The 72,089-nt window shown below is 36.8% G+C and overlaps 2 protein-coding genes and 1 long non-coding RNA gene across 3 annotated transcripts in view; 2 read left to right on the top strand and 1 right to left on the bottom strand.

Moving 5' to 3' along the window:
• LOC141612965 (uncharacterized) overlaps window positions 1-5,698 on the top strand; it is a 7,990-nt gene extending 2,292 nt beyond the window's left edge. The window contains exon 2 of the long non-coding RNA XR_012529210.1: window positions 4,602-5,698. This is a non-coding gene — a long non-coding RNA (uncharacterized LOC141612965). The remainder of the gene's footprint in view (window positions 1-4,601) is intronic.
• A 17,174-nt stretch (window positions 5,699-22,872) lies between these two features.
• LOC141588432 (uncharacterized) lies at window positions 22,873-24,853 on the top strand. Its single transcript, XM_074409876.1, has 4 exons — window positions 22,873-23,539; window positions 23,588-23,787; window positions 23,893-23,964; window positions 24,299-24,853. The coding sequence occupies exons 1-4, from the start codon at window positions 22,873-22,875 to the stop codon at window positions 24,851-24,853; spliced, it is 1,494 nt and encodes a 497-aa protein (XP_074265977.1).
• Window positions 24,854-29,406: 4,553 nt separating this feature from the next.
• On the bottom strand, window positions 29,407-45,773 carry LOC141612958 (uncharacterized). Its single transcript, XM_074431709.1, has 6 exons — window positions 45,645-45,773; window positions 44,828-45,368; window positions 43,518-43,990; window positions 42,442-43,003; window positions 41,764-42,278; window positions 29,407-30,055 (listed from the first exon to the last, which is right to left on the bottom strand). The coding sequence occupies exons 2-6, from the start codon at window positions 45,333-45,335 to the stop codon at window positions 29,447-29,449; spliced, it is 2,667 nt and encodes an 888-aa protein (XP_074287810.1). The 5' UTR covers window positions 45,336-45,368; window positions 45,645-45,773; the 3' UTR covers window positions 29,407-29,446.
• Window positions 45,774-72,089: the final 26,316 nt, after the last annotated feature.

The following is a 72,089-nucleotide window of genomic DNA, read 5'->3' as shown; positions in this document are numbered from 1 at the left end:
AATAATTAGCGTAGGGAATTAATTGTGTGAAGTTACGAATTGTTGTGGGAGAACCGAGTTCTAGGCTTAATCTTTTCTTGCTCATTTTCACTTCTCTTGTTGAATTGCCATTTCTATTACTTGCTTTCTTACTTTAATTGTTTTAGTAGTTATTAATTTAGTTAATTAGTTTAATATCAACCAATTTCATGATTCGCGTAGCTAATCTATAATCTAAGACAAAACTAATACTCAAACTTGATCTCCTTGTGGTTCGACCTCGACTACCCTACTACATTAGTTGAGTTAATTGTTTGATTTGGGGAGTGCGACAAACCTCACTATCAAAATGGCGCCGTTGCCGGGGAGATCAACGGATTGATATTTGTTGAGTCTTAGATTTGTTAGACTACGTATTTGTTACTTGTTACTTGTGATAAGATGGCTAGTTTTCATTTCCCACAATTTGAGCATGAGCCATTTTATTGTTATTTTGATAGGCTTGGTGAATATGTTGGTCAATTTGGTAATTGTTTTAAAACATGGGAACTTTGTCTTGTTGTGTATTATGGCATGAATCAAGAGTCTTGGACCATAGTCAACTATATGTGTGGTGGACAATTCATTGACACAAATTATTTGGAGAATTGGGAACTTTTTAGAAGGTTGGCTAATGACACATACCAATGGGATTTGAATACCTCCCCTCCTAAATCAAACCTTGAGATCATGATTGAACAATTCATTGAAACAACAAACCAATACATCGACACTCTTACTCATAGTTCAAGTGATTTGAAAAATGTTGAGAACTTTAAGAGTGATGTCTTGAGTGATAATGATAATGGTTTTGTAGAGTCTTGTGAATTTGTTCCTAATGATAATGTGATTGTGTCTCTTGATTCTCCCACCTTTGAACATGAATTGAATGAATCTTCAATGTCTTTGTTGGAAAATGATAACATGTTTAATGGTGATAATTTTGTGGAGTCTTATGTGATTTGTTATGATGATAATATGTCACCTCTTGATGATTTTAATGTGGTTAATGACTCTCCTTCTTCGGTCCAAGATGATGTTGAGCAATTTGGTGTATGTGAGTTTGAGACCATGTTATTTCATGATGATTATGAGTTGGGTGAGCGGAGTGATACACTTGTTATGGATGAGGTTGAGCAATATGGCATATGTGAGTATGAGAGTATGTCATTTGAGGTAGATCATGAGATGGTGGAGGAGTCGAGTAAAGAGTGTTTTGAGGAGAGTGGTATTTTCAACGAGTCTTGGGAAAAAGAGAGTCTAAACATGTTTGATGATAGTCTTGAGGTGAAGTGGGATGATGATATTGTGGATATTGTTTCTTTCGGAGAACCCACCTTTGAGAGATTTTTCCAAGAACCCTGTCTCTATCCTTTTATTGAGGTTGATTCTCTTATTCCCATTGATTTTCTTCCTCTTGACTTTCTTACCCCATCTTACGAGCTTATGATTGAGGAGTGTGATAATATTTCCGAAAAGGTTGTTGTGGCTTCTTATTTAGCTCTTGAGGGTTGCTTGAATGAGAAATTTGAGGATAAGGAGAAGGATGAAGTGAAGGGCAAGGAGACTAGTGAAGTCTCCAATGTTGTTGATTGCCCAAGTGGTTTGGAGTTTGATCACCCTCCTCCCACAAGGGAGGACATGTTTTACACCATTGAATTTGAAAGTGAGGTGGAGAATGATCAAACTCTAGATGAAAAGAGGAAGCTTAAAGATGTGAGCTTAAATGATGATGGGAAGGCGATGAGTGGCATTGTCCATAGATTTTGGGATCCCGGATAGTTTTGGGACCAAGCTTAGGTTTGGCGGTTTCCTTAAAACCGCGCTTCTTGGGAGGCAACCCAAGCTTTTTATGCATTCTTTTTCTTTTTGATAAAATTTTCTAAAACCCAAAAACATGTTCTTTTCTTTGAAAAAAAAAAAAAAATTTTGAAAACCAAAAACATGCATTTAATTTCAATTTCCTCCACACATTTGTTTCTTTTTGAAACATGGTAAATAAATAAGTGTGGGGAGGAAATTTTATATTTCAAAAATCTTCAAAAACATGTATTTCATTTCCGAATCTCCTCCACACATTTATTTCCATAGGAAATCATGTAAATAAATAAGTGTGGGGAGGAAATTCTATTATTTAAAAATACAAAAACATGTCTTTTATTTTTCTTATTTCTTCCCTACATTGCGTTCCATCGAGGACGATGTAAATTTTAAGTGTGGGGAGGAAAATATCCATCTTGTGTATATTGTTTATATTCGTACATATATTTACTTGTAAATTAGAGGAAATTTCAAAAAATGCCTAAAAATTAAAAATTTTCAAAATTTTCAAAAATTTCAAAATTTTTGCATTGTTTGTATTATATATATTGCATTTGTCCTAACTATTTTGATAGGCAACACATGAATTATCGGAGAAGACGCTTGGTAAAATTCTTCCAATCCTTTCTCCTTTATCCTTCCTTTTCTTTTTTTTTGTATATATAAGCATGGAGGAGGACGGGATATATGATGTGGGTGTTCCTTTTAGGAACCGTTTTGGATATGCTTGTGTTGTTAGTGTGTTGTTAGGACTAGATATTGTATGCATTTAGTTTAGACATGTATATATGTGTTCACTCTTGCATTCACATAGCTTGTTCATATGTGTAGTTTGCATCCATACACTTTGCATCGTGTTTGTAAATAGTGTCATAGAGGGTCTAAATGTGGAGGGCATATGTTGCCAATGATGATAATTTGTTTTGCCCATGTCATTTCCCTCTTGATAGCTCGTACCTCTTGATGACACATGTTAGGGTTTTTGCTTGCACAAACCCGGAAGTCTAGCTTAACAATCAAGTTGCGACCACCTTGTGAGACCGTATTAGGCCCGAGACTTGACCTAGGCTTGACATAGCTACTAAAATGTGAGGATAGAGCCTCCTTATGGCCGGTTCATCAAACCGGTCCCGTTAGGTATATGTGAGTAGTTCTCCTTACGTGGTGTGTCATGTCAAAACGCATAAGTATGGTGCTCATTCCTTACCGTAGAAGTGTTGGTGTGCATATTGAGACATATTTGTTCAAATAAAGTAACCTCACAATAGCCAAATAAGCTTTTGTTATGCCCTTGAGTCAGTTGTTTCCTTTTGTTAACCCATTTTGAGCCTAAACCATATCGTTTCTTTTGCCAACAAAACAACTACATCCCATAAACAACTCACCTTGGTTGAGTAGTTCGTCATTGTGGTTCTTTTGTGGAGTATATTTGGGTTGAACTTTTGACTCATCTTGAGGTGTATGATCTTAATGCCACATGAGTGAAGTGCAACTTTGGCTACTTTTGTCTAATAAGAGGTGAACAAGTCGTGAAAAATGCAAGAAAGAAAATCAAATAGAAAAGAAAAAAAAAAAAATGAAGAAGAAAATCAAATAGAAAAGGAGAAAAATGAAATGAAAAAAAAAAAGCAAAAAGAAAAGAATGTATATTTTTGTCTCAAATAAAAGGTTGGTAATTTGCAAATTGAGTTTGTTTTGAAGAGTATTGAATAATTTTTGGAAATGACAATCTTGTCATATTTTGTGTAAGAATTCATTTGCATGGGTTGAGTTTAGTGGATTGGTTAGATGTGACGACTACTTAACCGATAGCCCCACATGTCATAAAACGGTGCTTGCACCGATCCCTTTTTACCGAACCCGAGCCCCATTACAACCCGATTGTCTCTTGTATGTGCATCATTTAACATTTCTCTTGCGGATATTGGATATAGTACCATATTAGATTGCGGGCATGCTTCGCAAGTCGAGTTAGGAGAGTGATTTTGGTTACTTTTTGTCACAAAAATCACCCCGTTCTTTCATTTGAGTGACTAGTGAAACCCGTGAGAGTCGGTCTTTGGTCTCCTTTTGGTCAAAGGTTTGATATGGAGTCGAATCTTGCGTGTGTCGTTTCATTCTTGGGAGTATAGCGAAGTACTTCCCCTTTCCCGCCTAGAATTTGTTTCTTAGGCACCCCGTGTTGTCAATATTGGTTACTTGAGCTAGAATTAGGGAATTGACACCTTGGTAAGACCCGGAGATGGCATCCTCCACTAATGACTCCCTGTGTTCGGTTTTTGAAAGCAAAACGGCCGCTTAGATGAGGAAAGCGGCTTGATTTTTTGTAGATGCATCTTATTCGTTGACTTGTGCTTAAATGATAGATGTATCAAAATTTTCTGCAAGCCCCCACTTGCCTTGCGTCGGAATACATACCTCATTGTATTTCAATGTGAGTTGAAGGGACGGAGAATGCCCGTTAATTGCCTTTCATCGGATATTATTAGTTTAGGTAGTCCTTTTATATTACGGGTCTTAGTTTAATTAATGAGCTTACTCGAGGACGAGTAAGGTTTAAGTGTGGGGAGATTTGATGAGTAGTATTTTGGTTGCGTTTTACCCTTCATTTATACCTTATTATATGTCGATTTTGTGTGCTTTAAAGGTCTAAATAGCTCATTTTATTATTTAATTTGAAGTAATTAGTTTTATTACATTTATTTCGAATAATTGTTGTATCTCGAGGATTTGGTACTACTCTCATATTTTTGTATTTGTAGGTATCGAGGGAATAAGATGGAGTCAAACAATAATAAAAGAAGATTGAGGTCAACAGCTGACCATTCCTAATCAATTCGCGTGGCAAATTTACTGGCATTTTGTTCATCTTCAAAAAGTAGTAGTTGTACTCAAAAATGCATCATGACAATTTCCCCTGCTCTTTTGTTTAATTCAACTCCAAATACCAAAATCAATTCATGAAACCAATTGCTAGATTTGGTACCGACTGCTACTCTTCGTATTTCATTTCACCATCATCATCATCATCCTTCATTCACCACGACATAAGCATCACCATTTCGCACCATCCGTCATCACCACCACCGCCACCGGAGCAGTAACACTCCGTTGCAATGCTCAGACCAGCCACCGTACCCATCTCAGGCGGCAGACAATCAACAGCAGCAGCAAGGGCTTCCATTTCGTCTCATCACAACAACAGCACCAACGGACCACCAATACTCGATTCGTCAACCTCCGTTCCGTCAGCCACCGTGACTCACCAAACCCGACACCACCACGAGCCCACATCAAGCAGCCGCCGTGGTTACTCCCTGCGACCACCATTGCTCTTCCCTGCTTCGTCCTCGAGTACCGCACCTGATCCGTTCATCGCCATCGGTCGTAAGGGCTTGATTTTGGTTGCATTTTAGTGACTCAATTAATTGGGTTTATCATGTGGATTAGTCGAAGAGGAGAAGAACATAAATTTGGGTTGAACTTGAATGATTCAGATTTGAAGAAAAGAAGGAGCGAAAAGACGTCCTTGCCCCTTTATGTTCATCTCTCTGACATTTTAAGTTGAGGGCATTTTAGTCTTTTCTGGTTCATTTGGTCCTCTATATAAAAACCCATCTTTTGTCTGTCAAAGGGGGAACCCTCATAAATTTTGGGCCGCAGCCTTCATTAGACAAACAGAAGGAATGTAGGAGTAGTTCTCATATAACATAGAAAAATTCCATCTTTCCTTCTTCTTAGTTTATATTGGTAACTTGTTCCTTCAATTTACAAGTTTTGTATGAAGATCTCATTTTCATTTAATTATAAGTTGGTATAAATTTCTTCTCTTCCTTTCTCTTATTGGTATTTAATTTAATTATATTTATGTTTTACTTAGTTTAGTCTCTTTAATTAGTTAAAGTTTTAGTCTTTATTACTTTAACATATTTAGTGTTAATTTATTCATGTTTAGTAATTAGATTAGTTAAAGTTTCAATCTTTATTACTTTATTTTGTTTAATTTCATGATTAGAGTAATTATAAATGTGTTTAGTGTTAGATTAGTAATGATTAGTGAGTAGTCTTCCACTAGGACTCGGTTTGACCCGACATGAGTAATTTCACTAATTGATTCTCATAAAGGCTAGTTATTTGGGGAAATTGGTGAGGATAGTTTAGAGGAATTACATGGTTTATGGATTAATTTTGGGTAGTGTCGACTTGTGACCCTTGTCCACCAACGAGAGTTGGTTAGGTTGTAAATTGGATACCCGGGATTCGACCCTATTGCTAACCTAGGTTGAGACCGAAAGGAAGAACCAAGGGAGGGTACCTCTAGACTAGCGTTTGAAATCGACCTCCGAGAGGAGGAGTGGGATGACCCGGATTACGATGAGTACTTAATGACCTTGACCAAATTCTTGACTTCCTTGGAAATGTGCACGTTTTTGGGGTTGTTAGGTGTTGAGTTAGGGATTCCGACCTTCGAACCCGAGAGGGGGGTTGGTGGGTAGTGCTAGTGTCCTATTTCGAACCCGAGAGGGGGGTCTTAGGCGAATTAGAGCCATCTCCTCCTTGCCCGTCTACCCGAATAATTAGCGTAGGGAATTAATTGTGTGAAGTTACGAATTGTTGTGGGAGAACCGAGTTCTAGGCTTAATCTTTTCTTGCTCATTTTCACTTCTCTTGTTGAATTGCCATTTCTATTACTTGCTTTCTTACTTTAATTGTTTTAGTAGTTATTAATTTAGTTAATTAGTTTAATATCAACCAATTTCATGATTCGCGTAGCTAATCTATAATCTAAGACAAAACTAATACTCAAACTTGATCTCCTTGTGGTTCGACCTCGACTACCCTACTACATTAGTTGAGTTAATTGTTTGATTTGGGGAGTGCGACAAACCTCACTATCAGGCGAAACTAGGGCGTGAAGCCACTCCCGCAAGTGACTCCACTCAGCCGAGAATCATCTCGAGAACCAGAGACAACCAATCACAATCACAATCACAACCGTCACAATGCAACTACGATATTAAACAATCAATCTCAACACATCAACAATCATCCCATTATGGGACTAATACTGAGTAGAAATCCTACCCGGAAAGCACAACTATCGAGACGGTCTCTACAAATTTGTCTCAAAAAGGCTCTTCTACGAAACCTCCTCCTATCATACAACATACAAATGCTACCAAATCACAAACTACTCAAAAACCCCCAAATCCCTAGATTAGGGTTTAACCAACTTAAAGGAAAGACAATAAAAAGGGTACATAGATCTTACCCTCGACGCAAGGAACTCAACGGTATAATCAACGCTCAGAACCGACCTTCCAAACTCCGGGTATTGCTAATAATGCGATTAGGATGAAGAACTTTCTTGCTTTCTCTCTTAAACAGTAATTTAGGTTTTGCAAAAGTGATTTAGAATAATGACGACAAAGCTTATATACCTTAATCGCATAATTAACAAAACCCGAGAAAACTCCTCGTAAAACCGGCTACTCGATCGAGTACCCAAGGCTACTCGATCGAGTACCCCCTTACTCTATCGAGTACCTAAGGCTACTCGATAGAGTACCCCCTTACTCTATCGAGTACCTAAGGCTACTTGATAGAGTACCCCCTTACTCTATCAAGTACCTAAGGCTACTTGATAGAGTACCCTACAGGTCAGAAACTTTTCTAAAACGCAGCTTACCCTTACTCGACAGAGTAAGGCCTACTCGATAGAGTACCCCAAGACTTATAAATACGGAGTATTACAATAACCCTTGTCTAACAACTCATGTAACTGTTTCTTCAACTCAACTAACTCTTTAGGTGCCATGCGGTAAGGTGCCTTGGATATCGGACCTGTTCCTGGTTTAAGATCCACACTAAAGTCAACATCCCTCTTTAGCGGCAAACTCGGTATATCCTCAGGAAAGACATCATCAAACTCTCCCACCACAGGTATCTCAGCAGCTGTCTGCGGCTTTACTCGGCTATCTCTCGCATGACAGAGAATCAAATGGCACTTCTTCCTCAGATATGACTTTAAAGTCATCACAGTTATGAACTTACACTTAGGTTTTACCACAAACCCTCTATAGGACACCCTAACACCCTTTGGACCCCTCAAAGACACTTTCTTAAGGTCAGTGGCAACCCCAGATGGCGGACGGCTCACGATCTTGGCAGATAGACCCCTCTCAAAACGGAGAGCCAAACCCCTTTGTCCCAACTGCATATCCTCAACATAGCGAGATAGCTCTAGAAATCGATGGTAGTACTCAGTGACTGTCATCTCCTCTGACATGGTGAAGGAATCAAACTCAGATCTCATCTTGTGTCGGATATGCTCCGGCACAAACTTCTCTCTCATAGCGCTCTTCAACCCTGACCACGGGATAACTCCCAGACCCTCGGCCTGGTAGTAAGCTCTAGCATCTTCCTTGACATTTTGCCACCACACGGCGGCTTCACCTCTCAGGTAGTACACTACCTGCTCAACAATCATATCATCGGGACACTTAACCACTTCCATGAGACTTTCCATCTCACGGTGCCATTTCTCGAGCAGCTTTGGTTCCCCAACCCCCTCATATGTGGGAGGGTTGAAGCGAGCGATGATGATGCTAAGCTGAGTAGCATCCACCGGCCTCTCATTCCCCTTTCCCACATTCTTAAGAGCCTCAAGAAGAGCATCTTGTTGCTCAATCATACGAGCAACCTTGTCAAGGGATATCTCAGAAGCTTGAATTTGTGCGGCAGTTCTTTTGGGCGGCATTTTGAGCTGATAAGAAACAAGGAAACGTAAGCACAAAAGCCTACGGCTCAAAATGTAACGATCTTTCGCCAAAGAAGCACTCGGCCGAGTACCAGACAGTACTCGTTCGAGTAAAGACTACTCGGTCGAGTATCTCCGATACTCGGTCGAGTAGTCGACTCCAGTAGCCGACCTCAAATTCACAAAATGCATACTCGGTCGAGTATAAACAATACTCGGCCGAGTATGCTCTACTCGGTCGAGTATGCCTACATACTCGGTCGAGTAAAAACATCCAGTAGCAACTTCTGCTTACTGCTAAACAAGACTCGGTCGAGTGCCTGGTTACTCGGTCGAGTACCTGCCCTGCTCGGCCGAGTCATGCTAAACGAGCTACAAACGATACACAGTATCCCTTATCATGCTTTCTACCCCAAAATACAAACATATATCAACAGGAATTCGATTGCCACATAATAAACATGTAACCATGTCGTCATTCACATGCTAAAACCGTTTCACTAAATTTCACATATTATTCCTTCTACTTCGTTTCAATTCTCGACATACTCTTTCGAATCCATATACACATTCCTTATCACCACTTGTTCCAACCATGAACCTTAACATACATGCACATATACGACACAACTCTCAACACACTTCCCCATGTGACCGGCTCGAGTTAGTGAAGGCCAAATTGCGACTCCGGGACGTCTCCCAAGTCTTTGCGGTAGCTCCAAACAACTCTCCCCGGGTTCATTTTATTTAGACTCCCTAAGTTCTTTAGGTTCATTTGTTTTAGGTGCCGAAATCTTCGGCTCTGATACCACTTTGTAACACCCCCTCATACCAAGGTGCCTTATCAGGACCACCCTACCATGAAGGTGTGTTACCATCTCGGTTGCCCGAGGTTAGTATATATCAAAAGCGTCTGAAATAAGCACATTTATTAAAGTATCTTAAAGCATAAAGGTTTACATCAAACCAAAATCTAAAAGTGGCTCAATAAAATAATCCAATGTCTGACAACTACAAAATCATAACTAAGACTCGAAACTGTGATGCTACGACTGGTGATGACAACTCCCCCATGACCTGCCCAAACTCACCAATAACAATACCTGTCAAGCCTGCTCACCATCTCCGAATGGATCACAGCAGATTCCACAAACAACAACGGGGTCAGTACTATTCAATCAATATAAGACAACAAACAATACAACCAGCTGATCATCCTCCATCCCCGGTCTCCCAATCTCACACAGTAACCGACTACACACCGAAGTGTGTAGCCCTGCCAGATTACCCATCGCAACAGGTAATCCTCGCCGCCAGTGGGTGATCGCAGCCCATCCCCACCTAGTCGAGCTCATCAACGAGCGACTAACAATCCCTGTCCCTTAATGTGCACATCCCCTCCCGTGACGGGTTCCACGGAGGGCGAACTAGGGTGTGAAGCCACTCCCGCAAGTGACTCCACCACAATCACACACACAACATCACAGCTGTCACAACACCACAACCGTCACAACACAACCACACCAACACCGTCACCACAACACCCAACCTCCAATGATCAACAGATAACAACAATTATAAAATATATGCAATCTCAATCAATTAACAGTACCGAGTAAGAGAAACCCTACCTTAGCAATAAGAGCAATACGGAAACCGAACAATCAGAAAGGCTTCTCTACGAAGTCTTCTCCTATACAATAACCACATAGCACAATTACACAATGCACAATCCCCCTTTTCCCCAATTTCATATATATACAGTAAACCCTAAAAGAACATAAATGACATGGAGAACAAGGACTTACCAACAGTAGAATGAAGGATTGAATGCAAGAACTACAACGATTGCACACACACAATGGAGGATTAGAGAGTGATTAAAGAGTGATTAGAGTAATCGTAAAATGATTAGGGTTGAAAAATGACGTTTAGAAACTGATTCTTAATATTAAATAACCCAAACACTCCCGCATCGAACCGCTGAAATATTAATCGCCAGACCGGATACTCGGCCGAGTAAGGAGTATACTCGGCCGAGTATCCTCTACTCGGTCGAGTATTCATCATACTAGGTCGAGTATTCCTCGGCAGAACCAAAACAGAATACACAATTAGCACTACTCGGCCGAGTAGGCTCTACTCGGTCGAGTACTTAGCTTATGAAAATCCGTAGTATTACAATAAGCATGAATGGTAAGTCCTGTATCCGTCTTAAATCTTAACACGGGTCAAATGCATAAAGAGTACAAAAGAGTATTTGTCGTAGAGTCAATTTATGCAAGTATAAGAGTTGGATGTGCAATTTGATATCCATTAAAACACAAACTAGAATTTTAATATTGAGTTGAATATTTTTATGGTTAAGTGTGACTTAATAATTTTTTATTAAGTTGAAATTATGCTAATGGACTTTATACGGGAGCACAATATGTGATAATTGATAACTCATACCAATTGATAAGAGAGAGGGTTGTGTTCCTCTTTCTTATCGTTGGGCATAGTTAATGAATAATCATTAACCCTGAAATGAATTATATATCTTAATCATGATTACCTATGTTAATAAAATTTTAAGCCAGTGAATTTCACGGGTTTAAACCTAGTATCTTAGAAGATAATCACAAGAATCAATTAAAGGATAAATCTATTCCTACAATCAAGCAAAGTCAACCATGATTATTATTTCATATTGTAATTATAGCTATAAATTATATCTTGCCTTGTTTACAGCACAAATCATGCTAATCACAATTGTATTGCCTTATTTATCTCTTTTGTAATCACTATATATTATATTGTAACATGTTTATACAATAATCAATTAAATATATTCAACTCTTATATGATATACAAGAGCTGACAAGTACCAGCCACCACTATCACAACTATTATCTCCCTCCCACCGAAAATCAACAACCATGGCCACCCACGACTCAACCATCCCCAACCCCGGCGAAACATCGAAACCACTCACATCCATTAACCTCAACAATTGTGTAAAACTCAACCCCCCAAACTATTCTTCTTGACAATTCCAACTATCCCATATTCTCTTTGGCTATAGTCTTTTAGGATACCTAGATGGAACCATCCCTCAACCACCACCCACCATTGTCCAATCCGAAAAAACCGAGCAACCAAATCCCGCTCACCAAACCTGGCTAAAGCAAGACGGTCTCATCCTTGGTGCTCTCATGGGCACGCTATCACCTGCGCTGCAATCCCTCATCGTGCGTGCCACCACATCGAAAGAGGCATGGGACATTCTTGCACGAACCTACGTTAACCGATTCCGAGGTCACATCTTGCAACTCAAAGATCGCCTCAATTCCATTGTCAAAACCACCGATCAAACCATCACTGATTACATGAATACCATCAAATCATGTATAGACCAACTTGCTCTTATGGGTAAAATTATTGATCCAGAAGATGTCGTAACCAATGTCTTTATAGGCCTTGATTACGAGACCTATAAACCTATCATGGATACATTCGAGCCCGTGACACACCCATCACATTTGAAGCACTACACAAGAAGTTAATTCAACATGAACTTCTCACAAAACAACAACCAACCAACACCGTTTTCCAACCCACTGCCAACGCTGCAACCCGTCAAAACAATAACAACTACCGCCCCTATTACCGGAACAATAACACCAACATCTCCACTAACCCTAATCCACGCCCCTACACGCATAACAGCACTGTCACTCCACGACCATTCAAAGGAAGATGTCAATGGGTCGTGCTACTGGTCATGTGATTGCTGACTGTCCTTATTTCCGCAAGCTCTACCCTCAGATTGTCTTCCCTGACCTACCATCCAACCACACCAACCAGAACCCACCCCAAGCACACACGGCTACTCATGGCCGGTTCGGTCCGGTCTCCGGGTCCATATAAAGATTGTGACCGGTCTCCGGTCCGGTCCAAGCAAAAAAATCATCTCAAATTACCTTTAAAAATAGAACCGGTCCAGTCCAAAACCGGAAAAAACTGGATCTAAAGGGTTCCGGTCCGGTCCGGTCTCCGGGTTTGGGATATGGAGTTGTCCGGTCCGCGGGTCATTGCGGTCTGGTCCGGTTCTGGACCGTTGAACACCCCTAAACCCAACCCAAACAACTCCTATCTCCTTGACAGCGGAGCCTCGCACCACATCACCCATGACTTGGACACTCTCTCCCTTCACACACCCTACATCGGTACTGATGACCTAGTCATAGGTGATGGTTCCACCCTCCCAGTTGCGAATATAGGTTCATTTTCTATTAATCATCCCTCCTTTTTTAAACTTAATAATGTTTTACCCGTTCCTCAAATATCTCGTAATATTTTATCAATATCTCAGTTTTGTCGTGATAACAACGCTATTGTCACTTTCTCATCTAATTCTTTTATTATTAAGGAACTTCCGACGAGGACAACGCTTCTCCAAGGACCCGCTAGGAATGGTTTCTATGAGTGGAGTCCGCCGCCACCACCACACGTCATCTTACAACCACAAGACCATCTCCACTTTCCTGGCACCATAGGCTTGGCTACCCATCTTATGCCACCATCAAATTAATTAATAGTAGTTTATCTTTCCGTATTTCTGATTTCAATGCTTGTACTGCATGCCACATGAATAAAAGCACAAAGCTACCATTTTCTAATTCCACGTTTACTTCCGCTGCTCCACTCGACCTTATTTTTTCAGACCTCTTGACTGCTCCAATTTTATACAGAGAAAACTATAAATACTATGTAATTTTCGTTGACCATTTTAGCAAATATATTTGGCTATTTCCCTTAAAACGAAAATCCAAAACCACTCTCATTTTTACTCGATTTAAAGCTCTCGTAGATTTTTTTTTTTTTCAAAAACCAATACGACGTTTCTTTTCCGACAATGGGGGTGAATACCAAAAATTAAATCACACACTCCTAGATCACGAAATTTCTCACTACACCACTCCGCCACATACACCCGAACATAATGGTTACGCCGAAAGTCGAAAGACGTCACCGTCATATAGTTAAAACAGGTCTTGCACTCCTCACCCATGCCAACCTTCCCACGTCCCTCTGGCCCTATGCCTTTAGCACTACTACTTATCTCATAAACCGGCTCCCAACACCAACCCTTGCTGGCCACTCACCCTACTCAATGCGCAGTATTGGTATGTAATATTCAACATGTTCCATATTATATGATGTTCTATTTCTGTGTGATAAATTTGTAACGTTCAAATAACTATCTCTAATCTCTATCACGGTCATCTACCTAGTATAAAAGTTAGGTTCTTTCCTGGATTCCTATTGGTTGCTTAAATTTAGCATTGGTGGGCCCCTACTAAATTTTGGGGAATTAATTACCCTCTCTCCACATTTACTGATATTTTGGTGTTTAATTTCCGTCTTGAACAATAGTTGTTATTTATTCCGTGTAAAAATTCTACCGACTAAAAAAAATCTACATACAAAATCGATTTAAAAAACAAAATTACAATAAATTTCTATGATAGGTTGACAAAAGATTAGAAATTATAAGTTATGTCGACCCCTACCAAAATTTCACGAATGAATCGATTTAAAAAAAACAAAATTACAATAAATTCACGAATGAATCGCTCTCTACATTAATTAATTAACATAAAAATAACAAAAACATGAGAAAGATCAACACTTTTATTGGGTTTTCACTGATGATCATCAAACAACAGCTTCCTCCATTTCTTTTTATCCCTCTTTTGCATTAAAGATTTAAAGGGTAAAAAATCCACCAGAAACTTAAGTTAAAGAAAATGAGAAAAAGGAGTGAAAAATGAAAGACAAAAAGATTAAAAAGGTGTTTTAACAACTTAGATTAAATTTGGGGGCTAATTGATTTGGGGAAAATGAGTTATATTGTTTAGAAGAACTCAGATTAGAGTTTTTGTTGTGGAAAATGTATCATTTTGTTTGTTGCTGGAGAGAAAAAAGAGGGACAATTGAAGAGAGAAATAATGTTGTAAATTCTTTAGGTTTACGGAGGGAGTAGATGAGTTAATTTATGGAATTATGGGTGTAGGTTTACTATGATTTTATATAAAGTTTGGGCTATTAAGTTATTGGATCATTTACTAAAATGGATTTATGAAGATGGATGGTTATTTTTCTAAACTCTTTTTAAATATTTGGGCCTTATATTTTTTAATGTTAGAAAATGTTATACGGAGTATATCTCTTTTCACTTCCGTTTATATTTATTGTAAAACATAAATAATATACTTCGTGTCTTGCATTATATCATATGAGTGCATCACTATTTGATGTGTTATTATTTATTTTTAATATTATATTTGAGTTATAGTTACGTGCAACTTTAATTTTATTTTTATGCATTTTGTTAAATATTGGATAATTCAATCCCGTGCAATTTTTGCACGGGAATAAAACTAGTTCGGTTAAATAACTATCTCTAATCTCTATCACGGTCATTCGGTTAATTTTTAAGAGCAGGCTAATGAAAGGCATGCTTAGCTTGGAAATAGAGAAGACTTTTTAAAGGTGCTCAAACTAATGGGTTGTTGACACAAAAAGTGAAGAATCTTGATAGAATCGAGACCTAACAAAAGTTTTCGAGCTAATCGCAATCTTCTAAATGTAATTAGGGTAACTCGTAAGGGAAGAGTTTAGGGGTTAAAAGTGAACTCGAGTTTAACCCTCTTTAAAAGCAATTTTGTAGCAAAGTCTATGCTTTTTAGATCTGACAAACGGGTCAATCGGGTCGGGTTCGGGTCGGGCGAACTCGGGTCAGGTAATTTAAGGTCTTTCACTAATTTTGGGTTAATTCGGGCTGGGTCGGGTCCTTTCGGGTTTCGGGTTTATTGGTCGGGTCTATTTCGGGTCAAGCGGGTCGGGTCATTTCAGGTTTGGCCATTTTCGGGTCAATGAATAAGAGAGAAAAAGTCATTTCAAGTCTTTTCGGTTCAATTAATGTTATGTTTTGCCGGGTCATTTTCGGGTTGGATAGTTTGAGATCGGGTCATTTTCGGGTCGGGTCAAATACGGGTCACGCAAGCTCGGGTCATGTTCGGGTCGGGTCGGGTCAATTCAGGTTTCGGGTCACATTCGGGTGATGTAGCTCGGGTCAATTTCGAGTCTCTGGTCAGCCTTTTCGGGCCGGGTCATTCGGGTCGGGTTATTTTTGCCAGGTCTAATATTTTCTAGACTTCAAGTCTGTCACTCTTGAGTGCCACCTATCCTGTTACTAAGCTTTTCCCTGGTTTTGTTCCTGATGTTCATGGTCCTACTCTACTCAATGACCGGAATGCTATTGAGTACTGGGTTTTTGGCTACCTGTTGTGATTGGCGGGTTGATCCAACGGTCGGCCACCCGTCACAAAGACTGGTGCCTGCCAGTAGAGACCTGCGGTGTATCCTCCTTTTTTGAAGTATGCTTGTTCCTTCTCAACCCGTATTTTCTTTTTGTTTTGGAAACACGTCTTCCTAGAAAACGATGGCACAACTCTCCCCTCCGGGTTCACCTTGGTAAACGTGGTTTACAGGCTATTACGTATACCCGAGGATTTACCCAGTGCGCACTAAAGGTAGCGGTTGCGGATTCTCTCATCACAAAAAAATATGTAACTGGTGTAGTCCAAAGGAATAAGGTCATGTTCTTTATTTCTAGCTTAATTTTAACTCATTTTAATCTAGTTCAATTTAGCTTCATTTAGTTTAGTTCAGCTCATTTCTTCACAAAAATGAAATCATACTTCAACTCTATTCAGTTTAACTCAGTTCTATTCCGTTCAGCTCATTTCAGCCGAAAAAACAAAACCGAAGTTGTTTATTTAAGCACAAATGATAGAATAAGATTTTTTTTAGTGTAAAAAGACTTTTTAATTGGTTAGAAACTCATTTATTAGCATCCATAAATCAGTTCTTTTACATGTAAACACGTCGTCTTATATTATAAAATGGTCTTATACAATAATTGTCGGTAAAACAGTCTTCTATAGTCCAATATATTTATGGATGTTATTACGAATTTAATGTGAATATTAATGTGTGACATTAGTCTCACCAAATATAGAAAATTGGTTTTTCTCTGCACATGTTAAGAAGCTAATTAAATCAAAAATTGATATAAGAACTAACATTTACCATAATTATTGAATTATTTATATAAATGTTAATTAGTTAATTTCTTAACATGTGTTCTTAAAACCATAGAAAAAAAAAATCCCCTCAAAAAAAAAAAAAAAAACCATAGAAAATTACATAAGTTCTTTGGCTCTTATTGTATCACACTATCACCTATATCTTCAGTAAGTCCTGTAAAGTATTATGTACTCGTATCATTTTGTTTTTAGTAGTGAAGTCAATTTCATGTAATCTACCTAGTATAAAAGCTAGGTTTTTTTAAGCTTTTTATTGGCCCTTTCATCTACCTAGTATAAAAGCTACGTTTTTTAAAGGCTTCTGATTGGCCGATAAAATTCAGAAAATTGGCTTTGTATGAGTCCCCCCATGTTTTACATCTCATTTAATTATCCTCTTTCCTCTCTAATAAATTCCTACTCCTATTCTGATTATTCAATTGTCAATTTTTAATTAGTCAAATTCAATAATTAGTGATAATAATTGTAATCCAGTTATCACTCTCCAACCCACTTTAAATAATCTTTTTGACTTTTAATTTCAACAAGTCAACTGTTACATAAAAAAAAAATTAAAAGAAAAATAGTTTCATGTTCAAAGAAAATGATGTTTAAAAAGGAAGTACGGAGTATAGTAAATAAATATAAATTCTTTAAAAAATAATATCTTAATAAAAAAAATACCAGCTATCTAAAAATATTATGTGTATAGTTGTTTTGCGGAAATAAATCTTAATCATTGCGAATACATCGACCTATTTAAAAAAATTAAATCACCATAATAATTATAATTATACTATTGAATCTTTTAAAAACTATAGATTTGAAGGTTTTCGAAAAAAAAAAATTGATAAATCTTTTAAAATGAAAAAAACACAAGTAAAAATTAATGTAGAAGTGGAGATTTTCGGGGAAAAAAAGCAAAAAAAAAATAAAAAAAATATTTACGAATAATCCTCTAAAAGAAACATAAAAAAACACCTTAATGAATATACTAAAATATAACAAATAAGAAATAGTCTAATAAGAAGTATATTAAATCTGAAAAAATCTTGAAAAAAACATATTGACAAAATTTTAAAAATCGAAAAAAAAATATGCACTTTGAAATGAACCAAGCGAATAAAAGAACTCAGATAGTATAATTTTTGGATCATACTTACATGAATTTCTTCTACTTATACGCTTCAATTAACTCTAATATTGACACTAAATTTATTAAATTCGAATCTAAAAGGCATTAAAGATTAAAAAATATGTATATTGAAGTAAATTGTCGATAGGCGAAAAATTAGAGGAAAATTTATCTTTGTTTTTTCTGTTAGGGTGGAGACCCGATAGAGATCGGAATAAGAGGTGAAAAGTGTGAGGGTGATACTTGAGAATGGGTAGGATCACAAAAAAAGAGAAAGATGATGATGAACAAAGATTGGTTTAAAGGAGCTTAAAAATATAAGAAGTGACTTATGAGGAGTGCGGCAGAACTTTAAGATAGGGTTAGAGAGCCACATGAAAGGGGACGAGGGGGTAAAAATGAGTGAGGAGATGGCTGGGTATGGTTAATTACTTAAAGCATATTTTTTATTATGTATAATTTGTTTAGCGTTTATGTTTTGTTGGGTTTATCCGTTTATATGTCAAAATCAGAATTTATAGGTAGGTAATACAGACTTACGGAGTACGTAGTAGTGAATAATATGGCGTACGATAGTAGTGAATAATATGGGATATGGTAGTTTTTGTGAAGCGGTTTTGTCCAATAAGACGGTTTTATTGTCTAAAAATACAAATTATTTATTAGCATTAAATAAAAAGTTTTCTAATAAAAATAGACCGTTTTACAGTATGATGTCATACTATTCTATAATTTGTGTAAGGGACATATTTGTCATTTTGTGAAAAGTTATTTACCTGATATGGAAATAGATAACGAATGAATAATATACTTAAAATAAAAACAGATAACAAATGATCTGGCCGGAAGGAATAATAGTTTTGAACTCATATTTTAGTCATATGTGCATTTAAAGAACTGAGAATGTCAGCCCAATTACAATTTAGGCACATTAGGATTGTTGGTCTAAATATTATAGGAGTATAATTTATAGATGTACATTTCTTTTAACATGTCGAGATAATATATAGTTATTTTCACTCCCGTCGGCCCTCCATATAAGATTTTTCTTTGTTCTTTATATCAGTTTAAATGTATTAAAATCATGTTATATTCACTATATACTTTTAATCAATTTAATTGAGCATGAATTTAAAATTCATTTTAAAAACATATACTTATATTTTGCTTTTATCTTTACCGCTGACAAAAAAAAACTTATATTTTGATTGAATATATTCTCATTGCTGTTTGTTTTGCGATGTCAATAAACAAAGTCAAGGATAATCATATTCATTTAAGTGCTCTTATATACAATGATAAATTGATAACGCATGTTGTTAATTACGACCCGTGCATTTTCTGCACGGGTTTAAAACTAGTTTTAGAAAAAAATGAAGACTTTTCTATCTCTAAAAGTAGTGCTCCTTAATTTTAGGATCTTTAATTGCAACATTTCTATTTCTAACTTCATATTTCTACAATTACACAATTCGTTTCATTAAACGTTAAAAATTTACAAATAATACACTATCATTTTTTTTTGGTACATAATACACTATCATTTATAATACTCTGTACACCCGTCACTTCTACTATTTCAATCTAACCATGATTACAAGACTCCTTCAAATAACATACTTTTGCATGGCTAACACTCTTAATCTGACATCATTTTTTATCTTCAATTTTTTTTGCCTTACTAATATTCTTTACTATCATCTTTGAACAACGATTATGAAGAATATTATTAACTACGAATTTTAAAAGAGAAATGTCATTGATATAACATTAACATAAAAATTATATCCTCTTCCTTTGCCATTTTTATAATTGTAAACTATTGTATAAAGAAAAATATTTAAGTTATATTTTATGACTCATGATAATTAATTTTTATATTTTATATTATTTATAAATGGTATTTTAATCAAACATCCCTACAAATAATGAGACGAAGATTCACCCAAAAATTAGCAAGTTCGTAAAATACGGATAAAAAACACTTAATGTACCAATGACCACCTTAAATTTTATTTTGTAAAGTTGTTCATAATATGTGAGAATTAAAATTTTTAAAAACAAATGAATTGGAGTCTGGAGAGAGTACATTATATGTATGTCGAATTTTTAAGAAAAAAAAAATATGAAAGTTTTAAGAATAAAAAAAATATTAACTCAACCCTGAGTATATTAGTATAATTTGTAACATAATTTTATCATTAGTATAACTTGCAATATAATTTTATCCTTATATATTAAATTATATTACCCGAGAGTAATATTACACAAACCCGTGTATTTTTTGCACGGGATTAAAATTAGCTTCACATATTCTCTTGTTTTTTCTTCAAAACTAGAGCAACATGAGTACCTGACAACAAATATTGTCACTGAAATCCATGTCTAATGATGGCTGCATTATCCTTCATAAGTTTGTGCCCTAATGAGATATGAAAGAAAATCCGTTTTGCATTCACTAGAATAACATAATTTAGGAAGCAAAATGTGCAACCTACTAGGTTTGTGTAAATCCGGATATCTATACGGATTTTAAACCAGATCAGATATACAGTTTTAGAATTATGAATTTTAAGGATCCAGATTCGATTCGAATAATTCGGATATCTGGTATCCGAAAATACGGATATCCGAAGTTCTAAATCCGGATCTGATCCGGTTTCAAGGCAGAATAGAGTCGGCTTCGGCCTTGTTTGGCGAGTCTAAAAAAGACAATTTAGTTCATTTCGCATTTTTTACACCACTAAAAAAAGGATCCGTCTACTTAATACTCCCTGCATCCCGGTCAATAGTTTTTATAAAAGAAATCCGTACTTTGATTTTAAAACCTAGGGCTTTTGTATTATGTTTCACTCCCTTTTAGTTTTCACTTCCTTTTCTATATTTTCGCATTTTGAGGTGTGCGTTCACTCATGAACGGTTATAAAGGATAATTCATGTCAGCCGACTCCAAATCATTTTTAGATTAAGGCCTTGTTGTTGTTGTTGTTGTTGTTGTTGTTGTTGTTGTTGTTGTTGTTGTTGTTGTTGTTGGCAGGGGCGAAGCTAGGATTTAATTTCTGGGGTAGCAAAAAGAAAAAATTAAAAAGGAGAGAAGTCAGGATTAAATTAAAAAGGAATATGCAAGTAATGAGATTTGAACCCAGGGCATTAGGTTGAAAACCAAAGCCTTTACCATTGAATCACAATGTATATTGTACATTTAATGAGATAACATTTACTTATTAGCTATTCAGCAATATTTGGGGTAGCAAAAATCCGTCTTCTAAACCAATTTTTTAAAGTTTGGGGTAGCGACCGCCACCCCTTGCTACTAGGTAGCTTCGCCCCTGGTTGTTGGTGGTGGTGGTAGTGGTGGTGTTTCAGTCAATAATTCACATTTTTCTTTTCTAACAAATAAATCAACTCATGTGAGTGAGGACCATTATATTTACTCCTTATTTCAAGTTGTTTTGATTATTTTGATAATTGTAAACTCATTCCTTTCGTTACCTTAATAATCGTGTATAAAACAGTTGTAAATTATTGACTGGGACGGGGGGATCTTTAAGGTGATGACGTGGCATGTCGCCTGAAATGATAACATGGCAATGCTGATGTAGAATACGGATCGACGTAATATGGTCATGAAAGTGACGGAGTAACACACACTTTGATGTGATGAAGTGACATATGGTTCGAGGTGATGACGTGGCATTCCGTATATATACATATCTTTCCTTAAAATTTTATAAGTCAATACCTATTTGACATTATCAATTTTAAGAAAGATATATTGCCTTGACCCAACAGTCAACTTGTTACGGGTCGGGTTTCGACCCGTTCTTTACGGGTCAAAACGGGTTCAGGTATTTTTCGGGTTCGAGTTGAAAAAACCGGGTTATTTACGGGCCGGGTTACGGTCGGTTTTGGGGTTGGGTCAGATTTTGACAGGTCTAGATAGGTGAGATGAGATTATAAGGGTTTAGGTTTGTCAGTTTGCGTCTAGACTCTACTGCCTTTATGTATATCATTGTGTGTCGTGATTTGCTTTTAAATTTTTCCATTTTTTTTTTACGTTTTTTAAAAATTCGGATCGGACTCGGATATCCAGTTTTAAAATTTCTCGATCCACATCCGAGTCCAGTTTAATCAAGAAAAACCGGATCAGATATCCAATTTAAAAGGTATCCAGATATTCGGATTTTGTAATTTGGATTTCGAATCAGCTTCGGATAAAACATTCGTATCAGAATTTTTTTCAGCCCTACAACCTACGACATTTTTTTTAACTCCATACATATAGGTTCTCTCCACATGACTTAGGCTCCGTTCTTTCGATTTAGTTTCAGCTTTTATTCAGCTCAGTTTACCTCAGCTCATCTCCCTTTAGTTCAGCTTAGCTTATTTCAACTTTATTCACCTAACTTCAATTCAGTGTAGCTATATACAGCACAGTTCATTTCAGTTTAACTCCATTCAACCTAAAATAACATGACCTTAATGACCTATAATTAAAATTTACATCGTTGAACTACTATTTAAAATAAGCACGGTTATTCTAAAGAGTCTGTCATCCCCCTTAAACTAAAAGAATAAGAAATCTCTAAACTTTTCCCGCCTAAATGAATTAGGCTATAAATGGGCTTCATAACATGGGCCATTTTGATTAATTTCGAATTGAGTTATAAATGGACTTCATAATATCATATCTACAACTGGACCATACTGATTAATTTCATACAATAAATAATTCTATATACAAACTCTTGAGCCTTAACTGCAGGGGGCTGGGCAACCCCGATGCAGTAGGCGGCCTTCGTAATCTTGTCCGTAGGGAGTTCCCGTCTCTGATATTCCTTTGTGAGACGAAGCTGAGTAGTGTAGAATTTAGGAGGATTAAAGCTGGTTTGGTCGACTATGATGGGATGGAGGTGGATAGTGTCGGGAGATCGGGTGGTTTAGTTTTTTTATGGCGTAAGGAGATTAGTTGTTCGTTTCGTTCTTCTTCGGTTCATTATATGGAGTTTGATTTTGAGGGAAATGAGGGCACGTGGAGGGTGACCGGTTTCTATGGTTGGCCGTCGGTTAATGATAGACATTTGTCATGGGAGCTGCTGAGAATGTTGGGGGCAGAAAACGGGGATGTTCCTTGGATATGTATAGGCAATTTTAATGAAGTTTTATTTGCAACTAAGATGAAAGGGGGTACTCGTCCTCAATGGCAAATGAATAATTTTCGTGAGGCGGTGGATGATTGTGGTCTAAGAGAAGTCGAGTTCGATGGCTACGAGTTTACATACGACAACGGGCAAGAGGAGGAGTACAATAGGCAGTCGCGTATCGATCGGGCTATCGGGAATGAGAAATGGTTTGAGTTGTTTCCGAGAGCTAAGCTGACGCATCTTGTGAGGGAGTGGTCGGACCACGCTCCGATTCAGCTCTCATTAAATCGTAGGACTGAGCACGAAGTGATGGGGGGTAAATTATTCCGCTTTGAGCATATTTGGGTGGGGGAAAACGGGTGTGAAGATGCAGTTCAGAGGGCGTGGAACGAAGGTACGGGAGATTTGATGGAGACTATTGTTGGTTGTGCTGAAGCGTTGCAGAAGTGGAAAGGAATTAGTATAGGAAAAATTGTTTGGGATTTACGTACTAAAAGAGACAGATTGAGCCGTCTTAATGAAGGTAGTAGGTCCGCAAAAGCCATTAAATAACGTAAACAACTGATTAAAGATATTGCGCGGTTGCTTCACCAAGAGGGGCTTTTCTGGCGACAGAGATCCCGAGCTTTATGGTTACAGGAAGGAGATCGGAATACTAAATTTTTTCACAAGAAAGCAGGTCAGCGAAAACAGAAAAACCACATTGCTAAACTTATTGATGACGATGGAAATGAGCACGTGGGGACTATGGCTGTCTCGGGTGTTGCTAAGGCCTACTTCGAGGGCTTGTTTTCGTCGGGTGGACCTTCTCTATAGGAGGATCTTTTTGCGGTGGTAGCTGATCGTGTGACGCGGAGTATGAATGCTATTTTACAGGCCGATTATAACGAAGAGGAGGTTCTCGCTGCCTTAGGCCAAATGAATCCTCTTAAGGCTCCCGCCCCGATGGTATGAACAGTCTTTTCTATCAAACTTACTAGCATATAGTCGGTCCTTTAGTTGTGAACTCGGTCTTGAATATTTTGCGTGGTGCACCTATACCCCCAGGGCTTAATAAAACTCAAATTGTTCTTATTCCAAAGAAAAAGGCGCCCGACAAAATTGTTGATTTTCGCCCCATTAGTTTGTGTAATGTTGTGTATAAGCTGGTGTCTAAGGTATTGGCTAATCGACTGAAGCAATTTCTAGGGACATAGTATCCGAGAATCAGTCCGCTTTTACCCCAGGTCGACTTATCACTGATAATATTCTTGTAGCCTTTGAAATGTTTCATCATATGAAGAACACTAGACAGGGTGACGATCACATGGCACTGAAACTTGATATGGCGAAAGCTTATGATAGAGTCGAATGGACTTTTCTAGAACGAGTTCTTAATCGTATGGGTTTTGCAGACGGTTGGACGAGGAATGTGATGAAATGCATTTCGTCTGTGTCTTTTACTAAAAAGGTGAATGGGACGGTGACAGAAGAGTTTAGACCTAGCCGGGGACTTCGCCAAGGGGATCCTCTATCGCCTTATCTATTTATTTTATGTGCCGAGGTCCTTTTGGGCCTGATTAGGAGGGCGGTTGAACGTGGAACCATACGGGGTATTCGGGTTGCGAGTGGAGCTCCAGAGGTCTCTCATCTTCTTTTTGCAGACGATAGTATTTTATTTGTTCGGGCTAGGGAGGGGGAGGCTCAAAAAGTGAAGGAAATTCTTACTGCTTATGAAGGTATCTTTGGGCAGCTTGTCAATTTGGCCAAGACGACCGTTTCTTTTAGCCGCAGCACTAGGCCGGATAGACAGCTGCATATTGCTAATCTTTTGGGTGTGCGGATCGTGGAGGGATAGGATAAATATTTAGGGCTCCCGACGGTTGTGCGACATTCGAAACAAGTAATTGCCCGGGTAATTCGTGACAAGTTATGTAGGAAATTACAAGGATGGAAGGGTATGCTTTTGTCGAAGGCGGGTAGGGAGGTACTGGTAAAGGCTGCGACCCAATCGATCCCTACATATGCAATGAGCGTATTCAAGCTACCTAGGAATTTTTGTGACGAACTTCGTTCCTTGGTCTCACGATTCTGGTGGGGTTCGGATAATGGTAAGAGGAAAATTCCTGGGATTGCGTGGAATAAACTATGTCAATCGAAACATCTAGGAGGGCTGGGGTTTCGCAATTTTCATGAGTTTAATCTCGCAATTCTAGGCAAACAGGCGTGGAGAATGTTAACGGCTCGGGATTGCTTGATGGTAAGGGTGCTCGGCGGTAAATATTTTCCCAATAGGTCGTTTATGCAGTCGGATATTGGTACGAATCCAAGTTATACATGGAGAGGGATTTTCGAGGCTAAGGAAGCGTTGTTGCGCGGATTAAGGAGACGTGTTGGTAATGGCTTAAGTACTAAGGTTTGGGGGGATCCATGGCTGGTAGGCTCTAACTCGCGTAAGGTCATTTCTCCACGCGGCATTGCAGATGCAAATATGGTGGTTGCTGAACTTCAGAATGCGGATGGTAGCTCTTGGAACACGCATAAGGTACGGTCCCTTTTTCTTCCCTTCGAGCAAGACTGCATTTTGAATTCTCGGGTAGGGAGGCTTAATGTAGAAGATGACTGGCTTTGGGACTTGGAGAAGAATGGTGAGTACACTGTTCGTTCGGCATATAGGGCTCTTACGGGTGGGAGTGATTTGTTGGTGGGACCGTCGGACCATACAAGGGAGAAGTGGCTATGGAAGCGGGTTTGGGGTATCAATGTGCTGCCATGCATTAAGATCTTTTTCTGGCAGTTTTGTAATAATGCGATTGCCACGAAACACAATATAGCATCCCAGATGAAGCATCTCGATGTGGTATGTCCGGTTTGTTGTTGCGAGATGGAGACTTGTCTTCATCTTGCTAGGGGTTGTGGGTGGGTGAATGGGTTATGGGACGGGTTGAAGTTGGAGGTTAGGCCAAGTAGGGGGTATGAGCGGGTGAGGGAGTGGGTGAAGGATAATTTAAGGGAGCTCGATGAGAGGGAGATTGTTACTTTTATGGTCGGTGTTTGGGCAATATGGGAGCTGCGGAACAAGTTGGTTTTCGAAAACCAAGAAGTGAGGGTGGATAAGGGGGTTAGGAGGGTGAGCGAACTGTTGAGGGAGTTGGACAGTGTGGCTGGCTGTAGGGGTGGGGGTGATTGCGTGGCTGGGGTTGAGGAAAGACGAGCTATGGAGGAAAATGAAGGTTGGAGTGCACCGGGAGGAGACATGTGGAAAATCAATGTCGATGCGGGGGTAAAAGAAGGTGGAGGAACTGGGCTTGGTGTGGTCTGTAGGGATAGCGTGGGACAGCTACAATGGGGCTGGGCGGAGCGGCGAAAGGAAGCGTATGAACCGAGACTTGCGGAGGCTGAGGCGATGTTGGTGGGAGTGCAGCTGGCGATACGGGAAGGGGTGCGAGAGGTTATCATGGAGGGTGACTGTAAAGAGGTTGTGGATGCTCTTAAACGGAAGGACAGTGGCCGTAGCGACTTTTATCGAGATCATTTCGTGTTGTAATCATTTTCGTTTTATTTCCTGGTCTTTAGTTCGTAGAAACGGTAATAGAGTAGCGCATGAATTGGCACACCTATGCTCAATAGGTCGTAGTGAGTTCTTTAACAATGCGACTTTTCCGAGTTGTATTGATAGATTTGCCAAGCTTGATTTGAATGAAAGTTTATAAACACACTTTGGGGATTATTTCAAAAAAAAAAAAAAAAATTTATATACCATTTAAAAAAGGGATAATATTCTTTTAACTTGCTTAGACATATTAACGATATTCTTATTTTGTAACATACATAAAATTGCACTTATTATATGTACAATGTGATATAAATATTTTACTGTTATTATTTTTAAAACTAAACATTATGACAAAGAACATTTTTTTAGGAAACATTTTCTAATTAATTCTATTATTCTATCTTTTGATACAAACGTACTACGAGTTGAGAGTATTCGTGAATTATTATTACATCTAAAGAGAAAAACTTACTTATGATATGATATAATTTTTTACACTTTAACTTAATATCCATCTTTGCTCCATACTATATGAAAACTTAAATTTTGGTTACTTTTTTTTTTAATTGTTTATATAACCGCCTTCAGTGGATATAGTGATGACTTGATTTGCTTTAGTTTATTTATGTCCTTAGTGTATTAGCTAGTTGGATTAGTGAGTGTTTGTGCACAAAGTGCCATGAGAGATGTTTAGAGACATTTGTAGCAGTCTTTCAAGGCTTTTTGTGCATATAATTTCAGTACCTAAAAATCTTTAATTGAAGTTCGATGTTACTATAATGTTATTGTATTCGTGCAACTTATGTTTTGTTTTTCTACTTCTCACTTGCTTCTTTGATCAATGTAGTCCTTTTGCTATAACTATGTCTCCTTAGTAACTTCAATTTAGATCTAAACTTAAACAAGCCATATAATGTCGAAGAAAGCGATCTTGAAGGGGAAAAGATGTCCTCAAAATTGAAGATCAGAGTCTACTTGCTAAACTTGGTTGGAAAATTGTGACCAATTCCAACTGTTTGTTTAGTCGTTTTTTTGGGTGTAAGTATAGAGTTACGAAAGATGCAGTTTTGAGGCCTAATTTCACCATATCTGGTCCGTTATCTTGGGGTGCTCGAGGGATTAAGTGGGGTCTTGAGTTGCTTAGGAATAATCTCTCATGGCAGGTTGGCTTCCCTTCCTCTTTAGATTTATGGCGGGATAAGTGGATCCAAAACTCTTCTTTGGCCCAGCTACTTCCCTTATCTACTGCTGATCTTCAACAAAAGCCGCTACAGGAAGTCTCTTTGCTTCAATTAGTTTCTGGCCATTGGAATTATGATGCTGTGCTAAATATTTGTGGTCCAACTATTGCGCCGTTGATTTGCTCCATTGCTTTACCATCAGAAGACAAAGATGATTCCTTGTTTTGGAACCTAACACCTACTGGTAAATACTCTAGTAAGAGTGGTTACGCTATTGCTTTTTCCAAGCCGTGGCTTGAAAAATCCACTTTAAAGGATAGGACCAGAATGGCACCTTCGACTATAGCATTCTGTAGTAAGGTTCTATGGCGGCTTCCTGTTATTAACAAATGGAAACTTTTCCTCTGGAAACTGCTCTCTAACTCCTTTACCCTGTGGTGAAGAAGCTCAAAGCCGCAATCTGCAATGGAATGCGTATTGCTCTGTTTGTAATTCTCAGTCAAGTATTGAATCTTTGCCTCATCTCTTCCGAGACTGTCCATCAGCATCTCGCATTTGGGCTGGTTCACCTTTAGGTCTTCGATCCAACGTGGGCAGTAGTGTCACCATTCAACAATGGATTATTAATTGGTTGTCCTATTTCCGCCGGTTTCCAAACTCGATTTCCTCTATTTTGTTCTTTGTTAGTACCTTGTGGCATATTTGGTGCTTCAGAAATAAGCTAATCTTTCAAGGTATTCCTATTGATTATTACAGCCTCTTTACTGTCATAACCATTGATGCAAATAGTAATATTCAAGTGGAAACGGAACGACGGAAAACAATTCAGGCGTCACAGCCGATTAGCCTTGATGATGTGGAAGATTCTTACCTTCTTCGTAATCATTTTCCTCTATGCATTATCGGCCAAAAGATCTGTTCTACTCATATCCGTATTAAATGTGATGCATCATGGAAGCCTACTCTTCAAGCGACGGCTGGATGGCTATTTCAGAATGATAGTGGTCATATAATTCATATAGGTCGAGCTTCCTTTTGGGCCCAATCGTCTTTTCAGGCTGAAGTTATGGCTCTTAAGTATGCGTGTGACGAGGCTATTGCTCAAGGACATCGGCACATCGATGCTACTTCTGATTGTCTAAATCTTGTTCTCCAGCTTAATGGGTGCGGCGACGTAAATCATGACGCATCATCAGTTTTAAGTTCCATTATGTCTCTTGTTTGTTTATGTCATTGTTTCTCTTTGAGTCATTGTCCACGTCGTTTAAATAGGATTGCTCATGCTATAGCTAAGTCCATAGCTTAGGCAATCTCTTTGTACTTCAACAAAAAAAAAAAAAAAAAAAAATTGAAGTTTGAATGGATTTTGGACGTTAATGACGAGGGATCGACCATACAATACTGCATTGTTGGATCATACACCGCCATATAAATTTCAAAGCCCTAGTCGAAACAATGATGCAAGTATGGCAACCAGAGGAGGTAAGGCAGGGAAAAAGTTGATCATTTTTTGTTTTCGGGTTGGATTGACCCAACTGTACTCAAAAGGTGGTTGACTGGTATAAACGATGGCAGTAATCAATAACATTATTCCCGCAAAATAATAATAATAATAGATGATGAGGACTCGAGGAGACATATAAAAGGATCATAGAAAAGATAACAACGCATTAGTGGATTTAATCATGAATGACATTTCATCAGCCTCAGTGTTCTAGGTTGAACCAAAACACTTGTGTTTTCTGATCAAGGACCATAGAAAAGATAACAACACATTAGTATACATTACAAGCCTCGGACCCCAGATGATCAACCCCCCGAAGAAGGGCACAACGGTCAACATGACAAATCTCTTGTGCATAAGAATGATGAGCAAAGTGCAGATAACACAAGTGGAGATAGCAATGGCAGGAACAATTGATATTGTCGTCACATAGAGACCCGTCATAAATGTCACAAGTGTTGCATAAAATGAAGTTTGAAGTAAAAACACACTTACGTCTAGAAGCAAGATTGACTCCTTTTTGTTACTTGTTGTCAAGATCCATAAGAGACAGAATAAGACCATCACCGACAAACACATCGCCACCACGTCCGCAACCATGAACACTTGAAACATCGCATTTCGTACGAGGAGCGGGGTTCCATTACTGTTATCTAATCCACCGGGTACAGTGAATGCTGCGGTGAATGTTATGGTGGCTAATAGAGCTGCTATTACACCTATTGTATTTGTAAATGCATCAATCTTTGTTGTTGGGATGCTGTACATACTTCGATATCCAAATAGCAAATTTCTCCCGCCGGTTAGGATTTTCTCAAACTAGGAATACCAACAAAAATCAAAATATTAAAATACAAAGGCCTTTAATCAAATAAAAATCTTACATTGTATTAAATCCTACGGAGTACATTGTACGAAGTAAAGTACTAATTAATACCGTCTTACAATATAATTAGTGTTGGACTGTTCGTGCCCGGCTCCGCCCAAACTACGTAAATTTACCATTTAAAATTTATTTTGTATAAAATATAATTACGTTAAGTTGTTAACTTATCTAATCTATATGTTTTGGCACAAAGATCAAAGAAAGAGAAGGGAGATAATTATTAGATGACAATTACACCAAATTGAGTATATAATTGATGAAACAGTTCATCAAATTCATTCCTAAATTATAAAGTACAACAATTGTCTGGACACTTAAAAATATAATAGGACAACAAATGACCGCGAAGGGAGTATACTACATATTTTTATGACATTTCTTAAAATTCTGATTAGCATAAAATTTATCAACCAAATTATGAAACACATCCACTACTCTCCGTCACTACTACCCCTACTTTCACTACTTTTCATGTTATTGCTATTACTTGTACTGTTTTCGCCGTTATTTTCATTACCGACGTCGCTACTACTATTAATTTCACTACTCTCTATAGTCAAGTAGACTATTGAACGCCAAAATAGCCTTCCAAAATATGTAAATTGGGGTTCTGATCGATAATGTATTGATGTTTTGATTATTTTAGTATTGTATAATTAGTTAAATTGGTATTGTGTAATTAGTTGTTAAATTAGTTAATTAGTGATTTTTGTATAATTAGTTAAATTAGTATTGTGTAAATTGGGTTTATGATTGATAATGTTGTACTATATATTGTGGATTGACTAACATTTTATTTTAGTTTAAATGAAAGTAGTATTTCCCTTCAAAAAAAAAAAATGAAAGTAGTTTTTTTTTCCGATAAATTAGGTAAAAATAAGCTAGTAATATTGTTAAATTTATTATTGTTGTATGAATTATTGTTTAGATTATAATGAAGAGATTGGAATGCAAATGAATGTACCAAGAAAGAGTAGATAAGAAGAGACGTCCTACTGATAGATTTATAAATGAGGTTGTTGAGTTTATTGAATTTCCTAAACAACAAGATGAATATTAATTGATCATAGAAAACAAACTTAGGTGTTCCTGTAGTAAATATAAAAACTTGAAATACCTACATAATTTTGAGGTAGAAGAACATCTTTATACAAATGAGTTTTGTGCAAATTATTATGATTGGATTTGTCATGGAGAATAATTTTTTTTTTTTCTCGAACAACCTCAAATCCAACCAAATGAGAACACATATACAGATATGGTAGATGCTTTGGAGTCTAATATTTTCAACGTAATTTATTTTCGCAGTACATTTTTTACTCATTACAATACTTTTTGTACCGAACTTTCCATTTGTCTACCCTTCACCAAAAAAAAAACACCAAAACCCAATTAACTCTACCTTCTCTCTAATATTAACAAAAACTCTTTACCTCCTTCAAAAATACACAAAATTATTTAATTATGAAGATCCGAGATTCCGAACATAGAACACATATTTTATTCATGTATTCATTGTTGCTAAATGCTAATTAAATCGATTCAATGGAAATGTGGCCGACGATAATATTTGCATGACTTCTGAAAGCCGTATACAATTGGGAAATTACTGATTTTAAAGTTGGCATGATACATTAATGGTTCATTGGTTCTCCTTCTGTCATCAACAATCTCGTTAAATTTGATCAATGCATTCATATTGTTCGTAGTGTTGGTATTAAGAGAAAAGTACAGTCAATTGTTTGTATTAGGAATTTTTTTCCAATTTTTTTTAAAAGTAGTACATATTACATAGTATATTTATTCGTAAAATTTATTTATTTAATATTGTAAAAATAATTTAGTAATGTAATACATGAAACTAGAGAATAATGGGTGAGTGAAATACATAATGACACGTGTTTGTCAATATAATTTATCAATGAAATCCATGAGAATAGAGATATTAGAGAGAGGAAAGGGAATGGGGAAATGAGAGGGATATAATTGTCAAGAGTGTACTGTGATGAGTAAAATGTGTACTGCGAAAATCAGCACCCTATTTTCAATAATGATAACTTAACTTCCCTATCTCCCCAATTTAAATAATGTTTGAAACAAAAATACATTATTGAACAAATGAGATGTCACAAAGAAAATCCTCGTATTTCGGAAAAGATGTGTCATCGGAGTGATGGAGAGGAATAGTAGAGCTTTGATACAACTAATCTCGAATTTGCCGAGAAATCCCAATACGACTTGGCTGGGTTGTGTATAGATGTATTTGCACCATTTGGTCAATTTGGCAAATCATGCTCTTGTTCGCGCGTAATGATCACGTCATATAACGTACCACCATGGTTATGTTTGAAAAAACAATTTATTTTTTTAAAACTAATTTTCCGAACTCTAAGAACCCCAAAAATCATTTGGATGTTTATTTACAATCGTAGGTGGAAGAGTTTTCTCTACCTACGGTATGCTATGTGATGGTTTACCGCGAAACAAAAGATATGTTCTTATTGCATGGAAGAGAGTAAATCATTTGGCTTCTTAAGGGAAATAAAATGGGTTGGAAGAGAGCAAAAACAAGAAAGCTTTTATAAAAGGTAAGGAGAAATTAGATGATGGTCCAAAGCGACTTACGGGGGATGAGTTACGGGAGTAAATTTCTGATTTTCCATCTATTATTATGGCATACTAGAGTCTAGAGGATGTGATTGAGTTGTGCTATAATGGTTGTGACCGTACTTATAAAATCGTTTTAATCAAGTGTGAATGGAAGGATAATTCTGTGACCAAAGTGAGAGTTTAACATTATAAACTCGTAGAAGTGAATCATAATCAAACATACTTCAAGTGTGATCCTTTTATACTCGCACATCAAACTCGTCAAGTATGTTTTGATTCTTATCAATCCACGAGCAATGATAGAAATCAAAAGCATTGATTGACGATCTTTAAGACAAAGACACGATCACAAATTCATACAACCTTTTTGTCAAAAAGAAATAGTATCCAAAGGAACAATTTTATGTCCAATTATTGAAACCATTTATGAAAATGGGATTGGGAGATGAGAAGGAAGAAGACGATGATGTAGATGTCGAGGATGATGCGTTGGATGAGGGAGAGGACAATGATTATTTTGGTATATTTTTCAATTGAAAATAACTATCGGAAATGAGTATTATATTCCCAAAGCGGGAAAGGGGTGATTGACCCCCATAACTTTGTGCAATTGTAAAATTAACCCCCAAAAGTTTCAGTTGGAGTAATTTGGTCCCAAAAGTTTCACATAAGATGCAATCAAACCCAATAAAAAATCTCACCAAAATCTCATTATATATCAACAGCTATACCAATACGTATACGTATAACATACTAAAATCATGTGTATTACATATTAAAACCATTTTTTTTACATACGTATGTAATTTGGTATGATTTTTTGAAAAAAAAAACAATTAACAATTTTATGTGAATTTTTTTGAAATATTGAAAATAGAAAAATTTGAATATTTTTTTCACCCTTTTATTATATTTTTTGTCATGAAATTTTTTTATTCTGACTTCTGCTTTTAACACAATTACCTAACAAAAACATTTGCAATTGAAATTATTTACAAATATTGTAAAAAAAGATGAAAAATCTGTACTTTATATAAAAATAAATTGTTGATTTTCGTAAAGTATTTTAAATTTGTTTTATCTAATTTATGCTAGCTTTTTTTTTTTTGATTAATTTTTTGTAAACTTTTATTTTGTATTTTTCATAAAAACATAATCATTTCTACTTTTTTGATATAATAAATTGAATTTCTCGTGAGATTTTGATAAAGAGGCTTACCTGTCCTTCTCTCTCTATCTCTCTAGGGTTGTTTATGTTAAGAAGTGTGAGGGAGCATCTCCCATTTTTCTAATGAGAAAAACAAACTTGGTAGCGTATCAAGCCTTTGAGGGATGATTGACCCCCATAATTTTGTTCAATTGTGAAATTAACCCCCATAACTTTCAATTGGAGTGATTATGCCTCATAACTTACATAATAAGTGAAATTAAGCCCCTTTATAAAAAAAAAAAAGTAAAAATAGGGACTTACTATTTCCTACACATTTTATTACTTAATCCAACACAATTTTCAATCTTTTTCTGACTTTGCCCCTCCCATTTATTTCCCACAAGGCCACAGAGGGAGAAAAGAAGGGAAATAAAAAAAACCAATCAAAGAAAACACTATCTACCACCACACGACCACCACACGACCACCGACCACCACCCAGTTCCGACCACCTTCTCCCCTACCACTAGCGCCCTCTCCCATACAGCCACCGCGACTCCGCCAGCCACACTACCTTTGTTTTATACCCCTGAAACAGCCACACCCTACTACTCCTACCTCTATAACCACCGTAACCAATGTCGTCGTCGATGCCTTCCCTTACGGCCACCGCCGTCGACAACGCCCGACAACCTCAACCTCCCCTTAAACCATATAAAACCTAATTGTACAAGAACCCCCTTTTATTTGAAAAAAAAAACATTAATTCAATCAATCAAAATATATATTAATTAATGAAATTAATAGTAAATTGCAAAAACAACTTGTGTTAGGTGCAAATTAAGGTATATAATTGTCAAATTAGTAACAAATTGATTAGGGTTTGACAGATTTTGGGAGGATGAGAAAAGGGGCATTTTTTTTCTATTTTTCTAGTGGAAGGGTAATGATGGAAAAAATAGATAAAATGTGTAGGATAAAGTAAAAGTATGTGTTGGATTTAACCATTACGAAAAAAAATTAACGTCAATCTCTGCAGGCCTATATCACATTCCTCCATTCTCTCCATTCTTCCCCTGAATCTGGTGTCCAAATCACCGAGCCCACCCTATATCCACCGCGCCCTCGCCTATAGACTCTACATTGACGACGCCCTCCCATTCAGCCACCGTCGACGACGATGCTGACCACCCACAACCACCACAACTATCCCCTTCCACCACACAAACCATAATTGTAATAAAGAAACTTAAAAAAAACATTAATTTAATCAATTAAAAGATGTATTGATAACACCTTATTTTACTTGTTTTAAACCCGCCGTTTATCTCTTATTTGGTTCAATTAATAACTCGATTTAGCTTTATTCACCCACTTTACGTATAAAATAGATTACTAGTGGTTTTACGATAATTTGGTCAATGTGTATTTATTTCTAGAGATTGTGGTATTGCTTTTGGTGTTTAATTTTTGTAGGTACCAAATGAGCACAAATAGGATCCTACAACCTGTTGTACAGTAGCATTGTACAACAGGCCCATATATTACATATTAAATTATCTAAGCCCAATAAAAACAATTCTATACATCTCCATTTTTCCCTAATTCTGATTTCTCTCCAGTCCACAAACCCTACCCCTTCTTACTCTTCTCTAAATTTCTCTTAAACGATCCGTAATTCTGATTCTAATATGGTGAAAAGAAAGCAATTGACATCATAATCAAGGAAGAAAAACACATCTAATAATATTTTGGTGAACGAGAAGCAATTTACATTATCATCAAGAAGGAAAAATGGATCTAATAATACTTTGAGGTAAATTTCTATACCAATCATACGAACTATTATTAAAAGAATACAAGTTCAAAAATTCGAGTACATAAAAATACGAGCTATTAAGATAAGAATATGAGCTAATGTAAAAAGACTACAAGCTTAAAAGAATCACGAACTTAAAAATACAAGTACATGAGAATACGAGCTATTAAGATAATAATACGAGCTAATGTAAAAAGAATACGAGTTTAAAGAATTACGATCTTAAAAATACGAGCGCATAAGAATATGAGCTATTAAGATAAGAATACGAGCTAATTTAAAAAGAATACGAGCTTAAAAGGATCCAGAACTTTAAAATACGAGCACATAAGAATATGAGCTATAAAGATAAAAATATGAGTTAATGTAAAAAGAATATGAGCTTCAACTATTTTCATGCATTAAAAATTTTGGATACTTTTTTTTTTCCTCACGAGTCACGTCATATGATTTGTTCCATATATTCAATTAATTATGATAATTTAAAGGAGAATATGATTTATCAACTGGACGATGGATGAAGATGGAGAGGAGTTAGAAAAATATGGAAGCAGTCAGAGAAAGAAGAAGGATTGAATTCAAAATTGGATTACGTTATTTTATTTTTATTTTAAAATATTTGAAAAAAGACTAAAATAACCTTGGATGTACAATGCTCATTGTACATCCAGTTGTATAGTCTTAAAACTGCCAAATGAGATGAGAACGAGTGAAAGACGGAGTCAGATGGAAATAAATGAAAACGGAATCAAGTAAACGAAGTTGTTGATTCATGTAAAAAAAAGTCAAAGTTGGACTTTTATTTTACCAAAATCCCAATTTTTCTTGGCCTACTAATCCCGTTGGATTCACCAGCAAACACCAAAAATTCAATTCACAAATCCAATTGCCATCTTCATCCATTTAGATTACTAGCATTCACTTTTCAAAAAAAAAAAAAAAAAAAAATTACATTATCAAAAGCTTCCATCATCATGTTGGAAGTGTTGCTTCAAAAGAAGCGTTTATTTATCCGACATTGATATAATAAACTAGGAGGTTGTGGTTTATAACTTATAAGTGATCACTTGTATTAGTACTAATATGTGTAGTAGTGGAAGGGTCGGTCTATGTTAAAGCTCTCGCGGTGCGGTCGAGCGACCTCTTTTTCGGAAGTATGATCACCTATTTTCCACATTCATCGACACAATTTTCCAAAATAGATTACTCATTCTTTTATGTTGATTATTGTATTTCCTATACAAATGATGTTGATTACCAAAATCAATTTACGAGACAATAATAAATATGGTTTTAGATTTTTCCTTTCCTCTCCTATAAATAGATTAAATACCACCTATCTACACCATTTCAAAACACACTAACACATTCTCACATCTACTCCTCTCATCTACTCCTTCCCTAATACGTATCATTCATAGCTGATTTTGGCAACGTTCTGTTAGTAATTCTCAATCTTCTGAATCTGAGTCTTGGTCGTACACCTTAGACTCGGAAGTCGTGTAACCCTGGGAAGTTGGTTGCTAAGAGGCCGTGTGTATCGAGCGAGGCAAATACAACTTCAGGGCAGTGATTCTATCACGCCAGGGTATCTTTCTCTTCAATTTCTGTAAGTTTATTTGTTCATTGTTCGTCTTATAGTCATACCGCCTATAGTCTAAGCTAAAGTTGAATTTGAAATTTTCTTGCTCGTTAAATTTTTTAAGGCGATATGACTATTTTTGTTTCTGCCTTATCCGTCACCAAAATTCGAATCTTAGTGTTTTTTTTTTTTTTTTTTTTTTTTTTTTTTGCATATATGTCCACGTGTACGACCTTCTTATGCTAATTAACATATAGGGATATTCTACATGGTACCCCTCAATTTTTTAACTTTCTACATGGTACCCGTACACTTTTTAAAACATACATGGTACCCTTAATTATTGTCATTATGACTAAGTGTACCCCTAAACTTTATTTTCCGTCAATTAAACTCAGTTTTAGGCATTACGTGATTACTTGGACGCGTAACCAAGCTTGTCATTTATCATCCCATGACATAACACTACAAACAAAATTAAAACAGGCGACTGATTTTGGCGACTGAAATCAGTCGCCAAAATCAATTTGGCGACTGAAATCAGTCCCCAAACGTCAGTCGCGGGCCTTAGTCGCCTTTTCTAGCTTTGGCGACTAAAGTCGGTCGCCAAATTTGGCGACTGAAAAATCAGTCGCCAAATGACTAAAATGGCGACGGATAGGGTAGTCGCCAATTTGGCGATCGATTCAAGGTAGTCGCCAAATTGGCGATCGAATAGCGATCCGCCAAATGCCAATTCGCCGCCTTTTTTGGGTGACGAGCGCTTTAAGGTAATTTGGCGACTGATTTATAAAATGGCGACGGATAGGGTAGTCGCCAGTTTGGCTGAGCTACCGCGTACGGTGGTGCCTAGCAGCGCGGTGACAACCCTGAAACGAGAAAAGAAAAACAAAAATAACAAGGTTATTCTACCTCAATTCATCAATAACATGAATTATCAAACTAAATTTATCAAAATCAAGTCCTAAAGAAGGTTCTACGTAGCTAATAGCTAATTTCTCTTAATCCAAAAGACGGTTCCACTTAGCTAATTCCATTAATGCAAAAGACGGTTTCACTTAGCTTAATATTAATAATAATATTAATTAAGACGGTTCCACTTAGCTTAATACTAATGATAATGAGACGGTTTCACTTACCTACCAATACCAAACACCACCCCACGACCCGAACCGCCACCGGTGGGCCCATCCACGGCCGAACCGCCAACCACCCCACCACGGCCCACCCACGGCCGAACCGCCACCCACCCCACCACGGCCCACCCCACAAAAACCCCCTTAATCATTCCCTTTTAATTCAAACACAAATTAAACTAAATCTAACTACAAATTAAACTAAATCTAACTACAAATTAATCAAACATACTAACTACAAATAAATCTAACCAACTAACAACAAATTAATCAAACTAACTATAAATTAATCTAACAAATTAAACTAAATAAACTGAAATTAAACAAAAACAACTAACCTAATTAAAGAGGGTGGATGTGGCGGTGGAAATGGCGGTGGAAATGGCGGTGGAAGGGTGGTTGTGTGGTGTTGTTGGTTGGTGTCGTCGCTTCGCCAAATCGCTCGTCCCCCTTTTTTTTTTTTTTGTTTCGCAAAGAGTAAAGTAGGAGAGAGGGGCAGAATGTATTAAAAAAAATGGCGATCGAATTTTTAAATTTGGCGATCGAAATTGATCGCCAAATTTGGCGACTACCCTAATTTCGATCGCCAAATGTAAAAAATCGGTCGCCACGTAGATTCCCTTTTTAAAAATGACAGCCTGGTTTCTACTAAAAAAATTGGCGACTGATTGTCAATTTGGCGACTGAATTTCAGTCGCCAATTTGGCGACTACCCATAATTCAGTCGCCAAATCCAAAATTTCGGTCGCCACGTTTGATTCCCTTTTTGAAAAAGTCAGTCGACAGATTGGCGACTAATTTCAGTCGCCAATTTGAAAATCAGTCGCCAATTTGGCGACTACTTCTTTTAGTCGCCAAATTTCGGTCGCCTGTTTCAGGTTTTCTTGTAGTGTAAGGACTCTATTAGACTCAAATATCCATCTTTGGACGTGATAATTTGGCATGGGATCAATAAATTTTGCGTCAAAATTTTTTTAGCCCATATATATCAATAAATATTTGGATCGAGATGGATATTGAGCCTAATAGAGTCCATATGTCATGGAATAATAAATAACAAACTTGGTTACGCGTCCAAGTCATCACTTAATGCCTAAAATTGAGTTTAATTGACGGAAAATAAAGTTTAGGGGTGCACTTCGTGATAATGACAACAATTAGGGGTACCATGTATGTTTTAAAAAGTATAGGGGTACCACGTAGAAAGTCGAAAAGTTAGAAATAGTTTAATTAGTGTCCAAGATTCAATCTTTCGGCTTTTGTAGGACAAATTCTTCCTTACTAATGCAATTTCCTCATCAAGTTTGGTATCAATTTCTCATCTTCTCTCTTTCCTTATTGTTTTTAATTATGTCTTGTTGTTTAGATAATTTTAATGTTTAATTAAATCAAAGTTTTAGTCTTTATTACTTTTACCTTGTTTAGTATTAATTTATTTATGTTTAGTCATTAGATTAGATTAAAGTTATGATCTTTATTATCTACTTACGCTTAATCTTGTGTTTGGAGTAATTATAAATGTGTCTTGTGTTTGATTAAGTATGATTAGTGAGTAGTTTTCTCACTAGGATTCGATTAACCCCGACATGGGTAATTTATGCAATTAGTTCTCTAATTATGAGTTGTTGAGTTATTTGAATGAGATTGGTTGGGGATTGAATGAGATTGGTTGGGGATTTTGGAACTAATTAGTTATAGGGGTTTGGTTTGGGGACCTTGCCCTTGTCCACCGATCGAAAGTCGGTCGAAAGTCGATTAGGCCTGAAATCTACCCTTCCAATTGACGCCTTACCAAACCTAGTTGAACACGAGAGTGAGAATTAGGTGAGGTACCTAAATCTTCATATCAGACTTTTCACCCTTGGGAGAGGGAGAAGCAAGAGTGGGGTGTGAAACACGTACTTAATGATTTAGACCCTTGATCGGGCTACGTAGGAGTGGGCTCTTTCGATTGATCTAAGATTCAAATTCACGAACCCGGGAGGGAGGTGATTGGGCATACTTAGTCATTCTACGAACCCGGGAAGGAAGTAGTTGACCCTAGAGGCGTTCACCTTATCCAATTGACCTAACATGTAAATGAGAATATTGAGCATGAATCGGGCATGTCGGTGGTGAAATCAGACCCTAAGCCTTTGTTTGTTGTTCAGACAACTATTCAATTACTCGTTTACTTAGTTTAGTAGTCTTGGTTAGCTATTAGTTTAGTTTCTTAGCTTAAATCCAACCAACTTCTCAATTTGCGTAGCTAACCTATAATTTAAGACTAATTCGCATAACTAAACTATAATTTAAGACAAACTAGTACTCAATCTTTGATCTCCTTGTGATTTGACCTCGACTACCCTACTACATTATATTAGTTGAGAATAATTTGTTTGATTGGGGGTGTGCAACAAACCCCGCTATCAAGTATATTAATAAAATTTATAATAAACGTAAAAATTACTTGAGAAACGTGCGAGTTAATGTTCATAATTGTCTGATTACTAACAAACTAGTGTAGACCCCGTGCATTACATGCACGGTATTTATAGGGTTTTAATTTCTTAGTATATTATTTATAGGTTATTAATTGACAATTCATTACGTTTGTAACATTTTTTATTATTTTATTTTATTTGAGAAAATAAATTAAAACAATAAAGAAATTGATGTAGTGACATGAAATGTGTATTTTAATAAAAATATTTTTTTACGGTAAATTAGTGATATTATTTTATACTCCAATTTTTTTTATTTCTTCCCAGTTATCAAAATCTTTTTTCTTTCACAAAATATCATTTTCAAGAAAAAAATATTATATATGTGTGTTGAAAAAAGCGGTCAAAATATTGTCAAAAAGATCAAGAAAAAATAAATGGGTTGTTTTGAGTTATAATGCCACCCACCTATTGTAGATGGGTTAGAAAAAATAAATGGGAAAACTAAAATGAAGGGAAAATCTTTTTTAGCCACATATATTTTAGTTATGACTTATCTTACAAATTTAACGAAAATTTTATCACAAAATCTAGAAAAAAATCCTCTATACGACTAATCTTTGTAGATAGGAAATTATATCAAAATAGGAAAGTAAATAAGAGTTAATTATAACAAAATAAGAAAGGTGTTTTTAGGCGGGAAAATGTGAAACTTTTCCTATTCATTTAGTATATAGGGGATTGACAAGGTTTTGAGGAGAGAAAGGAGGTTTTTTAATTTTATTTTTGTCGATTTTAAAGAGTAAGGGTAGTGGTGGAAAAAGAGGTAAAAATATGTGGAATTTAGTAAAAACACGTGTAGGATTTGGCAATTACGAAAAAGAGGGATGAATTGAGTAGTATATAGTTATAATGAGTTACCTCGAGAGGAAGATGATCAGCTGATCCAATCAAATTAAAAGATGAAACACCATCCTTGTTTTCTATTGCCAATAATTCTTCAATGCCTCTTCTGCTCCGACAAATAATAAAATGTGCAAAACTAAATTGTTGATTTGCAATAGCAAGATGTAGACGTGTGTTGCCATCATTGTCCATGCTTCTCATTAGCCTCCTCATACGATCACCCCCATCTCCACAAATTAAGAAGTCCCATACTCCACGTAAAAATGAAGACTCGTAAGATTTGGCAACTAATGAACCAAATCGTTGAACATGTCGATACCCAAACAAATGCCACAATGTCCTCCCTTTGAAATCAGCAATTTCCGTGCTGGCAGGGAACCGTTTATGAAGTTTTTTTATCGTGTGCAAATTACGTTTTTGAACCGCGGTAAGTAAGGGGGTAAGACCATCCTCATCTTGCACATAAGGTAGATCAGCATTTCCATTGATCAGGCAACTTATTAATTCGTCAACTGTCTCGGAACTACAATCTAAGATATTAATTTCGAGAAGTTAGCTAGCTGACGAACAAATATTGCCACACAAATACTTAAAAGTTAAAACCTTTTGTGGATCAAAAATAAATTGTAAAAGGAATCAAATCATCCCATTTACACACAGGTGATCATTTAACTCTTGAAGAAGATACATTACCGTAATCAGGAGAGAGAAGATGAAGAGGGGTCTGTTTGCAGTTATTGACGTACCCAGCCACCTCGCTATCCACCTTCAGTAACCGAATTGCAAAATCATAGTATTCGAATCTAATTGCGACATGAAGTGGCGTGTCGCCTTTGAGATTCTTCAGTCTATATGCTGACAAATGGGGGCCATCTTTGGCATGATGCAAGGCCTCTGTTTGCACAATCATCAAAAGGTTATCCATACGACACCGTAACCTATATGAAACTGTTTTCTCCAAAATGATATGAAGAAGGGTATTGCCGTTACGGTCCTGTTGACCGATGAGCGAGGGTAATATGTGTATTGCTAGTTTGGTGAACTCTATAGCTTTGTCGATCAAGTCTTCATTGAATTTGCATTGCATTAAAACATGAAGGATGTTGCCTTCCCTGGGTGTTTGCGAAACCAAGAAATTCATTCCTAATGAGTCCAGTTTTTCGTTGAGGAATGCTACATTTCCTTGTAATGCAGCTTCACATTCTTCTTCAGTCAATTTTCGCCTGTATTCCACCGGTGTATCTGTAGTTCTCATCTTTTGAAACAATAGTTAAATTAGTGGGGAGTGAGGAGCTTCAAATCCCTTCGATCTCCATTTTCCAATTCAAACAAAATAAATTGTAATCCAACAAATCCTTTTCTTCCAAATTTCTCTATCAAAATATAGGGTGAATCATATAACTCAACAATTCAAGATCTCTAGTACTTATGAAGAAACTGGGTCAATTCATTCAGGCCGCTTTGGTGGGGTAAATTGATAAATGCTTAATTACCCCTATTTTATATGGTTTATCCCCGTGATTTTAAATATTTGTTTCCTTTATGGTTTACTACATATTGAAGATGGACGACTTATCATCAAATGGACAGAGTAATTGATCAAATTTATAGCAAGCCCAAATTAAATACACATAGCACGCATGTTAAAACTTGCCGAAAGTTATCATTGTGAATTGGGAATTATTATGGTAAATCTCGTCGTTATTACTGTCAAGTTTCAAAATCACACAATTAAAAAAAAACACAAATTAACAAATCAACTCAATTACCTCTCCAAGTTGTCGATGCAAAGAGCGCAATGAAACGCCACTCTTATTTTTCAAACCAAGTTTTGGGGAAGATTCTAAAAGGACTCGAACCATGATTCTGTCCTGATTCCTAGAAGCAAGATGTAATGGCGTATCACCTTGACGATCCTTGATATTTATAAGAGCAGACAATTGTGGAATTTGAAATAATTCTACGCCTTGGTTGTATTTTGCCAACTGATTGTTTGTTAGAAGGTGCAAGATAGTGTGCCCGGATCTCTCATCCTGTACCGCAGCAGCCTCGGGGCATCTAGCCAGCATGGCTTTAATGACCTGAATGCAATAAGCAGGGTCGAGTGATGCAGCTAGATGAAGGGGAGTCGATCCATCCATATTTGCCCAGCATGCTAATGATCTCTCTGTTTTGAGCAATTGTTCGATTATAGGCAAGAAATTGTCTCTCTGCGAACTTGTGGCTTGCGTTTCGGGATCATCTGGGTTTCCAAAAACATTTCATGGGAAAAAAACAAAATTACATGAGATAACTTCAATTGACTATTAACATTTTATGCATATGAATTTTTTTTCCAAAATCAGGCTCAAACACAAACAAATTAACGATACGGGTTGAGTTTCAAAGTAATTACCCAAAATGGGTCCACTTAGGATCGGTTTTTGCGAAACTAGATGAAGAGGTCAAGTCGCTCACTCGGCTGACGACTTGAAGTCAAACCGCTCTCCCCCTGAGCGACTTGAGTCCTTGTCATATCACAAACGCTGTTCTGCTTGAGGCCATTGTCTGCTTATCAAAACGCTGTGGGGGACGACGACTTCAGATCAAATTGCTCTCCCCCAGAGAGACTTGACTCCATATCACAAACACAAGGTTTGGCTCCTATTAACTCACACCTTAGGTATAGTCGCTAAGCGGGTGAGCGACTTGAATCCAAGCCTAGCTTCGGTGATGACGTGTACCCATTTTGGGTCAATTAAACTCAACCCATTTCGTTAATTTGTTTGTGTAAGCTTCATTTTAGGAAAAAATTCCACTATTACTTTCTAACAAAATGCATATTTCACCTAGACCTCAACCCGGCATCCTTAATTCCATAGGTTTAGTAAACATAATTGAGAAATTTGGAACTCGGAACTGAATTCTAGATGATCTCCAAACAAGTTAATGAAATTTGATTTGGAATTCAATTAGAAAACTTCCATATATTGTTATAACACAAAAACTTAAACGAAGAGACTGTCTCTATAGAGAATTAAAAGTAAAACTGTAAAAGTAATCGAAAAGATATAGTAGATTGAATAAACAAATTAATTACCAGAATCATGGTATTGGATAGCTAGATGAAGAAGAGTCTCCTTAGAATGATTAGTTACCCGAGCAAGAAAACCATCCTTGTCAACCAAATACATGGCGGCCGAAACGTTACCATACAAAAGCGCAACATGAGCCGCCGTGTTTCCATCCAAATTCACCCTTCTCCACGGGAACACCCAATCGCTACCATCAGCATCTCCACATTGCGCTGCCGAGAAAAACTCGTAAAGTCTGTGGATGAAGATCTCCTCATCGATATGGGCGACTATGTGAAACGGGGTGTTCCCTTGGCAGTTCTGATCGCGTAACAGCGACTCACAAATCGTACTAGGGAACCAATTGAGAGCTGCTTTGATGAAATTAAGTTGCTTGTGTTGGGCTGCTATGTGTATTATATTATCTTTTTGGTACGTTTTCTTTAGTAATTGCTCTTGATTTTTGTTGCTGAATACGGTTACGTCACCGTTAAATGCTGCGTTATAAACATCTTCCTCCATTAAGCTAGACATTGTTGATCAAAGTGTAAGAGTACCTCTCTCGTTCTTGTAAAGGGAATAATACAACAACAACATCAGATATCCTTAATCCCAAAATGATTTGGTGTCGGCTGACAGGAATCTATCTATTCATCTTTAAAACCATCCTTGGTAATAATTTTGTAAGTCAACGTTTAAGTCAACTTCATACTTTTTTCTTGTTATTCTTGAACTGGAAATTCCTTGACAAATTAATCATATTCATACTTCCTTGGATGTATGTTTTGCCTGGACCAATATCTAATTCTCAATAAATATAAGTATATTAGGAACAATCATTACATCACACAACTTCAGATCTAGAATAGAAACCTCCATCTTCTATTATAGGCGAAACTCAATAAACAGATTGAGTGCAACAACTCCAATAATTAATTGATGGGAAAAAAAAAGGAATGATTGAAGAGATAAAGATGAAATAATCAATAAAAAAAAAGATCAAAAATTTGATCTTAGTACGAGTTTTGTGAGGAACAGGAAGGAGAGAGTGAGAGAGAGGACTTTGTTTTTTTTTTTTTTGGTGCGATGGGATAAGACTTTGTGGGAAGTGTGACAAATGAATGACCAAATGGGTTAATCATTGACAATTTTAATGACTGATCAAATGGGTTAATCAAAAATTTGAAAAAGATGAAAAACGATTTCTTTGACAATAAATAATGTTAATCAAAAATACGATTCAACATATAAAAATATCGCATGCATACAATAAAAAAACACTATACAATAATAAAATACATTCCAAATTAATTTTAGTTACAGAAGTTTTGCCAAATATGCTTAATGAGGTCATTTTTTTAGAGCGATATGAGTGGCATGATCACGAACATGGCCATGAATTTCTACGAATCGTTCTTGAGCTGAACTTCTACGACGATGATATTCATATGGACCATCACTAGCTGAAGTAGGATTGTTTTTTTTTTGAACTCTGATATTATGTTTTCATAGTTATGATAGGTTTCTCGTTCATCTTCCACTATCATATTATGCATAATAATACAAGCATAAGAATTTTCCGCATCATAGTTCGATTTCAGAGAAGACGAAGGTGTTTGATAAACGCAAATTGAGCTTGTAGGACGCCGAAAGTACGCTCAACATATTTTCGACAACTCCCTTATCGAGCTGTAAATAACTTATGTTTTTGAATTTGAGGCACATTGATTGATTTAACAAATGTTGCCCAACCCAGATATATACCATCAGTAAGATAATATCCCATGTTATACTCTCTACCATTTATCATGAAATTAACAGTTAAAACAGTCATGGGTTGGATATGATCGGATTCCGAAAATTTTGTAACTGATATCCGAATACAAATCCGATCTGATATCTTAAAGTTTCGGATCATATTTGTTTTTCGGATCGGATACCCGTATTTTTGGATCAAATACAGATTGGATATAAGATCAATTCGGATAATTGGATATTTTGCGTTGTCGTATACTCGTACATAATTTATGTAATCTCTTAGTGTAATACCCCGTATTTTAGTGGCATGGTTAGTAGCTAGTCAATGGTGAAAATGTGTTTTATAAATTATACTTGAATATTTTATAGGGTTAATTGATGGGAATAATCTCAACTATGCCTGTCCTGCTCAAAGTAATATGAACTATACAATATCCCAAAAAAAATCTCAACTATGCCCTCATTTAACTCCTACTGCTATCCCCCTCTAACTTACCTACTGTTACTGGTTTCTCCCTATTAATCAACAGGTTACCTCTTTTAATAATCATCCCCTACCTTCTTCTTATTTTTCCAGTTCATTTCCTCCATTTTCATCTCCACTCCATGTTTGTTAGAACTTTCTCTCTCCAAATTTTATAACTTTTCACTTTATTTCTTTTCCTTCATTTTCATTCCTCTTTCAAATTTCAATATGTCATCAAATTCTCTGTCATCCTACAAAAACGGCAAAAAAGAGGTGTTATGTATGCATCAATTACCAACGATTTTGAGGTTGACGAAGAAGGGTAAAGATGCAGGCAAAACCTTTTATGGTTGTCCCTTGTATCCAGTAAGTACCTTTGTTTTGATACTTGGTTTACTTATTTGCTAATTAGATCTAAATTTTCTTATTTAATTTTGAATTTTCATACCCAATTTTTTTTCCAGTTAGAAGAGCAGGTAGATTTGCAGGAAATGAAGAACTATGAAGACAAGATCAGTAAATTGAAGAGGAAAAAAAATTGAAAGAAGAGTTAGTGGAATTAAGACATGATTTAAGGCGACATTGTAGAGGAGAGAAATTAGCAATGACTGTTTTAGTTTACTCTTGGATATTTTTTGTTGTTTGTTTGTTCCTCAAGAAATTTGTATGAAGTGTTGATGTTGTAAAGACAAAACATGTTATGCAAACTTGAAGTTATCTAATAAATCAAGCCTTTCATATAAACTTGCAAAGCTTACTTGTTTGTTACATTACATTACAACACAAAAACATACATTCAAAAGATTGCAGCTGAGATTGTTCAAAGAGCTTGGCTAAACATGAATTGTTTCAAAAGACATTCAAAAGACATTCTTGGTCCTAATTCAAAGGCATTCAAAGTACATAACCAAATGCTTCATCTAAACACTAAATGCTTCTATCCTAGTTTGGCGGATGGTTTGTTGAAACTTGGCTGTTAATAGGTGATAGAATAGGTCTTGGTCCTCCATTGCTGCCAGGTACATTTGTGAATACATTCCCCTGATCATCAATGAGCACTCCCATGCCTTGAGGTGCCTGCAAGTCAAAAATCATCAACTAAACTGAATCAACAGTTGCTACTTACACAACAATGGTTACTAAAAGCTGTCAAATACCATCATACTTACCCTTCCACCACCTCTGTTTCCCCTTCTACCACCTCTGCTTCCTGCTCTATTTCCTCCTCTTGCAGCATCCCTACTTGATCTTATGGTCCTTCCACCCCTCCCTGTCCTGGTTGGGTGGGCAGTTGCATCATGATGGGCATGGGAGCTTGAGGCAACATTTTCCATATTTTCCACGTTAACAATTCTAGGCCTGCCTCTCCCTCTTTTAGGTTGTGGTTCTATCACTCAGTCCTTTTGTGGACACCTTCTCTTATTGTGCTTGACTTACACACAGAGCAAGTCATCTCCACTCCATGTTTGGTTAGCTTTCCTTTCTTTTTGGGATCCTCATGTGGATCCCTTCTTCTCTTCTTTCTTGGTCTTCCTAATCCAATCTTGATGGGTGGAGGAATCATAGGCTGGTCCACTTTAGGCCAATGTCTCTCTCCTGGACATGGGCCAATTGTCATGTTGTAATGTTTTTGTAATGTTAGAATGGGTAATTGTGTGGTTTATTTTTCATATGGTGATAATGTGCAAAAGTCATATATGTGTAACGTCGACGAAGTAGCATGATCATTGCGACTCTCAACACATAGTATAATCTGTTCGTAATGTCAATATGGAATAAATGTTATCGCCGCGTGTAATGATTATTGTTCGTCTTGAAGGTGAACTTCGGGGACGAAGTTCCTTTTAAGAGGGAAAGAGTAGTGTCACGTGGGAAAATGACAAAATTATGACAATCTCAAAGTATTTTGAGTAGTTGTTTGAGTAATTGTTAATGATTGTTGAATAATTGTTAGCAACTGTTGATTACATTCATCATACTGTTGTATTTCATTTCCGAGTAATTGTTAGCAAAGTTGTTAAGTAGTTGAAGTGTTGTTGCATTGTTGAGTAATATAAATGATTTAAAGGTATTAATTTAAAATGAATGCTATTTTGTCTGTTGTCTAAGTGGTTGATAATTTACTGCTTTTGAATGATTGATAACTAATTGTTGTTGATAAATGGTTGGTGGAGGAGTAACCGGATAGTTGTGTTGGTTTATACTTGTGTAATGAGAGAAATAAATGGAAGTAACGGTTGTGTCGGTTTGTTATCGTGTATAATTCATGTTGATGATTTGATACGAAGCCGTGTTGAGTGATGTGTGCTAAGGCAAATGATGATGATGATGGTTGATGAGCATTTATATTGAGGTGGTATTCATGAGCGGTTGTACTTGTTGTTGTCGGAGTAGGTGGTTTTAGGTTGCCTTAGTGTCTTTCTGCCTTAGGTCATGGGGGAGGATTAGTTGAACTTCGGGGACGAAGTTCTTTTTAAGGGAGAAAGACTGTAATACCCGTCCTTTTAGAGAACCGTTGACCATCGTTGACTGACCTTAGACACCTATCCAGACCTTCGGAAACCTTACGAGTCAACCTTGTGACGTTGTGAGCCTTTGAGTTCGTGTTACTCGATCTAGCGGAGACTACTCGATCGAGTAGCTTAGTCAGTCGATCGAGTAGAGTTCACTTGATCGAGTAAGTTGGTTACTCGATCGAGTAACGTGAGTCCAGCGGGGAAATATAAATCGTGATATCGTGAAACACAAATCATTTCTTCTCCTTCTCTCCTAAACCTAGATGTCGTCATATCACTTCTCCTTCACCATGGTTCATCTCCTTGAGGCCTTTGACAGTGGTTACACCATAGGGATGGGATGCTTAAGTCGGGTAGCGGTCTTGACGCTGGATTTTTTTGTATAGGTATGTTGTTATCATCATCATCGTCTCCCTTGGTTTCAGTTGTGATTATGGTAGTAGTAATAGATGGGTATGCTGGTTATTATAGGTGGTTATGGTGGTTTCTTATTGTCTTATGGTCGTGCGCGGAATCGCTGCCATTTGCTAAAGGTAGGTGCAATGTAAACCCTATGGATAAGCAACAATGCAGCTGGACTTTGCAGGATGCTTTAAAAATATCAAATGACCTTGGAAAATTCTGAAAATTTGTGGGATTTTAATTTGGACATTAATCTAGAACTGAGCCAAGTTTCATGAATTTTGAAGATTCCTAAGTATTTTTAATATTAATAGAAATAGCCTGATATCCTGAGATTCAGACAGACTGGTTCAACTGAGAATGTGACTTGTTTGAGTGGCTCAGAGATATAGCTAAGACCCTAAACTCCCACAGATAATTCACAGGAATTTTAAGATTATAACTTAACAAATTTCAGACTCAAATCCACAGATTGACACATGATTTAAGCTGAACTTTGCTCAACGCAATTAAAATGAACCACAGATGAACACAGGTTCAAATTAATGATGTCAAACTGACTTTGATCAATTAACCACAGAGTTCACAGGTTAATCACCAGGCCAGGTCTCCAAACTACAGTTTAACACAAGTTTGAAAGAAATGAGAGAAGTCTCAAGGCTATTTTTTTCATTCAAAATAATCTGCCTGAAACAGATGAGACACAGGTCCTTATATAGGCCTTGTCTTTGCATTACAATTCGAAACCCTAGCATCCAATGGTCTAGAATTAATCTAAGATGAATAAAAACAACATAAATTATCTTACAAGCTGGTAAATAAAGTGAATAAGTGAAAACAAAAGCAATTGGGGTAACACGGACTGAAATAAAGCATGGTTATAGGCTATGACTGTCAGTTGTCCTCTTGTGCACAGTTTCTGTTTATTTGGTGGCTAGCTGAAAGTCAAGGCTTCTTGTTGCTGCCTATGGCAGGCTTTGTGGAAAAAGTTGCAACAACTCTTTTCAAGGAGCCTTAACAATGCCTCACTAAATAAGGAAATGCTGCTTTATGCTTTAACTTAAACATGTGACTGCCTTGCTTTCATGTTGCTGGAATTTCTGCTGAATTACATTACATTTTAGGATGACTGGTAGGATGCTTAGGGACCTTGCTTGGGCTTTCAGTTGAGGCCTGCTCCAGCTGGCCATATAGGCAGCTGATAACTGGACCTGGTGAATCTCTTGGCTGACTGAGCTGGGAGTGGTTCAAGGGGTGTTGCTGGGACTTGGACTGTGGTCAGGTCAGGATTGGGGGCCCCTGATTCAGCTCCTGCTGCAGCCTCCCCTTCTTGAAAAGGGCTTGACCTCAAGCCTGATCCCCCTTCATCATCAGATTCACCATAGTAAGGACTCAGGTCTCCTATGTTGAATGTGCCATGTACCCCATACTCACCAGGAAGGTCTATCTTGTAAGCATTTGAACCAATTTTCTCAATGACCTCAAAGGGATCCTCTGCTCTAGGCATCAACTTGTTCTTTCTCTTAGCAGGGAATCTCTCCTTCCTTAAGTGGATCCATACAAGATCACCTGACATGAATTCTTTCTTCTGCTTAGGACTCTTGGCCTGTTTCTTATACCTGTCATTGGCCCTTTCAATTTGTTTCTTGACAGTTTCATGGAGCTTCAGCATATGTTCCATCCTTTTCTTAGCATCATAGTTCATTTCTTCCTTAGGTGCACTTGAAAGATCTAAGGGCATCAGAGGATTGATCCCATAAACCACTTCAAATGGACTGTGACCAGTTGCAGATGCAGGAGCCCTGTTGAAAGCAAACTCAGCTTGTGGCAGTCTTAAATCCCAGTCCTTCAAAGACTTGCTAACAATGCATCTCAATATTCTTCCCAGGGTTTTGTTAGTGACCTCAGTCTAGCCATCTGTCTGTGGGTGGTGTGATGTACTGAACAGCAACCTGGTATTGAGTAGCTTCCATAAGGTCTTTCAGAAATAACTCATGAACTTGACATCTCTGTCTGAGACTATGGTCTTAGGGACCCCATGTAGCTTGACAACATTGGAGAAATAAAGCTCAGCAACACTCACAACATCCTCAGTTTTCTTACAGGCTATGAAATGAGCCATTTTGCTGAACCTGTCAACTACAACCATCACTGAGTTATTCCCCCTTGAAGTCCTTGGTAAGGCTATGATAAAATTCATGCTCACATCCTCCCAGGGTTTGTTTGGTACTAACAATGGGGTGTAAGGGCCTCCTTGGAAGGAGCTCTTAGCCTGCTGGCAGATGGAGCATTTTCTAAGTATCACCTAGACATCTCCCATCATTCTGGGCCAATAGAACTGCTCCTGTAAGATATCCAGAGTCTTTTGGACCCCAAAATGACCTCCTAAACCACTGGAGTGGACTTCCTTGATCAGTAGTTCCTTGTATGAACCCCTTGGAACACATAGCTTGTTCCCATGGAACAGGAATCCCTTCTGTAGCAGGAATTTAGTTCCCTGAACCTTAGTTCCTTCTGTTTGAGCTAACTAATCCTCATAGAAATCAGGATCATCTTTGTACAGCTCTTTCATGAACTCAAACCCAAGAACTTTCTGTTCCATGACTGTCAACAATGAATATCTCCTAGACAGTGCATCAACAACAATGTTTTGCTTTCCCTCCTTGTACTTGCTTGAGAATGTGAAGGATTGTAGGAACTCAACCCACTTAGCATGCCTGTGATTCAGCTTGTGCTGGCCATTGATGTATTTCAAAGCTTCATGATCTGAATGCAGCACAAAAGGCTTTGGCTTAAGATAATGACTCCAATGCATAAGAGCTCTGATAATTGCATAGAACTCCTTGTCATAAGTAGAGTAGCTCAGCTTGGCTCCACTCAGCTTCTCACTCAAGTAAGCCACTGGCTTTCTTTCCTGAATCAATACAGCTCCTATGCCAACTCACCTGGCATCACATTCTACTTCAAACAAACAGTTGAAATTAGGTAGCCTGAGAACATGTGCCTCACACAGCATTCTCTTGATCAGGTTGAATGCTTGTTGAGCATTCTCAGTCCATTTGTATTCTCCTTTCTTCATACACTCTGTGATTGGGGCAAAGAACAAAGATCAAGTTCTTAATAAATCTTCTGTAAAAGGAAGCAAGGCCATGGAAGCCTCTTACTTCAGTGATGCTCTTAGGGATTGGCCAAGATTTTATGGCATCAATCTTATCTTGATCCACAGATATTCCCCTCCCAGAGATGATGTACCCTAAGAACTTGATCTCAGAAGCCAAGAAGGTACATTTCTCTAACTTTCCAAATAGCTTGTTGCCTCTCAGGATTTGGAATACTTCCTTAAGATGGCTCAAATGTTCTCCTATGGATTTGCTGTAGATGAGGATATCATCAAAGTATACCACAACAAACCTTCCCAAACAAGGCATCAACACTTCTGTCATTAATCTCATAAAAGTGCTAGGGGCATTTGATAACCCAAATGGCATAACCAACCACTCATAAAGCCCTTGCTTAGTTTTGAAGGCAGTCTTCCACTCATCACCTTCTTTGATTCTCACTTGGTGATAACCTTGCCTAAGATCAATTTTAGAAAAGATCCTGACACCACTTAACTCATCTAGCATGTCATCCAATCTAGGTATAGGGAACCTATACTTGACTGTGATGTTGTTAATAGCTCTGCTGTCAATACACATCCTCCAAGTGCCATCCTTCTTAGGTACCAATAGTGCTGGGACGGCACGGGGACTCAGGGATTCTCTTACAAACCCTTTGCTCATTAGCTCATCAATCTGCTTCTCTAATTTTCTTATAGCATCAGGATCACACCTGTATGCAGGCCTGTTAGGGAGTACTGATCTTGGCACAAGGTCATTCTGGTGCTCAATGCCTCTTAGTGGGGGCAGTCCACTAGGCAATTTAGCAGGGAAGACATCCTTATATTGTTCCAGTAATGGTCTAATCTCTGCTGGCAGTCTATGCTCCACATCCTCATGAATCTCCTTGGACAGCAAGATAAGAACAGGCTGTTCTTGCTGCATTTCCTTGACCATTTCTGCTTAAGATAGAAACAAGACTCCATTGAGTCCATCAGTCACACTTGGACTCCCATAGTTCTTCTGATTAGGTGGTAGAGGGGTCAATGTGATCTTCTTACTACCTTGCTTGAAGGAATAGGTATTGCTCCTTCCCTGGTGGATAGAATTCTTAACAAATTCTCATGGTCTACCCAACAGTAGGTGGCAAGCATCCATAGGGACCACATCACACAAGATCTCATCCTTATAAACATTACCAATTGAAAATGGAACCAGGCATTGTTTATCCACCTTAACTTCTGCTCCCTTGTTTAACCATCTGAGCTTGTAAGGGTTGGGGTGCTCCTGGGTGCTGAGATTGAGTTTATTAACCATGGTGACAGATGCCACATTGGTGCAGCTTCCCCCATCAATGATCAAATTGCATACCCTTCCCTGAATAGTACATCTACTCCTGAAAATGAGGGATCTCTGATCCTCCTCTAATGGTGCTTGTTGAGAGTGAATTACCCTCCACAAAACAAGACTATGGCCTGTATCAGGGTGAGCCAAGACTTGTTCCTGGTTGGGTTCCTTCTCAAGAGTTGTCTCCTCATTCACTGGCTCCTCCTCATACTCAACTGAACCCTCTTTTTCCGACTCTTCTACTTCCATTGCTGTCAATGCTCTCTTGGAAGGACAGTCCCTTGGCATTGAAAGCATTTAATCTTTTTTTGGTTAGAGGTGGGTTGGACTTAGGAAACATGCGTGCCTTCCCCTTGTCTCCTCCAGTTTGGGACACTGGTTTAGGTGTCTCAGTAATCTTAACACCAGTGTAAGGTCTAAAGACAGGCTTGGGTTTAGGAGTAGCAGGTTTAGATTTCCCCATTTTTTCCACTCTGAGTGTCAAGTTTACAACATCATCATAAGACCATAGTGGTTGCATTCTAACCTTAGTAGCAATGTTCTTATCAAGTCCTTCTAAGAACCTAGCAATTCTGTTCAGGCTTCTCATTTATCTCACACTGTAAGGTTAGTTGCTCAAATTCCCTTAAATAGGTCTCAAATGGCCTCTCATCCTGCCTAAGTTTAGATAACTTAATGAACAGATCCTGGGTATAATCCTTGGTAACAAATTTATCCAGCATTTTCTTTTTAAGCTTAGACCAAGATCTATTGGGTTCTTTCCCTTCCCTTAACCTCTGATGTTTAAGGTTGCCATACCACAGTGATGCATAACCCTTTAATTTCAACACAGCAACTTTACAAGCCTTAGCATCATTGTAATTTTTGAATTCAAATATCTTTTCAACATCCCTAATCCATTCTAGTAAGTCATCAGGATCAAGACTACCAGAAAAATCAGGAATTTCTACCTTTAGATGCTTGTCTGCTTGCTCAAGAGCCTCCTCTTGTGTTCTGATGCTTTTCTCAGAGTCTGACTCATAACCAGATAGTGGTTGTCCTCTCCCTGCTCCCATAAAGAAGCCTCTGCCTCTTCCTCTTGGAGGTGGTTGTCTCCTGGGATCATGGTTTGGAAACATCTCCATCACCACATGAACAACATTGAGTAGTGTGTCTACATTTCCTGCAAGTGTTTCTATTCTGGTTTTAATACCAACAAATCTCTCTTCACTCATGGTTGTTTTTGTGTTTTTAATGTAGGTAGGCATAATGATCTCACAGCTTCTATTAACTCAAGACTAACACAAAGGTGGAATTGTGTTAAACCTGAGCTCTGATAACCAAATTTGCAATGTAAACCCTATGGATAGGCAACAATGCAGCTGGACTTTGCAGGATGCTTTAAAAATATCAAATGACCTTGGAAAATTCTGAAAATTTGTGGGATTTTAATTTGGACATTAATCTGGAACTGAGCCAAGTTTCATGAATTTTGAAGATGCCTAGGTATTTTTAATATTAATATAAACAGCCTGATATCCTGAGATTCAGACAGACTGGATCAACTGAGAATGTGACTTGTTTGAGTGACTCAAGGATATAGCTAATACCCTAAACTCCCACAGATAATTCACAGGAATTTTAAGATTATAACTTAACAAATTTTAGACTCAAATCCACAGATTGACACAGGATTTAAGCTGAACTTTGCTCAACACAATTAAAATGAACCACGGATGAACACATGTTCAAATTAATGATGCCAAACTGACTTTGATCAATTAACCACAAAGTTCACAGGTTAATCACCAGGCCAGGTCTCCAAACTACAGTTTAAGACAAGTTTAAAAGAAATGAGAGAAGTCTCAAGGCTATTTTTTTCATTCAAAACAATCTGCCTGAAACAGATGAGACACAGGTCCTTATATAGGCCTTGTCTTTGCATTACAATTCGAAACCCTAGCATCCAATGGTCCAGAATTAATCTAAGATGAATACAAACAATATAAACTATCTTACAAGCTGGTAAATAAAGTGAACAAGTGAAAACAAAAGCAATTGGGGTAAAACAGACTGAAATAAAGCATGGTTGCAAGCTGTCACTGTCAGTTGTCCTCTTGTGCACAATTTCTGTTTATTTGGTGGCTAGCTGAAAGTCAAGGCTTCTTATTGCTGCCTATGGCAGGCTTTGTGGAAAAAGTTGCAGCAACTCTTTTCAAGGAGCCTCAACAATGCCTCACTAAATAAGGAAATGCTGCTTTATGCTTTAACTTAAACATGTGACTGCCTTGCTTTCCTGTTGCTGGAATTTCTACTGAATTACATTGCATTTTAGGATGACTGGTAGGATGCTTAGGAACCTTGCTTGGACTTTCACTTGAGGCCTGCTCCAGCTGGCCATATAGGCAGCTGATAACTGGACCTGGTGAATCTCTTGGCTGGCTGAGCTGGGGGTGGTTCAAGGGGTGTTGCTGGGACTTGGACTGTGGTCAGGTCAGGATTGGGGGCCTCTGATTCAGCTCCTGCTGCAGTAAGTTTTCCAACTCAGTATTGTTGGTTGTCTAGAGTGTCGATTATTGTTGTATAATTGGTTTAGTGTCGTTGTTGGCGGTGTAGATTGGTTATTGCTGACCGTTTTTGTTGTATAATGTGGTTGGTTGTGATTGCTTGTCCATGGTCCGTGAGGTGCGTCCTCGGCTGAGTGGAGCCACTTGCGGGAGTGGCTTAACGCCCTTAATTCGCCCTCTGTGGAACCCACCACGGAGGGGATGTGCACATTAAGGAACATGGGTTGTCGCTCGGATCAGATGAGCGGGGCTTAGGTGAGAACGGCTGCGGTCCCCCACTGGCGGTGTGAATTACTGGTTGCGATCGGTAATTTGGTAGGACTAGACCTTCGGGCAGTCAGAGATATGTGGGTGATTGAAGGAGGTGGTGTATGCGTGATACTGTGTTTGTTGTGTCTGCCTTAATAATGCTCCTCCAGTTACTGACCTTATGTGGTGTTGTTGTGTTGTCTTCTTGTGTTGTGTCTGCCGTGATCCACTATGGTGAGCAGTCAGTCTTAGCAGGTTGATGTCTGGATCATAGCTGGGTACTTGGAGGGACGAGTCTACCACTAGTCTTGGCATAGATAGTTTCACCTAGTTGATAGTTATCACGAGTTGTATCTTTTATTTTGTTTAAATCACTTGTAATTTAATATAACTGTTCTTTTATCGACGTTTGATTATTAATGTTCCTCGGGTAACCAAGATGGTAACGTCCTTATCTGCTAGGGAATGTCTTGTTAAGGCTCCTTTGTAGATGGGGGTGTTACAACTTGTTAAGGCTCCTTGGTAGATAGTTTCAACTTACCAATCATGTTCTGCCCGCACGCTTTTATTCTATAACTTTTCGTAACAAAATATATATGTATGTATACATCAAATGCAAACAATTTATTCACATGTTACTAAAATAACAACATTATAAAAAATTCACTTCCTTCATATAAACATGCTTAAATCAGAAATCATACTCTTATGCAACATTACTTCACCTTTTCCACCAAATCATCCATCATATACTTTATCCAGCATATGCATATGAAATAACAGTAAACAAGTAGCTTAACCACTAATCATATTACCATATATGATTACTTTCATCCTTTTCACCACATCCTCCATTCAACCACATACCATTCATCCAACAAATTCATATATATATATATACACAAGTAAATACAACGATCCCATGACACCCCATAGTGACCGTTTTAAAGTTGTAGTGCGAGTTCGCGACTTTAGGACATCTCTCAAGTCTTTGCATTAGCTCCTAACAACTCCTACCCGGGTTCATTTTAATTTGACTCTCTATATTCATTGGGCTCATTAGTTACAGGTTCCAAAATCGTCGCTCTGATACCACTTTGTAACACCCCCATACACCAAGTGCCTTACCAGGACCACCTAATGTATGAGAATGCTACCATCTCGGTTACCCGAGGCAATGTATATCCAATAGACCATAAAGAAACATACTTAAATACGTGAAATAGTTTAAGTGATTACAATTCCAAAACCAAACTGTAAAAGAAATACAAATATTCTCAAAAACCAAACAACTGAAAAGTAAACTAAGTTCATGACACAGCGGAAGACTCTAAAGACATGTGATGACTCCATCCCAGCTATCTCTCGCGCAAGCCATCTCATACCTGCTCAATAACTGGTCACCACTCCCGAATGGATCACCACAGTTTTCAAAACATTTAAACGGGGTATTACACAATATATAAGATACGACACACACATTACCCAAACTCCGTCACAACTCCACACACCTGACTACTAAGTGTGTAGTCCTGCCAGAATACACATATCTTTACTGTCTATTAGTGGATTAAGACGTGCTATTACTCGCATTTTAACCACCTTCATAATCATGTCAGTCACTAGAGCTGGCCTGAGTAAGCATCCATCAACTCTAGCTTTGTTCCTCTGCAACCAGATGTGGTAGTAGGCTGCAAGAACAGCACACAAAAGCACACCCGTCTTCAACTGAGAGTGTTGCCCTGTCCCTAGCATCTGGAAAAGATTAGTTGCAGGTAGGGGAACACCCAACAGTTTGGCTAAGTTATCAAAAATCTTCCCGGTATATTCACATGTTTGAAACAAATGAGTATGATTTTCTATTCCTCTGCCACTGCACAGAGCAAGCAGTCAGTATCAGTAGCAATTCCTAGTGCAAGCAGATTCTCCTTGAGCAGGAGAGCCTCCCTAGAAACGAGCCATCCAATGAATTGATGCTTATGAATACACCAAGAGTTCCAGAGCTGTTTATGCCAAGACACAGTCTGAAACTTCATTCTGAGTAATTCATAACCACTTTGGATTGTATACCCCTTAGTATCCAAAGTCCATTGTCCATTCGAGTAACCGGCAGCTAACTTGTCTTTAATCTTGCAAATAGTTGTCTTAGTTAGTTATTAATTTAGTTAAATAGTTTAATATCAAACAATTTCATGATTCACCTAGCAAACTTATAATTTAAGACAAAACTAGTACTCAAACTTGATCTCTTTGTGGTTCGACCTCGACAACCCTACTACATTAGTTGAGTAAATTTGTTTGATTGGGGGAGCGTGACAAACCCCACTATCATCCGTTCGCTTCCGTCGTTTGTTTACTTATTTTCTTTTAGGGTCTATCAATTATTTATTTACCTTTCTATTTTGAGAATATTTTTCATGGGTAATTTGATCACCCACAAACTTTCTTATCCACTTGTCATTCAATAACCATATCTACAAATGGTTCTCTTCAATATTGTTAATCTTTGTGTTAAAAGCACATGTAAATAAATGATTGGACATAGGGAGTAAAAGGTTCTCACTATTATGAAGCTAACCACTAGAGGAAAGAAATGGCGCACGAATTGCTTGATTCCTTTGAGAAACCAAAGAGTTATGGGATTTTGAAGTGAGGCATTTTTTTTTTAAACAATGATTGAAAAAGAGGCAGTTGAATGAAGAAAATAAACGTAATGTCCAGTTGAGATTTTACGACTCGTATCTCTTAAAGAAAAAAAAAAGTAAAATAATCATGAAGCATTAAATAAATTTAGTGCGTGGAATGTCTTAGGTCCCGTGCTTTTAGACTTATTTTTACTTAATTTAAGTTAAGTTCAGCAAAAATAGGTCAAGTTCAGAAAAGTTCAGCAAAAATAAGTTAAGTTCAGTAAAAATAAGTTAGGTTAAGTTCAGCAAAAATAAGTTAAGTTAAGTTCACTAAAAATAAGTTAAGTTCAGCAAAAATAAGTTAAGTTAAGTTCAGCAAAAATAGGTCAAGTTCAGAAAAGTTCAGCAAAAATAAGTTAAGTTCAGTAAAAATAAGTTAGGTTAAGTTCAGCAAAAATAAGTTAAGTTAAGTTCACTAAAAATAAGTTAAGTTCAGCAAAAATAAGTTAAGTTAAGTTAAGTTAAGTTCAATAAAAATAAGTTCAGTTAAGTTCAACAAAAATAAATAAAGTTACCCAAGATGTGTGAGTCTAGTGGAATTCCAGGGTAACCTCAAAGCCTCTTAAGGAGGAATTGCGAGGTCCTGGGTTCGATTCCCTAGATGAACACTTTCCTGGGGACCTGACGCCCGGAGAGGGAATAATCCCCGCGGGAAAGAACTCACATGGTACAGGCGCCTAGCAGGGTGGGGTCCTGTATCCGGGGAGGATCCAACCTCCTCGTCGTCAAAAAAACAAAAAAAAAAAAATAAATAAATAAAGTTCAGAAAAAATGAGCTATCTTAACTATAAAACTCCAGTCCGTTTTTCTTAAGACCATTGCTTTTGGTCTGAAATAAGACGGGTAACATGTCATCATTTTACAATAAAATGTTGTTATTTTCTGATAACATGTTACCATTATTGTTCACATCATTTTCAGGGTAAAAAATGACATATCTAGTCATAACATTTTGTGAATTAATTGGTTACATTTTCTTAAAAAATGACAACATTTTATCCGTCTGACAAATAAGACCAAAAGTGTCCGTCTGAAACAAGAATTTGTGATAAAACTCATACTCGTTTTATAGTATTGACGAGTTTGAAAAAGTTTAACGATTTTCACAAATTCTCTTGTACGACCGTCTCATGTGCGACCTTTTTTTAAATAGTGACCAATCGCATAAGATAATTACTATTTGCCAAAAAGTAGTTACTATTAACCAAAAGGTGGTCACATTTTCAAAAATACACGGAATAAGACCGTTACATAGGATAATTCTCGTACGATTTTTATTAACATCAAAGCAAAAAAACAAGACATTAATTATTTTTTTCTAAATATTATACTCCCTCCTATTCTCGATAATTGTCACTATTGGGAGTTGGCACAAGAATTAAGGAATGAAATTAAATAAAGTGAAGTATTGTTGTGGGATAAGGTAATTGGAGAGAGGAAATGTATTATGGGGTATTATTGTGGGTGTGGTAATTAAAATAAGGAATGAAATTAAATAAGGTAAAGTATTGTTGTGGGGTAAGGTAATTGGAGAGAGGAAATGTATTATGGGGTATTATTATGGGTGGGGTAATTAAAGTAATTATTGTTGTGCTTTGAGCTGATTAAAATAAGTATAAAACTTTACTAAAAAAAGGGGAAAATGAGACATTATTGTGAATAGACGATTATGAAAAGTGGGACATTTATGTAGAATAGGAGGGAGTTAAGTTCCGAAAATATAAGTTAAGTTAAGAAAAAATAAGTTCAGTTCAGCAAATATAAGTTAAGTTAAATTCAGCAAAAATAAGTTCAGAAAAGTTAAGCAAAAATAAGTTAAGTTCAACAAAAATAAGCTAAATTAAGTTCAACAAAAATAAGTTCAGAAAAGTTAAGTAAAAATAAATTAAGTTAAGTTCAACAAATATAAATTCAGAAAAGTTAAGTAAAAATAAGTTACGTTCAGCAAATATAAGTTAAGTTTAGAAAACTTAAGCAAAAATAAATTAAGTAAAAATAAGTCCAAAAGAACATGCCCTTACCCAAGAATTATTGGAGAGTTGAGACAACTCAAACAAGAATTTTGGATAAACAACAGTAATTATCAAAATTCACAAACTCGCCCCCATCAAAATTCACGACCGTAGTTCTCAAAGAAAATGGAACAAATTAAGCAAAGCGTTATTCATAAAATGTGATTTTTACAGCATATTAATAATGATATTCTATGTACTTATGATGGTACTGATACTTCAGTTGGCATTTCATCAGCTCTGGCTTGAACGAAGACACTTTGGTTTGCTGATCCAGGACCACAGATTAGAAAATTGGTCATTAGCGAATCTTATACATTTTGATTTGCTGATCAAGGACCATAGTTTAGATAAATGGTCATCAGCGAATCTTACAAGCATCGGACTCCAGATGATCAACTTTCCAAAGAAGGGCACAATGGTCAACATGACTAATCTCTTGTGCATAAAAATGATGAGCAAAGTGCAGATAACACAAGTGGAGATAGCAATGGCAGGAACAATTGATATTGTCGTCACATATAAACCCATCATAAACGACACAATTGTTGCATGAAATGAAGTTTGTAGTAAAAACACACTTACGTCTAGAAGTAAGATGGACTCTTTTTTGTTGACTGTTGTCATGATCCATAAGAGACAAAAGAGGACCATCACTGATGAGCACATCGCCAGCACGTCAGCCATCATGAACACTTGAAATGCCGCATATTTTAAGAGGAGAGGGGTTCCGTTACTGCTTTCTAACCCGCCTGGCACAGTGAATGCTGCGGTGAACGTTATAGTGGCTAATAAAGCTGATATTACACCTATTGTGTTTGCATATTCTTCAATCTTTATTGTTGGGACGCCGTACAAACTTCGATATCCATATAGCGAGATTCCATTCGTGGATAGGAATTTCTCAAACTAGGTGCCCACAAAAATCAAAAGGTTACGATTCAAGGGGAAATGGAAAATACGTTGGCTTAAATCAAATAAGCACATTACACACACCATGTTTTTTTTTTTTTTTTTTTCTAAACTATCCGGTAATCCGAACCACATTGGGCCGACTAATTCGGATTTCGGGGCGTGTCCCAGGATACGGTATTTAAACCCCCTCCCAATCGCAGTTGTGGGGGATGGATCCGCATACCTCCCTACCAAGCGCAGCCCCATGCTACCACTGCGCCAACCAACGATTGGTACATTACACACTCTATATATGTAGAGTACTGATTAAGTAGTTGGAGTAGATCACTTAACTAATCAATAAAAAAAAGATTGGACGCAGTCCCTTAAAGCGTTGGCCAAACCAATTCAAAAATCGTTGTGTTTATCTCTCGTTACTTTAAATTCCATTGTAATTAGTTTACTTGTTCTTCATTTGCATTTTCCTTTAACAACAATCCTGAATACTGTTACTCTATATCTGTAGCTTTTACTTCATTTGCTAAGACAAATAAGTAACAGTCAGAACAACTGTTATTTCTAGCGTCAACATTCCTTAACAAGGTGATACATCCCCCCTACTATTAAGAAAATAAAAATTCTCTTAGTTTTCCCTCCAAAAGCATCTAGCTAAATAAGGTAATAAATAAAATTTTCTTTCATTATATTATTATATTTTCAACAAATATATTCTTATAAATAAACTCTATTTTTTAAAATAAATTCATAATTATGATTTTTTCATTAAAATAAAATAAAATTGATATTAAATTATAAAGTATAATTTGCTAAATTTTTCAGTAATGCAATAATTACTAGTTTTACACCCGTGCAAAAAAAATGCACGGGTCGTAACAACAGATGTTAAGTGTTCAATATCGTAATAATATAAATTGTCCATAGAGACGGTATTGAATTTAATCGGGCCTCTTATTTATTATTGTAACCACATATAATGAATTGAGCTTCTTTATTCAAATGTTAAATTCAAATGACGGTATTGAAATTGTAAATATGATATTGTAGATGCCTGATTACTAAATAAATGTTTTTGTCTCATAATAATGCTTTGTAAGACTTCTGTTTTTTTTAAGATAAGAAAATTAGTGCTGGTACTTTTTTATAATCATTAAAATCTTTACCATGTGTATTTTTTTAATATTATAATTATATGAATCTTTTTCAAATTTTGCTAAATTTTGTATATTTCTTAACATTATGAATTATAATTATATGAATGTGCTTTAATTCATATCGAGACTTGCATTTTTTTTGTATAGGAATGTTATTTGGGTACCTATCAATAAGAAAACCAGTACAAATAATTTGTAATTTCATTCATTTTGTATTTTTTTTAATTGTTTTCGTTCAGATGTATTCCTAACATTTTAGGAAAATATATAAGTATAATATGTATATGTAATTATAAAAAAAGTTAAAACTAAAATTAAAATATCGTAAACTCAGTAGTTTGAAAAGGAGTAAAAGAAAAGCAAATAAAATGAAATATAGGAGAGAGGGTAATTAAATGTGTAGGATGAACATGGGGGGCCCTACCTTAATTTTTTTTCTTTTTAATCCTTAAAAACCATGGACCAATAGGAGAGCTTTATTGGCTTCAACTTTTATAGATAAAGGATTATTGTAGAGAATAACTTGACATATACTTACTATTAGCTTCGTGACAAAAAAACATTCACTAAAAAAAAAATTCAAAACTTAAATATTTTTTTTATTAGCTTTCCATTTCAATTTTTTTGTTTCATATCAAAATACAATGGAATGAACTGATACAAATTAATGAGGTGCAAATTTTAAAAGTATAAATCCTCCTATATACTAAGAGAATACAACTTCTCTAAAGTTTTCCCTCCAAAGTGCTCAAACTTATATGGAAACAAATTACATTTTCATTTATTAAACTAATTTTCCATTTAAAATAATCTATATATAAAAACTGTATTTCCTATTACTAACTTCGTGACGAAAAAAGATTGTTTTAAAAAATTTGATGTAGTTAAAATATTTCCATAAAAAACAGAATTCATGGAATTTCAATTCTTTTGATTAATTTTAATATTAGTTATTTTTTATAAAAATTTGCGAGATATAAATCTAAAATCTATAACTAATACACTAAAAATTAGAAGACCTATATTTACCGCGCATTTGCGCGAGATCTACACTAGTTTCTAATTACTTAATTTATTTGATGTATCCATTTATTTCTTATATTATTATTCAACTTATTTTAAAGTAATAAAGATTTAGTTAAAATTTTTAAAATAGTAACTAATTCACCCCTCCCCTTACATATTTGAAATCTTAAACTCTTCATAGTGGATTAATGGGGACAATAATACTATAGTGTTGGCGATAACTATAGTAGTTAATTGTCTAGGGAATAACATTGGATTTTCATATTGTTTTACTTAGCTTGTTAAATTTAGAAAGACGGCAGTAAATTCTGATATAAATTTAGAGGACAGAGCGAAAATAAAAATGGAATAAAGGAGGTATCATGTAGTTGTAGTTATAATGAGTTGTTGTTACCTCATAGGGAAGATGTTCAGCTGATCCAATCAAATTATAACACGAAACACCCTCCTTGTTTTCTATTGACAATAACCAATCATATTGTTTTGCTACACTCCAATCCGCGGTAAAAATTTCCCAGTTTTCAAGGAAAAATAGTGCAAAATCAAATTGTCGATTTGCAATAGCAAGATGCACCGGCGTGTTTCCATCCTTGTCCTTGCTTTGGATTAGTCTCATAGCATCACGACTATTGTCTTCTGGTGAAACTATTTTTCGGGCTGTATCAAGCATCAACTGAAAATCAGTAATTTCTACCCCGCCAACAAAATTGTCAGCTGATCCAAAATTTCTTTCAAGGGGTTGAGATACCAACAAATGCCATAATGTCCTCCCTTTAAAATCAGCAATTTCTACGCAGTCGGGGTACTCTTGATGGAGTACCTTAATCATGGGCAGGCTACAATTTAGAACTGCGGTTAGTAGAGGAGTAAGACCATCCTCATCTTGCATATAAGCTTGATCACAATTTCCGATGATCAGGCCCCTTAACAATTTGCCAGCTTCATCTATCTGATATGCAAAACCTAAAATAAAAATTTCGAAAAATTAGCAGGGAGTAGATGAAGAGAGGTCTGATTGCGGTCAAATATCGCCAACACAAATTCTCATATTAAACTGTTGATGTATCTCAATTGTATGAAATTCTCGAAAAAGATACTTACGGATGCGTTTGTACAAGTAAGGGAGTAGATGAAGAGAGGTCTGATTGCGGTTATTGACGTAGCCAGCCACGTTCTCATCCAGCTCAAGCAATTTCTTAGTTGACTTAAAATTTTGTGCCCTAACTGCAACATGAAGTGGCGTGTCACCTTTGGCATTCTTAACTTCCAACGGCGATAAATGGAGCTTAACTCTAGCATCACCTCTGCCCTCTTCTCCTACCTTCTTGTAATACTTACTGAAAAGTTTCTCTAGTAATTCCTCTGACCACTGATAATTTTTGCTTCTCTTGCTCACCAGGATATGAAGAGGGGTATTGCCGTTACGGTCCTGTTGACTCAAGAGTGAGGGTAGTATTTCTACTGCTCGTCTGATGAAATCTTGAGCGAGTGTCCTATTTGCGTATCTATAAATGTGTGGGAATTTCATTAATAAATGAAGGATGTTGCCGCCCACGGCCGTTTCCGAAAATAATAAATTGTTTCCTCTGGAAGCCAGTTGTTTTTCAAGGAATGGTATATTTCCTTCTTTTGCAGCTATTCGTACTTCTTCTGTCAATTTTTGCGGTCTCTCAGTAATTATCATCTATTTTTAAAAATTGAACCAAAGATAAGAAACATTGTGAGTCGCACCGCAGTAAATTACTCTTGCGAGTTACTGAATTGAAATAAACTTGAGTGAATCTAATCAACCTTTTTTTTTTTTTGGTGTAAGCCGGTACAATATATATATATATATATATATATATATATATATATATATATATATATATATATATATATATAGAGAAATTGAATCTCGTGAGGCACCCTTCTTAGGGTGAGTAATTTAACTCATTCTATACCATTGGATCTAAATATTATAGACTCATAAGATGATCTGCGTGTCCCCTATTTAATTCCAACAACACACGCACATTTCATTGAATAACCATTCATTTTCGAACAACCAACGCACACTCTTTCTCTCTCTTCAAATCATCTTCGTCCTCCATTATCACTGAGCTCCCCGTCCGCCATTATCACTGAGCTTTTCCTACCGCCATTATGTTTAGCTTTCGACCTCCGTTATCATTGAGCTGAGGTTTTGTACTGCATTATCATCACAAATTAGGTATTTTCGATCTACTAATTTAAGTTTCGATTCATCTTCCTTTCATTCTGTATTTTTCAGTTTAATTTCCAAATTTATTTAGTTCGTCAAATTATTGTTGTTATTATGCGGGTTTTTGATTGCTTTGTGAGCATAATCGAACACGGTAGGAACGCATAAAATCAATTGCGATCGATTTCTCCGCATTTTCGTATGTTCCTTTCTATTTCTTTACTAGATTTTGATTTTTTTGCTTATTTAGTTAAATTTTAGGTTATAAACTTCATTAATTAGGTTAAATAAGGAGTTTTGCTCTTGTTTCACTATTTTCCTTCATTCGATTTTCATCGATTTTTTATGCATTCCTTATCTGCTTAATTATTCTTTGAATTGAAGTTTCATTGTTATTGTTCATTGTTAGTTATTGCCGATTTCATGTTTACCTGCTTAATGTTTAGGTTATAAACTTCATTAATTAGTTAAATTTTAGGTTATAAACTTCTTTGGATTGAAGTTTCATTTTTATTGTTCATTTTTCACTTGGACTTAATGTTTGTCATCTGTTTGTTAAGATTCGTTTACCTGCTTTTGTGAAACCTAGAACTTATTTTGTGAATCTAGAAGGTAAATTTGTGAAACCAGTAGCTTATTGTTATATTATCTTCAAACTTGGCCTTAATTTTTGTCATCTGTTTGTTAAGATTTGGTTTACCTGCTTTTGTGAAACCTAGAACTTATTTTGTGAATCTAGGAGGTAAATTTGTGAAACCAGTAGCTTATTGTTATATTATCTTCAAACTTCATCTTACTTTTGTTGTTGTTGCTTGAGTTCTCATTGAATAAGGTCTGCGATTATTCAAAGGTTTGCATAATTACAAAGTTTTGCATAAATTACACTAGCTACTTTGTCTTCTGTTGTTATTGCTTGAGTGTTCATTGAATAATGTCTGAGATTACAAAGAAGCAGAGAAACAAATTAAGAAGAAAAGGTCTGATATTCAGTAAACAATGTCTGATATTCACCAAACAAGGTCTGACAATCTAAACCTTTTTATTTTCCCGGTTTTTGTGCTTCCTAGGTCTGAGAATCTCGTTCACCTTTTGTTTATTTTCCCAGCTTGTTAGTCCAACTACCTAGGAATTTGTGTTTTGTATTTTCACATTTCTTTTGTTTATCTAATATTTGTATTTCACTTGTTTCATAGACAAGTATGACACCTTGGTGCAATGGTTGTGTTGTTAATGTTCTTGACGAAGATCAAAAGTCATTTCGTGCACTTTATGTCACTGAAAAACAAACAGCTATGGATTTCTCTTTTTCGCCGTTAAAGGAAGTTATAGTGCCTGGCCGTCACTATCAAGCATGTCATTCTGTTTTCAATAATGAAGGTCTTATGGAAAAAATCTTCTCAAAAATTAATGATCGGGAAGATAAAGCAAATATGGCGCTCGTTTGTCGAAATTGGGCTCAACTATTTCGATACACAAAAGTGCACCAGGGTCACCTTCTCATATTGGCTTTATGTAGACATAAATGATATGAATGGTGTTCGGACTATTCGTAGGGGTCCTAGCATAGTCTTTCAAACATGCAAATGTTTCATGACGGACAATAAGATTGCCAAATTCTTAGTGCATTATATGCAAGCAAAAATTCCATCTCGTAGTACTCATCTCAATGCTCTTGATGATGCTTTGCACGTGATCGCTTAATGAGTCATTGCTTGTTTTAAGAGCTACGCCGAGTGAAGAACGAGATATAGCTATTGGCATTGCTTTGCCGACTTACTACTCACTCGTCCTGATATATCTTTTCTTGACTTACCTCTGATGATGATGTATATATAGCCTAGAGTTGTCCCTTGTTTGTAATGTACTATCTGTGTAACTAGGGCTTTGCACTTTAAGGTTTTAACTTTGCCCTTTTGTTATTTTGTATAATTTCGTAGTAGTGTCAACCTTCTGTATAATTACGTACGTCTTAGTTTAACATTTTGGATAACATAAATTATCATGTAATGTTGTACTTTTGTTTTAAATATTTGCATGGATCACTTTTCTATGTATTATGCAATGTTCTTTACTTCTGACTTTCTATTTAATTTTGTATTTGTTTTCTTACATATTCTTACATGCACTTATAATGACCAACTTATTTTGTGACCTTATTTTGTGAATTGTGGATTTTCTTTTGTGAATCTTGCAACTTATTATGTGAATCCTGGAAATTATTTTGTGAATCCTGGAACTTCTTTTGTGAACTTATTTTGTGAAGGCCTGAATAAGGACGTAGATTCACTGAATAAGGTCTGAGATTCACAAAACAAGGTCTGTGAATTCACCAAATAAAGTTATGAGCAAAATAGATGATTTAACTACTAATAATGACCAAGTTTCACAAAACAAGCCCTTAGATTCACTGAACAAGGTCTGAGATTCACAAAACAAGGTATGTGAATTCACCAATTAAAGGTATGAGCAATATAGATGATTTTTACCACTTATAATGACCAAGTTTCACAAAACAAGCCCTTAGATTCACTGAACAATGTCTGAGATTCACAAAAACAAGGTCCGAGAATCTAAACCTTATCGACCAAGTTTCTTTATTTTGTGAACTTATTTCCTTTTGCTTTGTGAATAATAGGTTTTACCGAGTTGTAGGAATCAAGCCAAGCCGGGATGAAGCGACGTTCGAGGACGTCATCAAGCTCTTTGCACCACTCTATTGAAGCACCTCTTTGAAGCTACCGAACCAGTCCCTAAGCCACCTAAAAAAAAGACAAAAATTTACAAAGAGAGACTGCCTGTGTTGAGGACTCGGATGTCTCCTTCTGGGCTTTACCACTTTCTCAACAATAAGGAGAATCCACCATCAGAGAAGCAGATTGAAGCTATACAAGAAATGAGATTTGGTTCTCTATTGCAGCTTAAAACAGATGTTGTTCCGGGTCAGTTGGCGTACTGGCTAGTTTCTAATTATGACCACTGTACAGGATCGTTGTGTGATGGGAAACTCCTTGTTTTAGAGGAAGATATCCATCTGTGCATGGGATTGCCAATGGGTCCACACATTGTCGAAGAAGCAAAAATTGGAGATAAGTCCCCTTCTTTTGTGTCTCTTTTGGAGGATTTCAAAAGTCAATACAATTGTAGTTCCATTGAGCTCAAACACATTATGGAAAAGCTCTCTACACAAAAAGATGGTGGAGATGATTTCAAACGCACTTTCATCATTTATATCTTCAATGCTTTTCTAGGCGGTGTTGTAGGCAATCGGGCTAGTTTGAGACTTCTTAAAAGTTTGGCAAACACTGAGTTGATCTCCAGATTCAACTGGTGCAATTTCATCAAACGCAAATTGGCTGGCCAAGTTGAGTCTTGGCAAAAGAAGGAGTGGCAGACCGAAAATGTGAAAGAAAATTGGTTTGGTGGACCTATTATGGTCTTGGTTTTCATTTATGTTGACCGATTTGTCTTCAAAGCACGCCTTGTTTCTCGGCAGTTTCCAACGCTCTCAACTTGGACTAAAGAAGCTATAACCAAGAGAGTTAAGCAGGAACTGAATGACAAAAATTCGGACAAGAAAATTTTTGGCAGGGGTTCTATTGAGCCTCCAATGTTATTCAACCACCATATTCCACGCTTGTGTCCTCCTCCTCCAAAGATTGAGCTTGGTCAGTCTTCCAAGTCAACAATTCAAGATAAAGCATCCGCGACGCTTGAAAAATTACCGCTACCTGGGAATGAAGGCACTTTGGTGAGTTTGTCAATAAACTTGCGTTTTCTGCAAAGCGCGTGGCTCAAGCTTTTTCGGATTTCAAATCACTTGTTAGTCAAGCTCCTCCAAACTGCCTTCAACAACAACAGTGAAGAAACTAGTTGCAGCTGTAGACGGCATAGCAGAAGGTTTTAGGTTATCTCAACAAGAGGATGATGCTGAAAATGTCAACGATGTGAAGAATGAGGAAAAGGTGTCGGACATTGTGGATGAGAACATCGCTGAGAAAGTGGTTGACGATATTCATGAGAATGTGGAGAAAGGTGGGGAGAATGTGGAGAAAGCTGGGGAGAATGTGGATAATTTGTATGGGTGGTCTGAGGCTGATTTGTTGGCGGGATTGGATGCTTTGGGTGAAGCTTTGCAACCAATTGTGCGACATCATTCACCACCACCAAATGCAGAATTCCCATCCTTTAGGCTTCTAGCAGATGATGACCATTTGTTGTCTCAACCTGAGCCTGAGCCTGAGCCTGACACATATGCTGCTGTGTCATCCCTCCTTGTGGATGTCATCCCTCCTTTCACTGATGTAATACTCCGTATTTATGGTCTTGGGGGTACTCTATCGAGTAGCCCTTACTCTGTCGAGTAAGGGTATGTTGCAGAATAAAATAGTTTCTGACCTGTTGGGCACTCGATCGAGTAGTGGGGGCACTCGATCGAGTAGGTACTCTCGATCGAGTACCTTGGGTACTCGATCGAGTGTCCTATTTATCGGGGAGTTTTCTCGGGTTTTGTTAATTACGCGATTAAGGTATATAAACATATTCGTCTTTGTTTTAAAACACTTTTACCAAAACCTAAAACCTGTTTAAGAGAGAAAGCGATCGATCCTTCTTCCTAATCGCGTTCTTGACAATTCCGGAGTTCGACGGTCGGTTTGCATCGTAGTTCGTGTCGTTGGATTCCTTGCGTCGAGGGTAAGCTTTTAACATAAGTTTTATAATGTTTTGATAAGGTGGTTGAAACCCTAATTTAGCAATTGGGGATTTTATGAGTAGGAATTGAATGGTAGTCTTTATGTGTTATGTATGATAGGAGGAGAATTCGTAGAGGAGCCGTTTTGAGACAGCTGTAGATACCGTCTGCGTGTTGTGCTTTCCAGGTAGGATTTCTTACTCGGTATTAGTCCCATAATGG

The sequence above is a fragment of the Silene latifolia genome, chromosome 1 (assembly GCF_048544455.1).
Source record: "Silene latifolia isolate original U9 population chromosome 1, ASM4854445v1, whole genome shotgun sequence".
NCBI lineage: Eukaryota > Viridiplantae > Streptophyta > Magnoliopsida > Caryophyllales > Caryophyllaceae > Silene > Silene latifolia.
This window is presented reverse-complemented; position numbering and strand designations above follow the sequence as displayed.

Coding starts and splice junctions, on each gene's coding strand:
- LOC141588432 (XM_074409876.1), top strand. CDS start 22,873: ATGGAGTTTGATTTTGAGGGAAATGAGGGCACGTGGAGGGTGACCGGT. Junction 23,788..23,892: donor CTGTCTCGGGTGTTGCTAAG/GCCTACTTCGAG, acceptor GCTATTTTACAG/GCCGATTATAACGAAGAGGA. Junction 23,965..24,298: donor TTAAGGCTCCCGCCCCGATG/GTATGAACAGTC, acceptor CATCATATGAAG/AACACTAGACAGGGTGACGA.
- LOC141612958 (XM_074431709.1), bottom strand. CDS start 45,335: ATGTCTAGCTTAATGGAGGAAGATGTTTATAACGCAGCATTTAACGGT. Junction 43,004..43,517: donor TGCATCGACAACTTGGAGAG/GTAATTGAGTTG, acceptor TTGTTTCAAAAG/ATGAGAACTACAGATACACC. Junction 42,279..42,441: donor TCTTCTCTCTCCTGATTACG/GTAATGTATCTT, acceptor TTAATATCTTAG/ATTGTAGTTCCGAGACAGTT.